The sequence below is a fragment of the Miniopterus natalensis genome, chromosome 9 (genome assembly GCF_054644295.1).
Source record: "Miniopterus natalensis isolate mMinNat1 chromosome 9, mMinNat1.hap1, whole genome shotgun sequence".
NCBI lineage: Eukaryota > Metazoa > Chordata > Mammalia > Chiroptera > Miniopteridae > Miniopterus > Miniopterus natalensis.
Genome location: NC_142089.1, coordinates 22,316,592 through 22,379,441, shown reverse-complemented (window position 1 = coordinate 22,379,441; position 62,850 = coordinate 22,316,592). Strand labels below are relative to the sequence as shown.

At 43.3% G+C, this 62,850-nt stretch overlaps 3 protein-coding genes across 3 annotated transcripts; all 3 read left to right on the top strand.

Annotated features, from left to right (window-relative positions):
• The first annotated feature begins 3,525 nt into the window (after window positions 1–3,525).
• GJA9 (gap junction protein alpha 9) lies at window positions 3,526–5,073 on the top strand. The gene has a single exon (XM_087820320.1). The coding sequence runs from the start codon at window positions 3,526–3,528 to the stop codon at window positions 5,071–5,073; it is 1,548 nt and encodes a 515-aa protein (XP_087676446.1).
• Window positions 5,074–6,347: 1,274 nt separating this feature from the next.
• Window positions 6,348–12,934, top strand: MYCBP (MYC binding protein). Its single transcript, XM_016218765.2, has 5 exons — window positions 6,348–6,431; window positions 6,630–6,702; window positions 10,126–10,174; window positions 10,414–10,543; window positions 11,742–12,934. The coding sequence occupies exons 1-5, from the start codon at window positions 6,348–6,350 to the stop codon at window positions 11,784–11,786; spliced, it is 381 nt and encodes a 126-aa protein (XP_016074251.2). The 3' UTR covers window positions 11,787–12,934.
• A 3,219-nt stretch (window positions 12,935–16,153) lies between these two features.
• Window positions 16,154–31,825, top strand: RRAGC (Ras related GTP binding C). Its single transcript, XM_087820319.1, has 7 exons — window positions 16,154–16,447; window positions 18,082–18,285; window positions 19,263–19,462; window positions 21,913–22,027; window positions 23,115–23,257; window positions 25,469–25,617; window positions 30,328–31,825. Exons 1-7 carry the CDS (start codon window positions 16,211–16,213, stop codon window positions 30,477–30,479), a joined length of 1,200 nt encoding a protein of 399 aa, XP_087676445.1. The 5' UTR covers window positions 16,154–16,210; the 3' UTR covers window positions 30,480–31,825.
• Window positions 31,826–62,850: the final 31,025 nt, after the last annotated feature.

Sequence of the window (62,850 nt, the reverse complement as noted above, 5' to 3'; positions counted from 1 at the left end):
GTCTGAACATAGTAGGAAATATATTTTTCTCTCCTTTCATTACTGACATATTTTACTTATACACACCCACCCAAACATGCTGCTGTATTCTGAAAGGAGCACACACACTTAATACAGTGAAAAAAGTATTTAAGCATCTTGAGAAAAGCTGATCTGGGATTTGTTTAAAAATTTTTTTTTTTTACTATTTGAGTATGAGAATACGAGTATGTTCTTGGGTAAACAAAGATTTGAACAAGAACTTAAAAAGGTACTCCCCCTTTATTTTCTCACCCTTCATACTGCTTTTTTCCCTGGTGGTGACCGTGTCAACAGCTGGGTGTGTATTCCAGGCCTTTTTCTATTCAGGATGAGCAGAAAAAGAAATGTATTTTAGCTTATGGCTAACTCTACTCACTGTACTGAATTGCACTGAATCTGCTCTACACTGCCAAAGGGACAAATTCAGAGAAATATTCATCTGCCATGGTGAATACACCAGGTCACTAGCTCTGAGGAGAGAACTTTAATGACCTATAGGGCAGTGCAGTTGTTAATAATAGAAAACCGGATAGCAACAGGATTCACTGAACTATGAAATCGGACATGACTCATTGATTATTAATACTGATGACTAAATAGTTTTTATCTGGTCAAAAAGATATTTTGGTACTAGAAACATTGTCCACATGATCAAAAATAGTGATTATCTATCTTACTAAGTTCCCCAGAAGACAAAATTACCATAAAAAAAAGCCCTGCCCCGGTGGCTCAGCGGTTGAGCACTGACCTTTGATCCAGGAGATATCGGTTTGATTCCTGGTCAGGGCACATGCCCAGCTTTCGGGCTCGATTCCCAGCAGGGACGTGCAGGAGGCAGCCGATCAATGACTCTGTCATCATTGATGTTTCTATCTCTCTCTCTCTCTCTCTCTTCCTTTCTCTGAAATCAATAAAGATATATTAAATTTTTTTTAAAAAAAAGCATACAACATCCGGTGTTTTAAATTTGATATCCCTGAATTGGTATGTCTGAATTCAGCTTAATTTGGGTTTCATAACTTTAGTCTTCTAAACTGTGATGGGTTATTGGAAATACTGTAAGTATTCTTATCTGTACTGTTCAATAAAGTAGTCACTAGGCACAGGTAGCTTACACAAGCCACACTGCCAGACCTCAAAAGCTCCATGTGGCTAGGGGCTACTTTATTGGACAGCACACACAGAGTCTATTTCATCATGGTTGCAAAGGGTTCTGCTGGACAGCCTGTGTTAGAAGCAAGAATGAGTTGAAAGGGAAATGGATTTTAGCTGGTGGCTGACTCATCCACTGCTCTAAACAGAAGTGAATCTGCTCTACACCTGCAAAGGGAAAAATTCAGAGAACGAGCTGAAAATGGCTGTGGTATAACTTCTAAGAATGATTTGCTTCAGATTGAACTGCGAAAGGTTTGTGTTAATCTCTTTTAGCTAATCAAGAACCATTTGAAATGTTTTTATCTTTTACTTTTGAATTCTATAGTTCTGTATCTATGCATACTAGTATTCATGTCATTTGCTATAAAAGCTTTAGAACCTAAGATCTGTAATGAAATAATACTGCTCCTTCTTTCAGGAAATGCCCTTTAAGGAAAAAAACCCCACCTTGTATTTCTTTTTGTGATTAGAAAAGGTGAAGTGCTCATGGTAAAAAAAATATTTATAAAAAATCAAGTCAGTTGTACTCATACTACTGAGAAATAACAGTTAACATTTTGATGAATATCCTTGTATGCATCTCTACATTTAAATTCATTTACAATGATGAGGCCATAGTATTCTATTTTATACCTGAATATCACTGAAACAATTTATCAAATGCCTTTTTATATTAATATATAATTACCATTTCTACTGTTAGCATAGTACCACACTGTGGATGTACTATTATTTATTATGTAAAATAGTCTTTCTTGTATTGATAATTATTTTGGATGTTTTCAAGTTATGATTATTATTATGAATAATATCAGCTTACACTTTAAACTGCTTTGAGTTGTAGGGGCAAAGAGTATATTATTGTTAACGTAAATATAAATTTTATCTTAGGGATTCAACTACATTTTAGAAGGTTGATGCTTTTCCGAGTCTTTTTTAACTGCATAAAGCTTTCAAAAAGGTTCCAACCAGTTATTTAAAAAGTCAAAACTATCACTATTTAAATAATTAAACTTTTAGGAGAAAACAGATGACTTTTCTTAATGTCTCTTTCATGCAAATTTTTAAAATATGCTGAAAGAGAAAAAAATAACAGTTTCATAAAAAGAGTTAAGAGCTGATTTTAGAGTTACATTGATTGAATTTGAATTCCAGTTTTAGCTGTGACTTTGGATAATCTAAGGTGAGCCTCAGTTTCCTCACTATAAAATAGGGAAGCAACATACCTACGTCGTAGGATTTTTGTGATGACCGTATCTTGTAGCTATAGTATCCCAGTATGTTGTATGATTGTGTAACATTTCCCTTTCTGTAAGCGATATAAGACATACATTTATATTTTGAGTGAAAGTGGATGAAAATATTCATTCTTTTTTCTTTCCTTTGGAATATATTTCCTCTTACATATTCTAGGATACTGACCTTAATATAAAACCTACTGGCTGATAATCCACGCCTGTAAATTATAACTTGTCTTCTTGTTCCTGCCACAAAAGCAAGCTACATGCCTTAAATAGGTTAATGAAAATTTCTATAATACCATCACCACACCAATGTTCCATTTATTTCAAGTAATATCTAACAACATCCTGGTAGTACAAAATAGTTGAGAATTTTTGGAGTTAACTTTAAGACGATAAAAATTCATAGTACTTTTCATAGCAAAGTATAATATGGATTCTGTGAATATTCATAAATATACTACTGAAATGATTTCTGAAAATGTTCAAAAACTGCCATCAAGAAACCAGAATTTAGGCACTTAAATGTGGATTTAAAATAACTAAATTCCTGTAGCAAGATCCAGATCTGTTTCCTCTGATTTCATTAAATGCTGTATCTTTCTTAATTGTGAACTGAAACACATTTTCCTTTGTGTATAAATGAGATTTTAAAATCACTGACTTTGGTTATAACTTTTGTATAAAATAATCTTAACAGATCTGTAAGATCAAATCAGTAGTTTTAGGAACCTCTCCAAAAGCTCTGAGTTTACAAAAATAAAACAAACTTCAGATAAGAAGATTCCTTTCTTATAAGGAGTCCTACAGTGCTGCTCTTCATAGAGATTATATACACCCCTCCTCAGTATCATGTGTTTTTTTCTTCATTGCATTATAAGGTCTAAACATAAGTGAATTTAAATTCCTGATATCTGAAATATATTCTTGGTAACAGATTATCACAGCTCTAGGGAAAAAGTAAAACCACCAGCACATGGATAGAGTGATGCTTTGTTTATATTTTGGCCATAGGTTTGCTTTAAGGAATAGCATGCCGTCAGAATGGAAGACTTTATCTGCCTCCCAGTTGATGGGGTTCAGAGCTAAGGTGGCGGACTAAGTAAACATGGGGGACTGGAATTTCCTTGGAGGCATTCTGGAGGAAGTTCACATCCACTCCACCATGATTGGAAAGATCTGGCTCACCACCCTGTTCATATTTCGTATGCTTGTTCTGGGTGTAGCAGCTGAAAATGTCTGGAATGATGAGCAGTCTGGCTTCATCTGTAACACAGAACAGCCTGGCTGCAGAAATGTGTGCTATGACCAGGCTTTTCCTATCTCCCTCATTAGATACTGGGTTCTGCAGGTGATTTTTGTGTCTTCACCATCCCTGGTCTACATGGGCCATGCTTTGTACCGACTGAGAGTTCTGGAGAAAGAGAGGCAGATGGAGAAAGGTCAATTGAGAGGAGGACTAGAGGGAGTAGAGTTTGAAATGTCTGGGGATCGGAGGAAATTGGAGCAAGAACTTTGTCAGCTGGAGCAAAGGAAACTTAATAAAGCTCCACTCAGGGGAACCTTGCTTTGCACTTATGTGATACACATTTTTGTTCGCTCTGTAGTTGAAGTTGGGTTCATGATTGGACAGTACCTTTTATATGGATTTCATTTAGAGCCTCTGTTTAAATGCCACGGCTACCCGTGTCCAAATATAATTGATTGTTTTGTCTCACGACCAACAGAAAAGACAATATTCCTATTATTTATGCAATCCATAGCCATTGTTTCACTTTTCTTAAATGTTCTAGAAATATTCCACCTAGGCTTTAAGAAGATTAAAAGAGGGGTCTGGGGACAATATAAATTGAAGGATGAGCATAATGAATTCTGTTTGAACAGGTCAAAACAAAATCTTGCCAAATATCAGAGCACAGCTGCAAATTCACTGAAGCAACTCTCTTCTGCACCTGATTATAATCTGATAGTGGAAAAGCAAACACACACAACAGTGTATCCTACTTTAAATTCCTCTGCATTTCAGGCAGATCCTGACAATCACAATAGAAATGATGAGAAATGCATTTTGGATGAACAGGAAACTGTACTTTCTAATGAGATGGGCATACTTGGTACTACCTGTAGTCATATTCAACACATCAGCTCAAGTACTAATGAAAACACTCATAAAATATCTAGAAAAGAAGCTAATGATAAACAGTTAAGGAAAAAAAGAGAAACTGATGTCAAAAACAGCAAAAGGAACCAGCACCCTACTGGTCACTATTCTATTCCAGGTGTTGCTATAGATCTGGACAACCACTTGGGGCAGTCACCCCAAACAGCTTTCTCTCTGTCAGCTAACTGCACTGGGAAACCAAGGTGGCTTCCTGCTACATGGAGTCCCTCTACAGAAGATGAAAATTGGGTGTCACCTCCTAAAGGTAACCTCCAGGGCCAGTTCAGAGAAGGCACAATCAGAATCCTTTCTCCTTTACAAGGAGAATTCCAACCAGTTGACATTCCAGACACTCCTAATTCTTTTGGAGTGTTGTCCTTTGGATCTGAGTTGGTCAGAACATGCAATAATCCTACTGCTTGCCCTCCAAATCAATTAGTGTTGCTGACAAACAATTGCTTTAGTAGGCGGGCTCCCACAGACCTTCAGATCTGAACAGCTGCTGCTTTTAGACATTCTGCCTATTATCACAGAAGTAGCCTAGTAATAGAGGGACACAGACAAAATAGATAAGGGCAGCTCTAAAGACCAGGTGTTAAGATGGACAAATGCAAACTCATTTCAAACAGGGAAAACATCTCTAATTCTGAATTGTGAAGGGGTAGTTCTGAACACAATAACACAGAGTTACCCAACTGGGATTACTTTTCCCAGGCTCACTTCAGAATTTGTGAAAACTGAGTTTGGGGAAATCATATGTTCAGAACCGAGGCTAAGTGGATTGGAACCGGGTTTTTCCTTGAAGGAATCACAGTCCTTAGGAGATTGTTCTTGATGTATATAATTCCTCCTTTTAGTTACTGATCTTTTATTTGTGGACACTGGTTACGTTTTGTTTGTTCCGGGTACTTAACTTAGTTTCCTTATAGACTGCAACCTAATGTGTCGTGAGTATAATCATAACGCTGCTATCCAGTAAATAAAATCTTAAAAAGATTTGTGGCTTTCTTTGACCCATTTACGGCATCGTGATTCAGGAACCAGGCTGAAGTTTGGCTCTACTACTAACTGGTCATCTAACCTCACCACCTTACTAACAGTACCTACCTTACAGGTTTAGCGTGAAGATTAAACTAAGAAATACATGTGTTTAATACAGTGCCCGGCACATAATAAGCGATCAAAAGTGCTAGCTCTTATGAGCACATTACTGAGCACCCTCAACAGGCCGACATCAAGTCGGCCACGAAACAAACTCCAAACGGAAAAGCCAGAACCGAAGCACAGATTCTAAACACATTCCTCAAACCATTGGAAATCCAAGGGTTGCCCTGCGCCAGTCGTGGGCACTTTTTTAGGATGAGGGCCAAGAAGCCAGCACATAATGATAGGTTACCAGGGTTGCAAGGTCCCAGTAGAGGCAGGTCCGCCCACTGTCGGTGTCGGGAGATCCTTCCCGGGCAGTAGTCCTAGGGCTCCGGGCGACGCAGGCTCCACCCCCGGGCGCCACGCCCGGCTTGGGCCCCACCAGGGCGCCAGTCCAGAGTTACCGACACCTCGCACTTCTCGAAGGAACCGACCGGCGGCAGGCACCGGAAAAGGAAAAAAGAGTGCCGTCGGCCTAGACAGATGGGCGGGCGTACGCAGACTCCCTCGGCTCAGCTCGCCATGGGGCATTCAGAGCGTCCTGGTCGCCATGAAAACAGGCCACACCCCGGCGATTCCGGACCGTGGTTCGCAAGTGCGCAGGCGCGCGCGCCCTTCCGCGCATGTGCAGTGCTGCTCAGAGCCCGCCAGCCACGGTCTCCGGCGCCAGCTACGCCGCTGCCGCTGTCACTATGGCCCATTACAAAGTGAGGGGGGCGCGGCGGCGTGGCTGGGGGCGTGCGGGCGGTGGCCAGCCGCTGGTCGGTTCCGGGTGGGCGTGGGGGCGCGCGCAGGTTTTGGGGGGCCTGAGGTAGCGATGCGGAGGCGGGGTTTGCTGGACTCCCAGAGCCTTCTTCCTGCTCCGGCCCCCGGATCTCGGCCCCTGACCCGCCGTATCTCCTCAGGCCGCCGACTCGAAGCGCGAGCAGTTCCGGAGGTACTTGGAGAAGTCAGGAGTGCTGGACACGCTGACCAAGGGTGAGTATGGACTAGGAGAGGGTGCCTCGTGTCCTAGTCGTGCTACTCGGGCTGCGCCACTGACGGTCCGTGGCGTGGGAAAGGAAGGGGTACAGGTGGGACCCGTGCAGGGTCCAGCGCGGTGGGCCTCGGGCTTCGGCGCACGCCCCGGCGGGACACCGCCCGGGCTCCGGCCGCGCCGGGGCGGGCTGCCTAGCTCACGCTACCCCTCTCCCGGCCGGGAGTGAAACTCTTGCAGCTGTTGCAAAGTCTCTTCAACTTCCGTTGTTTTGCTTCGAGCAGCCGCAGTGGGTATGTTTGCTAAAGACCTTGAGATCCCAATTCCTCCCGCCTTACCGTGCCTGGGAAGTCCTCAAAATCCTGTTAAAAAACGTTTAACCTCGAACAAAGTGGGAAAATTTCCAAATTTGAAAGTGCGCTATGAAGTGTAGCTAAGTGAGCCTAATCCCCAAAGTAGGAAATTTAGTCAATTAGGCTTTTCAACCTGTTTCGTAGTCCGTATTAGTTCTGCACTGTGCAGATTTCATAATTAAAGTAGAATTACAGTTTAATGAGCTTGAGAGCACATAAAAATCGTTACTTTGTTTTCACTTTTTAAATTAGAAGCTGTTTCACTGTGTCTCTTCTTACGGGGTTCAAGATCTAAGTGAGGGTGCTTGAAGCTGGAAGGTTTTGAGAGGTAGTTGGGGTACTGCTTATTTCATTAGCTCAGCAGTAATTTGAATGCTTGTTATGTATCGCTCAACTCACTTTCAAGAGTGTGTAAGAGCTGGCAGGATGAGGGCGTGGGTCCAAATGAGAACAGTAAGTCAGGGAAATAATTTGGTTACTGCTCTTTGGCCAGAAGCAAAGGGTAGGAGAAAATTCTAAGAGTAACTTTGTGTCTTAGCAGAAAGCAGGACTTCTAATTCTCAAGTAGTGACTGGTAATTTTGACTTGCTACCTATCTTGGGTGGGGTTCAGGTACTAGTTTCCCTGCTTCTTTGCAAATAAATTTCAGCAAACATTAAGGAACTACTCTATGAAAGGCTTGTCCTCTGTTGTTTCTGGAAGTGTCGCAGATTCTTGGAGACCCTCTCCCCTCAAAAAACTCCACAAGTTCATTTATTTAACCATTTTATTCAGGTTTGTGTTCTAGGCACTTGGCATACAGCAGTGGAAAAAAACGGGGAGACAAAATAAATACAAAGTGTCAGCCAGTGGTATTAAAACATTGCAAAGTAGGGGATAAAGAGGGATGGGTGTGGCATTTTATGTAGGGTGGGTGCTGTTATTTACCATCTTAAGTAGTAACATTTGAGCAGAGACCAGAATGAAATAGTATCTGATGTCAAGAGTTCCAGGAAGTGTAAAGAGGCCAGAGTGGATGGATGGAGTGAGTGAAAGGTAGAATGGTAAAGGGCAGAGAAGTGATCCTTGTGGGAGGTGACCGAAGATGTACAGCCTTGTGGCCAGACGTGGATTTTCCTTCACAAAAGATTAGAAACCACTGGCAGCTTCTTTTCCCTTGCTCACATCTACTGGTGGTATCTAACCCCTAAGCCTCCCTACATTTCCAGTTTCCTAAATAACATCAGATAACTTAACATACTATCTACTGATGTGATCTATTTCAAATTTGATTTTCAGCATCAAACATAGGTACTTCACATAGGTTTCATTTCTAATTTTTATCTAGCTTATTTCTAAGAGGATTTGAAATTGCTTCTAACATTAAAACACTGAAAGACAGGATGGTTGAAGATAAAAGATGATAAATCATTTGGAAGAAGAGGCATTTTAGTTATTTTGAGCACTGTATCAACCTCTCAAAATCCTGGCTGCTAAGGCAAAAAGGGGAACATTGGGTATAGTGTTTTTCTTGTTCGATTAAAAGGAAGTGTATTCCATCTACAGAAAAGCACAGAAAACTTGACATTTACATTGTTATGTAATTATCAACCTTGTAAGTACCACTGACAGAAATTTACAAGTTGAAAGAAATAGGATAGGGGAAGAAGAGGAAGAAAGGGTAAGAGTATCATATTTTATAAAATTAGGACTCTAGAAGAGAGTGAAAATTAATGGAAGAAACAAGTCTGAGTATATAATTTAAAGTAGTAAGTAGAGGAATTAAAGGGTACTGTAACATTGAAAGGGGGTTTGAAGAGAGGGTAGTAGTGATGTTAAATAGATCAATTTCTTAAAAAATAGTGTTGTAAGTATATTTAAGAGTAACTATCAGAACTCAAAGTAGTTACCCATTTGAGTTTTCCATACTGTCTTATTTTGATGAGTTATTAAAACTAAAAAAATAAAAGGGAAGCATGTAAGTTGGTTTACAACAGTTCTTAATTTGGGGTCTAAATATGTACTTTTTTGTGTGTAGTTACATTTTTGGAGCTTTTATCAGATTTTTCAAATGGTTGCATGCACAAAAAAGTTAATCACAGGTTTAGAGAGACTTTTAGCTGAGTATTAAATTATAGTAGGAATGTGTTCAATAAAAGATGAGCAAGATAGTATAGATGTGAGCTATTGGATATGAAAACACTAAAGCATTATATTTTAATGTTGACTTGAGCATGCTTATTACTGATAACGTTTTTGATTGGTGGTTATTTAGCATGTTATGTATGAAAACTTCATTCTTGAAGAACATTTTTGAATTCAGAATTTTTCAGTAATTACCATAGCCATGCTGATTCTCTCCTAAATTTTTCTCAGATGTATCTACTTTCTCTCCACCCTTCAATCACTCTAGTGCAGGTCACTATTTTTGTCAACAGGATTAACCACATCAGCCTGTTAACTGCTCTTCTTGCCTTAATTCTTGTCCCACTTGCTGATATTCCACACAGCAGTAAAGAGTGATCCTGTTACCTTCCTACTTAAAATGTTTATGTGCCTGTTGTTCTTAGGTTCAAAGTCCAGCTGAACTTGCTGGATTTTCTCTAGTCTCCCCTGCAACTCCCTTCTAGCTTCTTCAGCAAATCAGAGACAGTGGGTATTCCTGCCACACTGTTCACAACTCCATCCAGCTACACTTGAATTTCAGTTCCTCAATATGTTGTTCCCTTGCCCCTGCCCTTCTCATTTTATCTGCACCCCTTATCACCTAGACCTCAGATCTTACTTCCTGTCTTTTAGAAGCCTTCCCTGGCACCCTAGAGTTAGGTGTTCTTCCAAGGTGCTCCCATAACCCATTATCCTGATGGTCCTTTGATTCTCTTTTTCTGTCTAGTTCCTTGCTTATCTTTTGCATTAGACTTTATGTTCATTGAGAGCAGGGATCTTGTCTGTCTTACTCACTGAGGTATGGGCAGTCCTGGCAATGTGCTTGACATGTAATAGGCTCTTACTATATACTGAGTTATAGAATATACTTGTAGCCATTCCAATTTAAGACGTTAATTGTTGCTTTTTCTGCTTTTTGATTTGCAGTATTGGTAGCCTTATATGAAGAACCAGAGAAACCTAATAGTGCTTTGGAGTATCCTTTTCATCTTTCAAGTCAGAAAAAGGCCTTATTTTTGGAACTCCTATTTTTTTCACATAGCTAACCTTTAAAATACTTTTGATTACTGAAAAAGTTACTTTCCTTTGAGTTTTTGGATGATGATCTCTGGGTAAATATGGGTGATGGGGTGGGGTGACCCTGGTCAGAGATGCTATTCTGGGCTATTTCATTACTTTCATTCAGCTCAAGTAAATTCTTAACTTTGAGATTAGTTTTTTAAAGCATCACTTAGGAGCTGCTACCCCAGAAAATCCAGAAATAGAGCTGCTTCGCCTAGAATTGGCAGAAATGAAAGAGAAATATGAAGCTATTGTAGAAGAAAATAAAAAACTGAAAACAAAGGTAAATTTTTAAAAAGAATTCATGTTAACTTCACCTTTAGTTAATAACGTCATCGATTATTAGTAATAAATTCATTTTAATAACATTAATATGACCAAAACGTCACTAAAATGGGCAGTAGGGGAGGGAGGGGGGTGAACATCAATCTCAATTAATTGCAAGGCCAAACTGATGCTCTGTCTAGAAAACCACAGAAACATTGTAAATAGGCCAAGCAAAGGGTGGACAAGAAGAGGTTCTTGGGAACCTGCATCAACAAAAAGATGAGGATACTGGTTAATGCTACTTTTAAAAGTATATGGAGATTTCTAAGAGTCTGAAGTAGGTGATTTAAGTTGCTTTGTGAACGGCACCTCTTAGAGTTGTGCGGTACACAATCTACCTAGTCCTGTGGTGGCCCCTGTAAATTTGCTAGCATTTAATTTTGTCTAGTGCTGAAGTTTTTTCTTTGTTTAAACTCCTTTGAGAATTTTCATAAACTTCAAATTAGTCAACTCTTAAGTCCTTGAGGTTTTACCACATTCTGATTCACATAATGCACTTTATATCATAATGTGTTTTATTTGCTCTATAACTTTGCAAGATAAGTAAAATAGATACACAGGTGAGGAAACTATAGCACAGTGAAGTCTAGCTTCTCAAATCTGACAGCTAAATGGAACAAATCTTAGCCTAGTGTTCTTCCAGGGTAACAACTTGGCATAAAAGAAAATGCAGAATCTTAAATTACCAAGATTCCATAATGTGCAAATACCAATTAACTGTTGGGCACCTTTTAAATCAAAGACATTAGCAGTTCTTTATTGTCTGGCTAGATTCATATATGTCACATAATTTGTTCTACTTTTTAGGAGAAAGTTCAGTAAACTTTTGGTGGAGGGGAAGAAAGTACCTTATTATAAGCCACATCATCTTTGGGAAGATATAGATTATTGCATATCAAGTGTTTTAGCAGTGTGGCCATACATTGGAATTAAATTTTAGTTTTATAGTAATATTAAAGATTTATGTAAAAAGTCTTCTTTGGGCTTGAATCGTATTAAATCTTAAATCATTAAATGGTTTAATAATTTAAACATATAAACTTTCTGAGTCAATAATTAAACTGAATATAATAGTTAACTTGTTTTGTTACTATTACGTTTTTTACCCAATTTAGAATAAAATTCACCTAAACTCCTCTGTCTTTGCCCTATAGCTTGCTCAGTATGAACCACCTCAGGAGGAGAAGCGTGCTGAATAGGATTCTTCTCAGTTGAAAAGACACTGAAAAATGTTTTGTAAGACTTGAATAGTTTGTATAGTATATAATCTTTTCTGAACAGATGCTATAGAACTCTTTTATATATATGTTAAATTCACCCATCACACTTTAACTGTTATAAACACATATTCTTAGAATCACCAATAAAAACTCAATATAACGTTCTTTGGGTCTTAAAGGCAGGAGAATCTAAAGTGAATCCTGAAAAAAATCTAAACATAGCCATTAACTCATTACCTTAAAAGACATTCTGTTTACTAGTCTGACTAGGAATGATGGTACTGGTTGTATTTTAGCTGAGGAAGGTTAGCATGGAGCTGTTCCTTGGTTTAGTTCAGGGTATGAGCACAGGTGCAGTCATTCTTTAAAATGAAGATGACACTTTATATTCTCCATAGGCAGCTGGAGAGGTCTGTGTGACATGAAATGCTTTTGCATGGGTTCCCGTGAACCTTTTGCTCATTTATATAACTTGGGACAAATAACTCTTCTTTGCCACCACTTTGCCTTAGATAACTGGGTGTGTGCCGGTCTGACCTCTGACACCACTTTTCCTTCTATGCATTCATGCCCTATTTGATAATGTTGCCTTGCTTGCATTGTGCTTCAGTGGGTCCTACTTGCACATTGGCCTTTCTGTGTCGATTTTCAATTTGCTATAACAGCAGTTACCCTGTTGTAACTTATATAACTTTAAACAGGATCACACTGTTCCCCTGCCTTACTTAGTTGCTCAGTTGAGCACAGAGGCAATATAAAATTCTGGGTTCATGCACAAGCTGGGATGAGAAGGGGAATGAGCCATATATTGTGGAAAATTATAGTTTGTGGGTATAATTATATAGTGCTTCTTTCTCTCAAAGTATTTTTCTAGCCTTGAATTCATTTTATCTTCATTATCCCTGTGAAGTAGGTAGGGCAAGTATGAGGGGAGGCTGGGTGCTGAATTTTTAGGCCAAAGACTGGTATTAATACAAATCATTTACTAACTATAGAACCTTGGGCACATCAATTAACTGTGACTCCTTGCCTCATCTGTTAAATGAGAATAGTATGTGTGCTACCTACCTCACAGGGTTGTTGTGAGGGTCAAATGGAATATATGTGAAAGATTTGTAAATGGTAAAGCACTACATTCTTGTTCGTTAATCCTTTTTCCATTCTTTTGGAAGACCTACAGACAGACTTTTTTTAAAAATTGATTTTATAGAGGAAGAGAGAGAAATATCGATTTGCTGTTCACACTTATTCATGCATTCATTGGTTGATTCTTTTATGTGCCCTGACCAGAGATTGAACCTGCAACCTTAGTGTATTGGGATGATGCTCTAAGCAACTGAGTTACCTGACCAGGGCCTCTGGTCATTTATTTTCCTTACTGATTGACATTATTAGGAAGAAGTCCTATTTCATGTATCCTATCCCTTTTGTTAGAAAACCTGTATTTTTTGGTCAAAACACAAAGAAAACAAAACAATCCACTGAAAGATGATTTAAATAGTAAAAGTCTCAGCACCTGCTAGAAAGTGACTAAGCCAGTTATAACGGCATTTTAATCAGTCACGTTGGTAGGAATGTGGCAGTGGTCTGTGCCTCTTCTAGTCTCAAGTTTATTTTTGGATGGGGATCAGATACTGTTGGAAGAACATTCACCTGAATTAGTTTATCTTTTAAAGATCTGAGTACCTCCTACATGGACAGCAGTGGGCTGAGTGCTGGGTGTTATAAAGATAAATGACTTGAAATTAGTTATAAGACATGTATATAAGCAATTACAGTGTGGGCTAGGATGTGCTAAGAATCATAATAAAACATGGCCCCATGGGGGTTTTGGGAGAGAGGGAGACATGGCTTCTTTAAGCAGTTGGTATTACAGTCTCCTTGTGGATACAGACAAGTAGAAATTTTTTCTGGCAGCTGCTTCTCATTTGCTTTTTTCCCTTGGGACTAGTATTAATATTTATGTAAGTCAGGTGGCTGTGTCTTATACCATCCTTTTGGATAGAAGGGCAGTCTGTGGGTTGGATAATCACACTTTTTGGTGGAACTCACCTGCTAAACTGCTGTACCAGTCAGTGCTATTTAAGAATTCAGAGTCAACCTGGCTTCTGGAGGTCTTCTTCAACATTTCTATGAAGGATTCTGATGAAGACAGTATATAAGAGGAGGCTCTATGGAGTAGAAAAAGGACCCCATCCATTCAGTTCGTTATGCTTCAGCTAACTTACCTATAAAATGTAGGTTTCATATCTTGTTTACCTCACAAGGTTGGTGTAAGGATCAAATTAAATATAGGATGAAAAGTACCTTGCAAATTATAAAGGACTACATAAGGGTCAGATGGTAGTAATGCCAAATCTGTAATGCCACAAAGTAGGAAGGGCTGGTTGGTAGACTATATTGAAACAAGCTTAAAAATGCTTAACAACTTGGAATACCCAAACTTCTGGGCCTAAACCAGAAGGCTGAAATAGCAAGACTTATATTTAGGTTAAAAAATGCAGTTATACAAGTTGAGGCACTAGGATTGCTGACAGTGTACTAGTTCTAGTGATTATCAGTGGGGGTCACTGGTACTTTACGAATATTTTTAAAAAATCCATTCTGGAAAGCATTAATAGAAACTGTCTAGGTGCTAAACAGTCATCCTGAAGGCTGTATTGGTGGTCAGTATTGCACTGTAGCTGCCAGACATTTGATGGTTATTGACAAGCTCAAATGCATATAAAGGAGAGTGACCAATAGAAGGCATTTGAAAATACAAGGCTGTGCTAATATGGTAACCATAGCCACATTTGGTATTTAAAATTATAATAAAATTCAAAGTTCAGTTCCGTAGTCACACTAGCAACATTCCACACTGGCTACTATGTTAATCAGTGCAGATGTAGAATGATTTTGTCATCATAGAATGTTTTACTGGACATCACTGTAGAAGGAATGGTTGAAGGAATTGAGTATGTTTAATGTGGAGCAGAAAAGATTTAGTGGATAATGAAGACTGCAATCTAGGGCTGTCATGAGAGAGAAGACTACTCCTGTGTTGTTCAATTATAAACTCCAGGAAGTATGATTTTTTTGGCTTGAATAAGAGACTTTTAAAGTTTTACCAAAGTGGATTTGGCTCCCTTTTGAGATAGTAAACTCTCTCCTCTTGGAACTATTGAAGTGAATGCTATATGTCTATCAGATACTGGATACCTCTTTAGGTGAGAGGTTAGACTAGATCTCTAATGATGTGTCCTACCTTTAACCTATAGTCAGACATAACCAAGTCCCAGACCTGCATGAACATGCTTTCCCTTCATAACTTGGAAGACCAGTACCACCACCACCATGCCCACTTTAAGAGGAAGACCCTCTTGTCAAATTTCCAATTCCAAAACCTGACTGTCAAGGGTGAAAATTCTAGCTTTCCCAAACATTTGATGACAAGCATTTATCTTGATTTGCTTTCACTGTTTATTCTTTTGGTCTCTGTGGGGGATGCAATGCTCTCTGAGGGATGGAATTACTGGAATAGACTTTGACTAGGTGGGAAGGGGGGGAAATTGAGTCATGCCGAGTTTGAAGTGACACCAGTATCCTCTGTCAGTGATTTGCTGAAGAAAGAGGTGTTCCACCTGCTAGAACGAACTGTACGAACTCAGGACTGCCTTGTTTAAGGCTTTGCCCTCCCTCTGGTTGGCTCCTCCATACCTTTGCATTTCCCAACCAATCCATCCATCCAACCATAGACCAGCTCAGACAACAGCTCCTTGTAGACTTTCTCATCCTCTCAACTCCCGAGCATTAGTCTGTATTTTTGACATTCCCGCTCGTATCTCATACCGAGGCTACTTACGCTATTAATCTTCCAGCAACTGGAGGGCAGGCAGGGTCCGGGTCGGTTCCAGTTTTGTGCCCCAGGATTTCGCAGACATCAATAAATGTTGGTTTGGGCGAACACAATTGTCCTGGGTGGACAATCAATTTTTCCAAATGCCCAGAGAGCATCTCCCGTTGCGACGGCCGCAGGAGCTCCGAGGAAGTCACGAGAGCGGTGAGAAACAATGTGCGTGGCTGGGCAGCAACAAGGTGCGGGCTGGGGCGGAGAGCGGAGCGCCCGACTGGGCCACCCTCCTCGTGACTCCTTCTCCCCCCTCCTGGGTTCCTAGTCAGGTGATTCCGGACACGTGACGGCCACCACCTACCCTGCTGCTCCGAATGGCAGCTGGTTCAGCCAATGAGCGGCTGGCGTCGGAGCGGAGCCAATGAGAGCCGGGCTCCGAGGGGCGGGCCGCACGGCGGTGGCGGCTGCCGGGGGCGGCGGCGGCGGCGGCGGAGAACACGGGAGGCGGCGGCCTGGCTTGGCCTGGCCTGGCCTGGCCTGTCAGGGCGCGGGTGGCGGCGGCTCTAGCACCATGTCCCTGCCGTACGGGGCGGAGGAGACGCCTCTCGCCGGCAGTTACGGCGCGGCGGATTCATTCCCAAAGGACTTCGGCTACGGCGTGGAGGAGGAGGAAGAGGAGGCGGCAGCCGCGGGCGGCGGGGTTGGGGCGGGGGCAGGCGGAGGCTGTGGCCCCGGGGGCGCTGACAGCTCCAAGCCCAGGATTCTGCTCATGGGCCTCCGGCGCAGCGGCAAGTCCTCCATCCAGAAGGTGAGTGCGGCCGCGCCGCGTCCCTCCGCCCCTCCCGGGGGGCTCAGGTCGTCGCCGGCGGGAGAGGCCCCCCGAGGAGGGCGGCGGCCGGGGCTGGCGGGCCGGGCTGTCCCACCGCTCTTCTCTGAGGAGCGGAGCCCAAGGCGCGGCCCGTGCGAGGACCCCGACCTCTGAGTCCACGCCCAAGTCAGCTGAAGCCGAGTGGGTCCCCGAGTGCGAAACTGGCTGGCGGGAGGCAGGTGGCCGTGGCACCGCCCGGGACCTCCGCCTCCTGGGAACCAGCCCCTGTGCCTTTCACGAAACTGACCTGTTCCCCAGTTCTAACTTGGAGAACTTCACGGACTCCCTTCCCTGCCCCGTTTTCGTGCGCCCCACTCACTTCAGGTGACCTTAGTTTGCAGGGCTTCCCAGGTGAGCCCCGGGGAACAGCGTCAGAAAGAATTGTGATTAAGTCACTAGCCACTCGAATGCTGCTGCTTGTTACTAATACGAAGGAGATTTTACTGTAACATTATTGGGGGCTGTTATTCCACTTATTTTCGTACTTGTGGCTTGGCGTGTATACTTGGTGATATTACCCCTGACTGTGTGTGGTTAGGAAAATCTTCCGAGACCTTAAGAATATTTGCAGACCTATGTCCATTTGCTTTCACTTGGGGTCTATTAAGACCGAATGGAGGGCTATGCACTTTTTTCGTAAGGGGTATATAGAGGCACGTTTGCCCTGGTCATAAAACTCCAGATACCTGCTCTTTTGCCCTTTCTACTCGGTTGCAAAGGTCTATCCAAAATAAACCTTTCTGTGATAGTTGGTAGACAGAATGTTTTTGAAAAGTAGTCATCTTTCCAATTTACTGGATTGCTCACTTTTCACCTCTTCAGCAAGATTTGGGTACATTTATGGTAGGTTTTTAGCAAACTGATTGTAATCCTTTTCTTGTTACTATTACTGACCAAACCTTGGGAGTGACTGTCCATTTTTCTCTTCTAGAAAGTAACAGTGACAGGCAAATTAATTTTGTGTTAGAGTTGTCTAGATTGTGATTATTGCGATTCTTAACAATTACTTTTACCATTTTTCTCAGGGGTTTTGCCTGTCAATTCCCAACTCTCCTCTACCCCCCATATATCACTTTCTTCTTGGTATAATCACTGTCTTTTATTTCTTCCACACGACTGCAAACTCAGTGAGGGCAGGGTTCAGTCAGTTTAATTTCTGAGTATTCCCTAGAGCCAAATGTAGGCCTTCCAATAACTTTTCAGTGAACAAAACTTCTCTCACTTTAGCTATAAGCTTTCATAATATTACAACAGGTTTTTGCAGAATTAATACAATTCAACAGAAAAAAAAAATCAGTTGAGATGAGAGACAGTGCTACTGCTAGCATTGAATATGTTGCAGGGAAGATAGAAAAAATTTCAGCTCCAAAATAGACTGAGTGGGAAGTAATTTGGTATCTTAACGTTTTGTCAGAAGTAAAAGGATGGTGACTACCAATAGATACACCGTTCACTTTATACCTCTTAAAATTTTTGCTGTGGGGTCAGGTTCTTTAAATTACATTAATTCAGGGTAGAATTTTTAACTTTTGATACGAAGTTGAATAGTCATAAATTTGTCTTTCTTTTAACAGGTGGTGTTTCATAAAATGTCACCCAATGAGACCCTCTTTTTGGAAAGTACCAACAAGATTTATAAAGATGACATTTCCAATAGCTCCTTTGTGAATTTCCAAATATGGGATTTTCCTGGGCAAATGGACTTTTTTGACCCAACTTTTGACTACGAGATGATCTTCAGGGGAACAGGAGCATTGATATATGTCATTGATGCACAGGTAGTTAGGAATAATTGTTTGTTTATTTCTGTTCTCTGGTGGCAAAAGATGTAGAAACAAAGCAGAGTTGTTTATCTTCTTTGTCATGTGCTTCTTGCAGCTTATTTCTTTGCCAGTAGATTCCCTAGCAGTACAAGAGATGCAACTGTGCAGGTGCTTTGGGATCAAGCATGTCATTGTGCGAGTACAGAATTAGGAGATATGGTATATATCCTTGAGTTCTAGTAAATGAACTGCTTTCCACTTTTATTTGTTAATATAGACATTGCTGTACTTTATTAACTATTACAATAATGGTGTCACTCACTGAAAAGATATCATCAGTGCCTATAATGTAAGGAGGAATATGAGAACTGAGTAAATATTAAACTAAATAGTTTCCTTAATTGTCTAAATTGAGTTTAGCCCAATACGCATTTATTGGGGGCCTAGCAAGTCGCAGGCCCTCAGATAAATGGGACACATCTCTATCCTTAGGAAGCTTACTTTTTATAAGCTTGAACATTAGTTAGGAGTGCTTTCTGAGTGACAGGCTCTCTAATGGGTGCTTCCACATATCTGATCTAATTTATCTTTTACAATACTGTGAGGTACGTACTGTAATTCCAGTCTTATGGACAAGTAAACTGAGATCACAGAGTTTAAGCAACCTGCTTAAAGTTACACATCTAATAAATGGCAGAGCTGGGATTACTTTAAAAAATTCTATTGGGAAGAAATGTCCATTTCCTATTTCCTTACCTTATATTATCAGTATCAAATTACAAGCATTTACTTGGTAATTGAATTTTTTAATCTTGAGAGATTAAAGACCTATTTAGTGGTATAAGTTAATGTACTTGAATGTTTGCGTATTTATGAATAATTAGGATAATATATTTTCTGTGGTTGGGGAAAGAGGTTTTTGAGGCTTTCTTAACTCATTACTTGACTTTTATAAGATTTCTTTTTAAAAACTATTTTGTTCTGACTTACAGGATGACTACATGGAGGCTTTAACAAGACTTCACATTACTGTTTCTAAAGCCTACAAAGTTAACCCAGACATGAATTTTGAGGTTTTTATTCACAAAGTTGATGGTCTGTCTGATGATCACAAAATAGAAACACAGAGGGACATTCATCAAAGGGCCAATGATGACCTTGCAGATGCTGGGCTAGAAAAACTCCACCTTAGGTAACAACATGTGTGTTTGATATGGGAGCCCTGAAAAATGTGTCAATGTATTCCCATCTCTGTCATTACAACACATAGCTTTCTGTTACCGGTATATCCTTCCCAAATCTATAATGTTTTTGATCTCTTCTTTGTTAAATTCAAGCAGTTTTCAGATCCTGATGTTATTGAGAAGTTACTTTCCCACTTTTTTGCATTTTCCTGGAGGTTGAAGTCATGTGAAGTGTTTCCGTTGGCGCTTTTACAAATTCATCCCAAGAGGCTGGAGTCAGGCTGTTTCCTCATGGCATAAAACTGTTTTGGTACTCCCCTCTTGGTTTCATCCTTTTTATTTCCTCCTTACCTCAGTTCAAGGACTCTCTGTCACATTTGCTATAAATCTTTGTAGCTCGAGTTTTTACTGTATTTTTCTCAGTAGGAAGAGCCTTTTAAAGAGGGTATACATTCAAGTCTGGATTCGAATGTACCTTGTTTATGTTTTTTAAAACACTGTATGCTTTTATGAAACTCTAAAGTTTGGGTTAGGTGGGTTTATCCTATAAATCTGCTTAGGGCTGCTATTGAATTTGAAGAACTGATTCATAATTAAATACCATTAAGAAATAATTATTATCTTGTATTTTTTTGGTGTTATAGGTAGAAATGAGTGATAAGAAATACCCAAGAAAATGTTCTCTTGATGATATAAACAGCTGACGATATAAGCAGCTTAAAGGGGAAGCAGGGGAGGAGATACAAGTGTAGCTATTTCCTTATCCCTGGTCTGTTACGGTGACTTCCTTATAGGCTCCAGCCACCGCCATCCTTACCTGAAATATCCATACGGCCTCTGGCTCCAAGGCCTTTCCATTGTTCTTTCTAAGAAATCATATAGAAAATCTCATTGAGTTCTAGTTTACCTAGATTAAAAATTTTAAATATTTATAAGTAAATCATGTATTTTTAAAAAATCAGTATTTATAAGAGAAAGTTAAAGTGCCTCCCCATGAAATTCGTCAATCATATTTTTTGGGAATCCACTCTTAGTAATGGATTTTAAGCCATGATTGTCTTGTGTTCCCCAGTGCCCATGGGAATCCTTCTTATTCTCTACATTATGCCTATGGCCCTTTCCAGGGCATCACATTCCAGGGGTATACACTACCCCTTCCCCCAGTACTGTATAGAGCCCTAGGCCTTGCTAAACTCAGAATTCTGAATCAAACTTTTAATAATTACTAGCAGGCCTATGGATGAGACACCATTAGATTTCTGGTTTCCAGAAACTCGGTGTACTAAAATGCCCTGTTCTCCTTGTCCCTATCCACCTCCAAGCCTCACTGTCCCTGAGGGACCTTCTCATATTGCTAACCTTTTTGCCTAAAGGAAACACTAAAACATTCCTTTCACCTTAGTGCCTTTGGGAAGTCATCTTGGCCTCACCTATTCCGTTGTTCTCACGTCTAGAGTAGAGCCCCATCTTGCATAGGGTTAAGCTTTTAGGTTAGCTCCCTGAAAGTATCTTTAAATTACTTGTAAAGTATGATACACCCAATTCTGTGTTTCTGATTACTTACAAATGTGTCATGGATACAACTATATAATGAAGATTATATTCCCTGAGTGAAAAAGCAGACAGAATTGTCCGCACTGTTTAAATTGTTAAAGGCATGTATCTATTCTACCGCCCTCAAATATGTGTTTTGTTAAATATATAGATGATGCTTCTCCACTGTACATCCTTTAGGCTACCAGATTCCTGTCCCATTCTCTAAGGGACCCCAGTTGCCATCCTTCCTAATATGTTATTTACATACATTCTAAGCACCAGTTGTATTAACTTATTTATTCAAATATTTATGACCACTGTTTAGGGCAGTGGGCTTGCAGCTACAAAGAAGACTGACAAAGTCTCTGTCCTTGTGGAGCTTACATTCTGATGAATGAGAGCTCAAAAGCATTTATAAATGTACAGTGTAATTTTAAGTTTTTGTCAGTGCTATGGAAAAAAATTAGGAAAAAGGGGTAGAAAGCAATGGGTACAGAGACACTGTATTAGGTAGGGGGATCAGGAAAGAACTTTTTGAGGAGGTGACATTTTAGTAGAGACCTCAATTATATATTTATTTGGTAAATGTCACTTATCTCCTCTAGGCTTTCTCTTGACTTTTGTCAGTTATGAGCTTAAGAAACCAAGCTTTTTGGATCAAATTGCAAGGACTTAGGTGAATATTCAAGTTTCTCCATCTGAAAATGCTTTCCGGGTAGTACCTCAATTGCCTTTTATTTAAATGCAATAAAAGGGATGACACTGCATTTGTCATCTTAAACTATGGGAATGGTGGACAAGATAAAAAGGCTTTATTTGAATTTTCTGAAATCAAATGTTAAGAAACTTAACATTTTGTGTATTATAATTGTCACCAAACTTGAGATTTTTTTCAAATTAATCAAACTGTGTTGTTTTTCAGCTTTTATTTGACTAGTATCTATGACCATTCAATATTTGAAGCCTTTAGTAAGGTGGTACAGAAACTCATTCCACAACTGCCGACGTTGGAAAACCTATTAAATATTTTTATATCAGTAAGTGAGCTATTTAATTCATTATAGTTTCTGATTTCATTTTCATTGAATATATTTGTGTTACCAAATTCTCCAAAAAAGGGCCTGAATTTGAATCAAGTTGAAAGACTAATGACACACTTAACAGGTAAAATAAATAACGTTAAAAATGGCTTGAGTTATTTTCTGAATTCTTTTCTTAGTACTTATCCTTTTTGTCTTAAAAGGATTTGATGAAAAATTTCCTCATGCTTTTTTAATTTAAAAATATCTTCATGATATCTGTTCGCTGAAAGAAGTATAGTAACTGGAGAAGACTGGGTTTTGGGAATTTGGCTTAGTTTCTTCTCTGCTTTAATGGAGGTCACATTGAAAAATTGATCTTTTCCTTCTCTTACTAATTTTAGTATCTCATTTTACATTCATGTATTTTGAGAATTCAGCTTAATAAAAAAAAGATCTCCAATAAATTTAGTATTCATTCGTTATATTTTCTAAACATTACTTTGAAGGACTCAGTGTGTAGTGCTCTCGAGTTCTTTTGGGATTTGGGTTATGCTAGATGTTGACATCATGAGAACTGCCTGTTGCAATGTAGATTTTGCTGACAACATCAAAGAGAAAAGCTTTTTCAATACCTGACGTCATGAAGTCAACATCTGGCATAACTAATTCTTTTATGTTTTGCTAATGGTCATGTAAAGCCTTTCTGGTGGCAGGGTCATTCAAATCAGGGACTGGTCATTGTAACAAGAAAGGGTTATTGAAAATGTAGCATGGCTTGATTTTTGGAGGGGTTTTTTGGTTAATTTTTTTTGATGGTGTCTTACAAAATAATTCACTTAAGTGAAGAGGAGAGGGGAAAAACAAATCTGACTGACGGATGCAATTATTTCAGTAAGTCAGTAAGCCATAACAGAAATAATTTCACTTTTATTCTTTGGAAAACAGAAGTGCAACTCACCCCAGTACTACTTGGTTATTTTGGTATTGGGTTGTATCATTAACAGTGTCCTTGGATGTTCATCAATAATTCAGGATCTTTGATAAGCTGCAAATTGTAGTTCTTAAAAAAAACTGAACAAAACCTCCATTTTGTTTTTCCAAGAATTCAGGTATTGAAAAAGCTTTTCTCTTCGATGTTGTCAGCAAAATCTACATTGCAACAGATAGTTCTCCTGTGGATATGCAGTCTTATGAACTTTGCTGTGACATGATTGATGTTGTAATTGATGTGTCTTGTATATATGGGTAAGTTATGTACGTATTTCTGCAAGATCTCAGGTGGAAAACTACCATTTCAATTTGTCAGGGGGATTAATTTCTGAGTCCTCCAGCAAGTACTGTCTAAAGTGGACTTGTTCTGACCATAGTGCTTCAACCTGGAGCATGATTTCTCTCTAAGAGAGCTGCTGGGTCTTACTCCTTCAGAGAGGATGAATAGTTGAAAAAGTGTGACTAGAGCCAGACTTTCTCCTGCCATTATTTGGGGGTTTGCACTGCATCTTCTCACTTAGGGACTTAGCTAGATTTATGAAATATTAGATTAATTTATTTAAAACGTTCTGAGTAACAGCCTAATTTAACCTCAGGCTTTGTGGAATGAGGGATCCTTAAGGAAGTTGGAATTTTGGATGTCAGAAAGACTTATACATATAAAAATTTGACTTAAATATCTGAGTTTCCAGAGTAAATCTCTAAATTATAAACTCTTCCTTTATATAAATTCACCAAATGTTATACAGAAATTTATAAAAGCCAGCAAAGGTGTGATTTTGTACATTATCCCAGAGGATGAGTGAAGACTTTGTAGAATTGCTGTTACTTCAAAAGCCAATAACCTCTGTTGCCTCTGATAGCCCTGATTCCCTAATACAGCGATTTTCCCCCTGTGTGCCACAGCAGGACACTGGTGTGCTGCAAGAGACACACTGGTGTGCTGAAAAAAATTTTACCTCACTGTTTAGTCAGGGGCACTGACCTTCGATTGTCAAGTGAAAAAATGACAACAGCCAACACAACAGTAGCTGTCTGGTGTGAATGAATCAAAATTATACCTATCTTTTTTTTGTCAGATTGGCAAAAAATATAATACATTTTTTGGTGTGCTGCAGAATTTTAGTAATTAGTTTCTGTCTGACATGAGATGAAAAGGTTGTAAACCGCTGCCTAATCAACATCAGCACTCCCAACTTTCTGATGCTATAACATTGCCTTTGCTTTCTGATACCTGTGTCCTTTATCTTTTGTTCTCTGCCTCACCTAAACTCCTATTTTATTTCTCTGTCCCTACCCTTCACCTTGGTCTTTCTGCCTAATTTGTTAGTGTCTTTCCTCAATGGCTGCTGAGTAGGAGAATGCATTTGTCTCGCCTGTTCTTTACCTGTTTATTTCTGTCTTCCATTTCTATATTTCACTTTTGTTTATTACATGCTGTCCTTTGCTTTCTTTCCATAATGAAATGAAATGTCTGTTTATATTATTCAGTAAAATTTCATGTTTCCATTCCTAATTTTAAATATGGATGAATACCCCTGGCCAGTGTGGTTGAGTTGGTTGGGCATCGTCCTGTGCATCAAAAGTTTGCCAGTTTGATTCCTGGTCAGGGTACATGCCCGACTTGTGGGCTTGATTCCTAGTAGGGAGCATGCAGGAGGCAGCTGATCTGTGTTTTGCTCTTACATCAATGTTTCTTTCTCCCCCTCTCCCTTCCTCTTTTTCTAAAAATCAGTAAAAAAATCTTAAAAAGGATGTATAGAATATTTGCTGTTTCTTTTAAACAAATAAAAATTTTATAAACCAAATTTTTTTAATTAAAAAATTCAAATGTAGTTGTAAAGTTTCTTTTCAGTATAAGGTGCATTGTAAAATACATTATAAAGTATATTGTGAAAGAAAAATATCTATTATCTCATTAACACAATCTATGCATGAACTTTGGTGTGCTTTATTACAGTTTAATTTGCTTTTTTCTTGACGATTTACATTTTTTGAAGGGCAACTTCATATAGCAATTCTAGAATGACAATTCTAGTTTACTAAATGAAAGCTTTCAGACCCTGTACAACTCACTTTGCAGGCATCAGGATTCCACAGTATCTCTGATAGACTATTTTAGTTTTTTTCTTACTCTTCTCACTAATGGTAGTTTTTGTATTTTGGTCCTCCTTTATTTGCAGACTGTGTCAGTACAGGTTAGCATGAGGGAAGATTTGAGCCCGCTGTATTTCATGCATTTTAGGTAAATTAGATGAAGGTGTGAATCCATGGGATGCTGCATCAAGGTCTGGGAACCCTATACACCTAAGTGAGAATTTCCGTGCCAGTATATTTAAGCCAGTATTATTCTTTCTCAGAAGACATTGGGAAACTGGGTGGAAAGACTTGTCATTGTGCAAATGAAATGTGACAAAATACTTAGTTGGGAACCCTGTAATGAACAATACTTTCTTTTTAAAACAGGTTAAAGGAAGATGGCAGTGGAAGTGCTTATGACAAAGAATCTATGGCAATTATCAAGCTGAATAATACAACTGTCCTTTATTTAAAGGAAGTGACTAAATTTTTGGCACTGGTCTGCATTCTTAGGGAAGAAAGTTTTGAACGAAAAGGTAATTACATTTTAAAATGCTGTTTTTATGATAAGTTCTCTTGTCATAATTTCTTAGGTTTTTGAAAATGAGAAAAGAATACTGCAGTGTTAGACCAGCAGCTTTCTACCAGTGGGCAAGAGGCATATTGGTGTGCCAGAAGAATTTTTTTTTAATATGTTTTTATTGATTTTAGAGAGGGGAAGGGATAGGGATAGGGAGATAGAAACATCGATGAGAGAGAAACACCCATTGGCTGACTCCTGCATGCCGCTGCCCACTGGGGATGGAGCCCAAAACCCAGGTGTGTGCCCTGACAAGCAATGGAACCAATGACCTCTTGGTTCATGGGTCGACACTCAACCACTGAGCCACCCCGACCAGGCCAGAAGTATACTTAAAACATGCAATACCTGACTAAGTCAGGGGCACTGACCTCTTTCCCTTAGATTGTAAAATAAAAAAAGGCCAACAGCCAACACAACAATAGCTCTTTGGTGTGAATGCATCAAAATTATACCTATTTTTTTTTGGTCATATAGGGAAAAAAAATGTATTTTTCTGTGTGCTGCAGAATTTTAGTAACTAGTTTATGTGTGCCATGAGATGAAAAAGGTTGAAAACCGCTGTTAGATGATTAAAAGCTCTCAAACTACTTTTGTCCCTTCCTTTCCATGTATAGTTAGACTTACTCTTTCCTTGTTTTGATCTTCTGTTTTAAATCAAGTTTTTTTCCCCAGCCTCTTTTATTTTGGGTCTTTTCAATAGCTATTTGCCTGCCATTTGGCTTCTGCCTGAACCAGTTTACTGAGATGATTCTTTCAGAGGTGACCAGGTTACCTCCTTGCCGCATTCGGTAGCTGCTTCGGCTTTCTGAAGCCTCTTTGGCCTTCTGAAGCATGTGCCGCTGTCAATCCATCTTTACTTGAAGCGTCCTTTCTCTGCTTTGCTAAAGCTGAACCCTCTGGGTGGTTTGATGCATTTTTTTCCCTGACCGCCTCTCCTGCTGCTTCTGACTGTTTTTCTCGGTTCTGAGTGTTCTTCAGAGTCATGTCTTTGGCTCTCACTTCTCTTGTTCTCCGGGTCAGCTCACCCAAGCCATGGCTTCGGTTAATGTTCTCTGTGTGGTTGATTGAAAAATTCACATCTGAAGCCCTCACTTGGGCCCATCTTCCTGCCCCGTGTTTGGAGCTTAAATATTTGATTGTTATCTGCCCATGGTGTTGAAAACTGTTGAACATTTTCCCCGCTGTTTTGCGGCCCTCCTGGCCACCCTGCTTCTGTTATTAGTTACGACATTTTTTTGGTGTCCAAGCTTAGCTGTCTTGTAGTTAGGTAATCGTGTGGTGGTGTTGCCGAAGGGGCTCTTGCAGATAAGAGGCCATTTAGTGTTCTCTTTTTTCCATTCTTTTCTGTATTGCTTACATTGAATTTTCACCAAACCATATAATTTGTTTCTTGGAACTTTTTCTTGGGTTTTCTTTTTATTCCCACTGTCAGTGACTCCTGTGTAGGTCCTCATCCCTCCAGGCTCTTGGTGCAGCAGCTTCCTATTTGGGGCTGTGCATTCAACATATAGAGGTGGGCAAAAGTAGGGTTACAGTTGTAAGTACACGAAACACAGTTTATTCTTGTATTTTAATTTATTAATTGTATTATTTCCATACAAACAACTATAAACCTACCTTTGCCCACTCCTGTATATATATAGAAGGCTTGGTATGTATCATCTTTTATTCCAAAGGAAAACTAGAATTCAGAAAATTACTTAGATTATTACTTATGGATCTGTAATAGCTCTCTGTTACTGTGACAAGTCCATGCTCTTCTGTCTGATATTTTAATGTTAGTTAATATTAAATGATTAATATTTTATTAATGTTAATATTAATGAATTATTTCAGATATGCATAACTTTTGGGATAAAACAAAAATGTTTGTATTTCTTTGAGCTTAAGAACTAAAACATGACAAATACATATATGTCCTCTGTGTCTTCTGTGTATTTCTCAATTGTAATCCCCTCCTTTGCACTTGTAGTGTTTTATTTTTCCTGTGCATGATTTATTCTTTTACTTCTCATCTATCTATAAACTGTATAGAGTATAAATGATGTGAAAATGTAAGTAGTGTCTTCTGCAAGATTGTTTTTGAGATTTAACCATATTGATAACATACAGCTCTAGTTCACTCATTTTCACCTCCACACTGTATTTTATAGGTTGAGTATGCCACAATTTATTTTATTGTTGCTGGACATTTGGACTATTTTTAAGATTAAAAATAATTTTGCAACAAATGCTCATGAACAAGTTAGCCTTTGTACATGTGGAGAATTTCTCTAGAGTATGTGTATTTAGGACTGGAAATTATAGAGGACATAACATCATCTTTATTAGAAATTGCCCTCCAAAGTGGCTTTAACATTTTCACCCCTGACAGTACTGTGTGGGAGTGCTTGATAATGTTTGATATTGTTAGACTGTTACTGTTAATCTGGTAGATATGAAACAGCATCTCATTTGGCTCTAAGTTTTGCTGCTTTTACTAGTTAGAGCAAGCAATTAATTACCTTTTTATGCCTGATCAGGTTTCTTCTTTGGTAATTTATCTCTACTTATTCCTTTGCTTTTTTGTACTGATTTTTTTTTGTACTGTACTGTATTTTTTTTTTTTTTACTTCTTTATTTTTCTCCATTCTAATATTTAAAAATTATTTTAAACTCTTGGTTATGGAAATTTTCAGATATATACAAAAGTAGACCAGCACAATGACTCTTCATGTACCCATCTCCCTGCTTCAGTTATCAGAAAGGGTCAGTTTTGTTTTTTGTATGTCCTTTTCCCAACTAAATAATTATATTTTACTCTTTTGTTGTGAAAACTGTCAGACATGTTTTAAAAAGTAGAGAAACATAATGTAATGAACCCCTTTTAATCTATCACCCAGATTCAGCATCAGAATTATAGTCAATCTTATTTCATTTCTGTACTTCTTTCCCTACTAGGTTATTTTGAAGCAAATCTCTGACATCAAATCACTTTGTATAGATTTCAGCAGGTACCTCTAAGAGATAGTACTCTTTTTTTTTTTTTAATTTTTACTTATTTAATTTTTTTTATGATTTAAATATATCTTTATTGATTTCAGAGAGAGGAAGAGAGAGGGGGAGAGAGAGAGAAAGAAACATCAAGGATGAAAGAATCATTGATCGGCTGCCTCCCACACACCCCCAACTAGGGATCGAGCCTGCAACCCGGGCATGTGCCCTGACTGGGAATCAAACCACGGTCATCTGGATCCTAGATCAATGCTCAACTGCTGAGCCACGCCCGGCCAGGCAGAGATAGTACTTTTTCAAACGTAACAGTATTACTATCAAAACATGTAAACAAATTAATAATGATTTCATAATATCATCAAATATCGGACCTGTGTTCAACATTCCCCAACTGTCACTTTTATTTTACCATTTGCACAGAAGTAAATTTTAATGTAGTTGAACTTATCAAGACTTTTATAGCTTTTTTCCTGAGTCTGAAGGACCTTCTTAATTTGGCTCTAATCTACTTATTTAGACTTTGTTCGCAGTATTTCCTACCAAGAATTCTCTGTCCCTCTCTCCAGGCAGACTAGTTTCTTTCCCATCTTTCACCTGTGCCATGTTCTGATTGCCAGCTTCCTGCTGTTGTCTTATAATTGTGCTCCTCTTTCCTACCTGATGAAATCTTGCCAGTTTCCCGAAAGTTCTGCTTCATCTCTGAAGTTTCATTGGCTGCTTTTGCCCTGCACTTTACTTTCCCTCCGTTGGACTTCTTTCAATTTTGTAGTCACTTTAACACCAGATTGTTTTGATTTGTTTCTTGTGTGTCATCTTTAGGTCCCAATATCCCCGAGAACATAATTGCTTTCCTTTCTGCTCTGCCATTCTTAGCACCAGCTTCTATTCTCAAGGTCACCTCATGGTTTGGAATGGCTCCAGGAGCTCTAGCGTTTTACCCATATTCCAGTTGTTAAGGAGGAACGGGGGTGAGGAAAGAATACAGCCTTTTTTTTTTTAAGGAGACTTCACAGAAGTCCCACACACTTGCACTTACCTCAGTGGCCAGAATTGGACATGTGGCCATACATAACTGCAAGGAAGGCTGGGGAGTGTGATGTTTCAGCTGAGCACCAGTATGCTTTTTCAAAATTGGGGTTCTGTTTCTGAGGAAAAAGGGGGAAAATGGATATATAGTGGGCAACTAGCCATTTCTTTCAGAAATAGAACTCTGGTTGATCAGAATCTCATTTGGAAGCCAGTTCATAAAACAGGTGAAGAAGGAGCTTCCTCGCCCGAGGAGGGGTACAGGCTGCCTGAGGCTCTGCTGGGCACCTCCCCAGTACCTCCCAAACCCCAGGGCTCTACTAGATAGTTTGCCAAACTTCAAAGACATGTAAAAGGAAAAGCTTGATAATTTAAAAAGTATTTTACTTTCATTTTAGATTTTATTGTAAATTTTCTTAGCAATTCCTTTATTTGTTTAATCTGTCTACTTCCAGGCCCCAGAGGTAATCAGTGTTAACAATTTGGGCATGTTCTTAATTTGTTTTTGGCACAGGGAGTTCCTCATTTGGATGTATGTTTTTTAATAAATATCAATTATTTTTTTTCTGTCATCAAATATTTCCTAGTAGATAATTTCACAGTTGACATTCAGGAGGACTGATCTTTATTTTTTCTCTTGCAGGTTTAATAGACTACAACTTCCACTGTTTTCGAAAAGCTATTCATGAGGTTTTTGAGGTGGGTGTGACTTCTCACAGGGGCTGTGGTCACCAGACCAGTGCCCCCAGCCTGAAAGCATTGGCACACAATGGCACACCGAGAAATGCCATCTAGCCTGAATTCCAGTGGTCGGGGCTCTGCGCCAGCTTACTCTTCACTCCAGGGTCAGATACCATGTGCTGCAGGACATGGGAGTTGCCACTTGTGGGAATCTGGTGCCTGTCACACTAGAGACGAGGAATAAAGTTTCTCATTTGGATGAAAAACACTTCAACCAGTGGTCTACAACTGAATCTACTATTTCTTCTTTTTAAAAAATGACAAAAAAGAATTCTAGAGACCACAGAAATCAAGTGTGTGTTTCTCTTCTGTGGGGTCCTACTTTAAGTAGTTGGGATATTTTGGACCTGGAGATAACACCACTTTTACCTGTCCTTACCAGGGAATGTTGTCACCATTTACCAGTTGAAAATAATAGAACTGAGTTTTTATATGCTCCACTTAAGTTTTCAATTGAGTAATCTAAAAATGCTGCCTTGCTTAAGTTCTAACACTGCCTCTCAGATTTCAGCTTTGGACATTGCATACCTAAGACCTTTTAAATGCATTTGCCTGCTAACTCAGAAGACGCGTGGTCTGACTGCAGCAAAGGACATTTCTGTATTTGTTATTGAAGAAATGAGAAATTTTTTGTTGCATCAGGTCAAGGGCAAGGTTCAGCAGTGGAAGCACTGAGGAAAAAATTTTAAAACAGAAGAAAATTTTTGCAACGGTGTTTTGGGTACCACATATCTGGGTTTTTTCTCCTGCATAAAATAAACGATCATGATCAATGTAACAAAGGGAATTTAAAAAAATTGTTTTCCCCACAATCTCCTTCTTCTAGGGAGGAACTCATTATGTCATTGAAATATTTAACTCATTTTTCTTTAAACTTGATACCAGCAGCTATGTACCTTTTATTCTAAGCTGTCTAGATTCCTTAAGTATTGCTATTTTGTTGACCATGAATGGCTATATAGCACTGGTCCCCTGGGAGTTGGAGAGAGCACATGGCGTCAAACGTGTGTTGTTGAACATACTTCGTCTTCAGTATTCTGACACCAAGTGTCACCTGTGGTACTTCCTTTGCCTAGCATATTCATAATTTTTTCTTTTTGTTGTTTGGTTGATACCCTTTCTGTTAATCTAAACTTACATATTATTATTACTTCACATGCCCAGTAGTCATTTATTCCAAAGCCACTGGACCATTTGAGTACATAGTGCCACTGTTGAGAAATGTGTATATTCAGGTCTGTAAACCTAACAGTGTGACTCGGAGTGCTTCCCGCAGATGACTCTGACTGCTGAGCATATACATGGACCACGGTGATATCCAAAAGAAAAGTGCTTTATATTTATAGATTATTTCATCGAACTATATAAAATGGGTATCAATAAATGTATTTACACCAAAATCAGTTTTTTTATTTGCCGAAGATATGAGAGGGTGGGGTGATAGAACATTGGGTTGTCCCACTCTATCATTTTATCATCCATTTCCTTTCCCTTGCTGCCTCATGGTTAACATGTCTATGTTTCAGGACTTCAAGTTTTGTCCTGATGCAGGAATTTCATGCCTTATATCTAGACATCTCTCCTGGGCTGTTTCTACTTGGAATAGGAGGTCTAAGCCCAGGTGAAAATGGTTTTTTAGTTGTGTTTCATACCAACAAATCTCACTTATGGTTGGGAATATCCAGGGCCTGTCATAATTGATGTGTTATATCCAAGCTAGGAAGGAAATGAATTAAGTAGAACACCATATAAAAAAATCTGTACCGATTCCAGCTTGTTATTTCTTCCAGTTCCTGATATACTCATTATTGACACTTAAGTGTCAGTTAAATCAATGTTTATCTCTATAGATGCTTATATAGTTAGGTTGGTCTAAACTGATTGGAGTAAAAAGTATACATCAGCTTATAGGAAGGAGGAAGGTTGAAAGATCTTTTACGCTTGGGCTGCTTTAGAAGTTCAGTTTTAAACATTTGAAGTAGAAGTCACAGAAACAGCCCTGGCTGGTATGGCTTGGTTGGTTGGGCACTGTCCTGTGCACTGAAGGGTTTCCGGTTCAATTCCTGGTCTGGGCACATGCCAGGGGTTGCAGGCTCAATCCTCTGTGGGGGGCATGTAGGAGGCAGCCAATTGGTGTTTTACTCTCACGTCAGTGTTTCTCTCTCCCTCTCCTTCTCTCTCTAAAAATCAATTTAAAAATCTTAAAAAATCACAGAAACAGATTGGGGGAAAAAAACACCCCAGAATACTATCATGTCCTGTACTCTTTTTCAAATGATGGAAGCTAAGTCCAGAGGATTAAACAGCCTTGTCTTAGGGTTATGGATGGTGTGACTGTATAACTGAAGCTCCAGACCAGGGTACTGCTGAGAGGGATGCCAGCGCAATAGGTGTCAACTGCACTGTCGGGTAAACCAAAGGTGGCCGGGTTGGGCCTGTGCTCCAGATCTCGCGGCTCAGTGCTGCCTGCTTTTACCCTTAGCCTCAGGCTCCCATTGGTTAAATCGAGGTAATGTCTCTAGATGAGTGTAACATGGCACATAGATGCTCAAGAAATATTTTTTCACCACTATGGAGAAAATTATAAATTCAGGGAGTGATTAAGGAGAAAAAGGGTGAAATAGAAATAAAGTGAATGAGGAAAGGGGACAACTCAGGAAAAGGGGAATGGAAGAATCTTATTAAATTATCAAGAAGGATTTGCCTTCCCAGCTGGTGTGGCTCAGTGGTTGTGCATCGCCCCATGAACCAGGAGGTTGCTGTTTTGATTCTGGTCAGGGCACATGCCCAGACTGTGGTGTGCAGGAGGCAGCCGATAGATGTTTCTACTTTCTCTGAAATCAACAAAAACATTACATATATATATATATTTTAAAAGAAGGATGTGCCTGATATGTTTTGCATCCCAATGGGTGTTTATGTATACCAGGCTGCTTCAGAGAGAGCTAAGACAGATGGTGAAATAAAACCTTTAAAATCTTTTGCAGCAGGGTGTTTCAGCTTTTTCACACACCACACTCTCTCCTGTTCACACACATTCATGTAGACATGCATACACATGCACATAAAGTATATACAGACATATAAAGATGCCCCAATATAGAATACTCAAGGTATTTGTGAGTTGTGTTAATTCTAGATTTTGAGTTCTGACCTTATACAGAGAAACAAGTGATTTTAAAGATAAAATTTTGATAATTACAAACTTTGTAGTTGGGGAAAGCAATGTGTGTGATTTGTGGACTTTGTTACAGTTTTTGTCCTAATGCTGAAAGCTCCTCCAATTATATCCAAAAGTGAATATCATTATTGTTTTCCATCTAAGCTAGTAAAGTAACTTTAAACACTCCCCGTTCCCTCCCCAGAGACCCCAAAGGGAATGTAGGCAGCAAACAGTTGCACATAGCTGGAGTATATTTCTGTTAATAGTATCTTCCTTAAACTGCTCCTGTAGAGTTGGGAGACTGTGGACGTGAGCATAAGGAGGGACCAATGATTCTGGGTGGTTTATGTGTGTTACCTTATGCAATTTTCACAATACCTCGTGAGGTAGGTGTATGTTCCTATTTTGCAGATGGGGAAACAGTCCAAGAGAGTCTCAGTTGTGAGTGGTGTAGTTAGAATTGAAATCTATGCAGTTTGATTCTAGAACCTTTATCCTTAAACTGCCACTTGACCTGTGCTTCCTGAGTAGGGGAAGAGGGTTTGCTCATGGGATGCTTTGCAGAAAATTTCAATAGTTAAATTTTGTAAACAGCATTCTGTAGTCTCTTGGAGATTTACAATGTATAGTCAAATATTAAAGGTTCTGCAATATTTGAGAAGACCTGCAATAGAGAAGTTGACCTTGGCATCTCATATATCCCATGTTCCTAAATTTATTTCACCCTTTATGAAATGCCTATTCAAGCAGCATATAGTAAGTATACTACAGGACACTTTACGGAAATGTTTTCAGTGGGATCAGAAGTATGATTCTGATTCCATTTCCCAAGTGTCTTAACACGACCTTCAGCGAACTGGTTCTAAGAGAAAAGCTTATGTTTTTCCACAATTGAGCTTAGTAGCTCATGCTGTTTCTTGAGCCTGGAATCCACTTCCCTTGGCCTATAGAAATTCTATTATCTTACTAAGCTTAGCCTAAATGCCACATCTTTCACAAAAGCCCTCTGACCACTCTCCCTTTTTCTACCTCTATTCTCTTTCCCGCCCAAACCTTGCCAGGGGTGGGTCTGTTCTCTGCTCAGGACCTGTCCTTATAGGTAGTGATGGGGAAACCATATTATTTTGTTACTCTGTGGCACTTCCTCAATATCTCATGTTGAAGAAAACCCATGCTCGTTTGAATTGTCTCTCATTGCAGCTTTGATGTGAAGGCAGGGCCCTGTTTGGCTGTAGTGTCCAATTCCTTAGTGTTTGACCTCTAGGTGGTGGTGTTGTATCATTTAAACATGGCTCTAGCTCTCTGGCTTCTGCATGCTGGCTCTGTTGTGAAAGTTGAAATTGCCTGTATCACCCAAATGTACACCTAACTTAGAGACCCAAAGAATTGCTGACGTTGTTTCCCCTGAAATAATATTCAGGGCTGATTTGAGACATTTTATTGGAACAGGAGCAGTTTGCGAGTTTCCCTTTTTGTATATCTGTTAGCAGCTTTTTAACAAAGAGTTGGAAAGAAAGAAGGTCATAACATCCTTTGCTTCATGGGTTACAGGTTGCAAAGGCCTTAAGAAGACCACTCTATCCACACTCCTATAGCGGGCGAGCTACTTGCTCCCTAGACCATCTGTTGTAGATGTATGTGCTCGTAAATGCTCCCAAGGAAGGAAATGCCACATGTTTGAACAAAAATATCTGCTCTCACCACTCTCCTTTGCCTCAAATAAGGTTTGTTGTAATCATTTCACACTTAAGTGTTAAAATATTGCAAAGGAAAAGGCCGCAGCTCATTATTCGTCCATGGACACTTGTTTTTCTTCTAGAGCCATATCATCTCTTCACAATCCCCAGTTTGACTTTGTTCTGCAAAGATAAATTTTAATGTAAAAAGAACTAGATACATCAGTGCATCTTCAGAGCTTGTTAAAATGTAATTGAGAAAGTTGCAAAAGGACAGTTAAATTGAAGAACTGAGTGGAAGGAAACTAGTAGGCACCCCATCCCTCCAATTCCAAAGCTCCTGTTATTACCAATGTGTTGCCCTAAAAGTACTGCAACTTCTACTTTAAGATGCTTACACTATTATTTACACATAAGTTCTTAGTTTATGAATTCTCTTGTAAAAAATCTGCACAGTGCACACAGATAAAATCACCGAGGAATCTTTACTCCTTCTGTTGTCCAGTCCCCAGCTCACTTTTGCCGGCGCCAACGCCGGCCGTCGCGAGCCTCCACCTTTCTTCGTCCTGTTCTTGTGCTCCTCTCGCTGTTTCCTTGAGGTCATCCCCTTACAGAGACTGTGTCTTACAAGTCTATGTTTGGTTCATTTTTCTTTTCATAGTCCAAGGAATCATAAATCATGCCAAGGCCAGTTGTCTTGCCACCACCAAAATGGGTTCTGAATCCAAACACAAAGATGACACCTGGTGCGGTCTCACGCATCTTGGCTTTCTTTTCCCACATTTCTGCCTTAAGTACTGTTGTTTTCTCAGGATGAAGGACATCAGTGACCATTTGTTTCGGCTGAAGTCACCTATTGGTCGTGAACTTCCTGGTCTGGATAGTTACTGCATCGTTCGCGATGGTGGCCAATCTTCAAGCAGCCAGGGAGGAAGAGAAGATCCTTATACTTTAATACTTTTTTAAAAGTCCTCACCGGAGGATATGCTTATTGAATTTAGAGAGAGGAAGGGGGAGAGAAAAAGACTGATGTGAGAGTGAAACATTAATTGGTCGCCTCCCATACACGCCCCGACCAGGGATGGAACCCGCAACCTAGGTAGGTGCCCTGACCTGGAATCAAACCCACAAGATCCTTACACTTTGAAAAAGCATCTTTTGAACTAAAGTGATCAAATCTCAGAAGATTAATTTGATTTACTATAACATAGCCTGCAGAACAGACAGAAGCTTAGGCTATAAATGGAATATTAATCATATATATATATATATATATATATATATATATATATATATATATATATATATATATATTTTAAAGAGAGGTGCTGGTGCACTCATTTTGGTAAATTGTAAATATTCCTTCTTTTATTTCCATGTCTTTCTCTGGTCTCTATTCAAATAGGCATCTGAGCTTTGTGTTCCAGATAATCAGTCAGCTGAGAAGGGACTGTTAATTTATTTGAGCAAACTGGACCTATCTTATTCTGAAAAGCAGTGCTGGAACTCTCTGCACTAGGCCTTTGTCCCAGAAAAGGCATTGGCTTCACAGTTTTGGGAGATGAACTGAGAAGTAGGCTTATAGCCCCACCGACCATTTCCTTAATACCTGTCTTACTTTGGAAATAGAGCCGTTTGCCATTTCCGTGCTGGGAGGTGCCTTTTTGCCGGACTGTAGCTCTGCCTGGTTAGCTGTCTAAGACTGAAGGCTCTTTGGGCTCTGTTTCCTCACTGCGTGGCCTCTTGGCAGTCTACTGGTAGAGGTAGGCAATTGAGAAGGGCAGGCTACTTAGCAAAAAGGAGCTCATTTAAGCGTCAGGGGTCACTGGATCTCAGTGGAAATGCTCTTTGGACAACTCGAGCGATGAGGCTGGATGAGGGGAGGAAGGCGGAGCTGAAGACTGGGCTAGCACCCTGAGGGGACGGGGCAGGACTTTGGGGAGGCCGTGGTCAGTCAATGGAAGGAGGAGAGCTGGGAAAGAAGTCAGAATGATATTTGCAGTGAGAAGAGTACCAGGTATTCTGTGAACTGTGAGATATATGTTCACCAAGCAGAGATCGGAAGAATGAGAGCAAGTAAGAGACCTTGATTTTGCCTGGGAGGACTGGTGACGTTGAAAGGCTTCCAAATTGGAGATCTGGGCCAATTTATATTTCTGCAGGCCCTTGACTCTCCTCTTCCAATGGATTATTAAGTCCCCAAATTATTTATTTGTGATTTCTTTCTAATCCAAGGTAATGGTTATAGGAGTGCTTGTTTAACTGATACTCTTTTTTATTTTACCCCATCCAGGCTGGACCCTTACCACATTTTATCTCAATTCTTACAGGAGTCTTGGCTTGTCTCTTAGATTCTCTTTGTTTTCAAAATCTGGACTGGCCTAGAATATAATAGTATTATTTTTGTTATAGTAATTATTGGTATTATGATATTTGAGTGCTTACAACTTGCCAGCCATTGTGTTAAGAGCTTTACTTGTGCCTTCTCATGTAATTCACCCAGTGTCATGAGGTTGGAGCTATTTTGTGGTCCATTTTACATGAGAAAACTGAGGCACAGAAAGGCTAAGGAATTTGCAAGAATGTATTACTAATTATTGGCAGAGCTTGCACTTAAAGTCCCATGTGTCTGATGCCAGAGCAAAGATCTGCCTTCTTGGTAGTAGCAGAGCTCCTTGGAAACTGAATCTACTTAAGGAGGAGGGATAATGGCTACATGGGGACTCTGAACAGCTTGCCCCAGGATTCTTCGAGAGTAGCTGCAGACACCCATTGTGGCAGAGGCAGGATATATGTTCACCAAACAAGCTTCCTGTTCTTCTTGGGCACAGGGATAACGTTTTCAGCTTCATTTGCAGTTAGGGATGGCTATGCGATTGAGTTCTGGCGAATAGAATGTGAGTGGAAGTGATGCACACCACTTGCAGGCCTAGCCCCTCAAACCCTCTCATGTATAATCCTTCATGCATGATCCTGTCTCTGTCCACCAGATTGCTGCCCACGCTCACAGCAACACTGTCGCAAATGCAGAGCCTTGACATGGAAGGAACCTGGATTCCTGGATCACACTGTGGAAGGCTGATCTGCTGACCAGAAACGCTTGTATTTGACTGTTACTTAAGCAGTAGGTAAATGTCTCTGAGGTGAGGTCTTTCCTGTGATGGGCTTTATTTTTTTTATAGCAGCTGGTGTTATCCTAACTTAACACCTATCTGTGATATGGTCATGATTCTTGGCTAGGAGCTCAGGCAGGTAGGGAATGTCAAAGAAAATAATCTCTGGAAAGAAGTGAACCAGAAAGATCCAGTTTTCATGGCCAGTTGCAAAATACTAAAAATATCATCTCCTTTCAGGCCAAGGAGATGATAGTGACTACAGAATTTGAACTGAGGTTTGCCGGATACTCTTCAGGGCAAACTTCTAATTCAAGGAGTTCACTGTGTGACCCTAGGGATCAGTGGATAGACTAGAGGTTCTGAGAGCTCCTGAATTTGTGTGCAAAGTTACATGTACCAACTGGACAGAGGGAATCCGGCTTTTCTCTGTATTTCTCCAAGGGGTCTGCACTCAAAAAGGTGAAGGACCAGTTTTGAATCTGAGCACAAACCACTCAGGAAACATATTTAGATCAGAAATGAAAAACTTCATTTGGCCGAATGTTCTGGATTTTACATTTTTTGTGTGTGTATAGGGTTTCCAAACTTCCCCCTGGTATGTGTAAAAACTAAAAAAGGGAGAGCTTTTCTTGAAACCCATACATTAGCATATGGTACAAGTGTCAGTGAGCAAGTAAAATAGTCTGGGCGAGGGAAATCATGAATATAAAATGCACTTGTCTTGTGGTCAAGTAGCACATTAGGCCAATAGTCTTCCGAATGAAAGCAAGCGTAGATCGTGGTTTACTGTCTGGCCTGCCAGCTTCCTCTTCTATGTCAGAAGTGCCCTCATCCTTCAAATCCCTTGGTGCTCCCTCCTCTAACGAGCCTTCCCTGCTCCTGCTTTTCCTTTCTTGATCTTACTTCTCAGTGAGACTCCTGGCCCACATTCTGGTTCATCTCATCTCCTCTTAATTACTCTACGTGTATAATGAAATCCTGCAAGGGCCATCACTAGGCCTAGGCAGGGTCTGTGCATTTTGCACGCAGCAGGGCTGCTCCGAACAGGCACGCACAGTACATTGCTGTGCTGGGGAATACTTGGAAAAATGTCAACGGCAGGACTGGGAGATACAACTTCTGACCCGTGAAAGACTTCTGAGGAACAGTGATGTCGGGCTTGCCGTGGGTGACCAATATTTACTGGTGGTCTGCTCTGAGCCAGGGTCCAGGCCAGATGTTTATTCATTTACTGAACAAATATTTATTGAGTACCTACCGGGTGCGAGGCTCTGTTTAGGTTCTGGGGAGCTATCAGTGGGTAAGACAGCACAGTCCTTGTCACTGTAGTGCGGACCAAACTCCGTCTTCACAGACGCCAGCGGGCAGGCGGAGGACAACGGAGACTTGGGAAGCCAGGTGGCCTGGCTGCCCTGAATCGCAGCTGGTAAGCCAGTGCCCTGTCCGGACGCCAGCTTTCAGCAGTTTGTCAACGCAGAGAGAGTGAGGGGGGGAGATTTGAAGGATATTAGAGGCAATTTAACCAGGAGTTCTGTTTATTGCCCTTTTTAAAAACCTAAGAATGAAAAGCTTTATGTCAAAATGTACTATACACAAAACAGGAGAAACCCTTAGGAAAAATGTTTGCAGATGTATAATAGAAAAGGTTAATATTCTTAGTACAATTTCACAGATCAGTAAGAAATACACTCCAAAATAAAATGAGGAAAAGATATCTGTGTGTGACACACGCAAAGTAGAAGAGGCCAATAACATGAAAAACCTTAAAACCTCGTAAGTAATAGGAAAACACATATTAAAATAACAATGGGCTTCCCTTTCTCTATCAAATAGGCATTTTTTTCGAAGGAGGATACTTCTTGCAGATGAGAGTTCGAGAACAGGATCGTTCACACATGCTTTCCCAATCAATTTCAGGACGCTTCAGGACTGATTGATTCATGTCCTTTAACATTGGAAAAGTCTCTTTTTATACCTCTTTAACAGTGATTTCCAATTTTTCTACAGTGACTATGTGTCCTTTTTAATAATTAACAATATACTGATATGTATTTTAAAGAATCTTGTGAAAATCGAAGGGAGAAGAGGAGGAGCTGCCTGTTGGTTTTTAACACGCAGGGGCGTGTGGCCTTAGACGCAGAGCAGCGGGCGTATTTATTGTCCGCAGTTTCTGTCACGTCGGATCGCCCCCCTTTTGTGCGCCCCCACCTGGCCCAGCTGCGCCTCTCTTCCTTGCGCTCCCAGTCAGGGCCTGATCACCAAGCCCTCCGGTTCTCCGAGCGTGGCCTGCGCCGTTTCTGGTGGCACTGCGCCGTTTCTGGTGGCACGTTGTATGCCTTTACAGCAGTGGCCCTCTACCCTGCCTGCACGCCAGAACCACTCGGGGTGCTTTTAAATAATAGGGATACCAGGTTCATCCAAAACCAATTGAATAAAGCTGTCCCATGTGACTCAATGTCAGTGCTGTTGAGACCCACTGGCCTGTAGGCTGGATCCAAACCACAGCCAGTTGTTTGCCCAGGCTTAGGTCATGCGACATAGTATATAGGTTTGTTGAATTGACTTAAATACGTTTCGTCTCCCAGTTCCTCAAGCACAAAGAATTCTGATTTTGTTACTCCTTCTTTGTGCTTTTTGATGTGTCGAACAGAGACACGCAAGAGGTGTCAGATGTCTGTGAGTTTGTACACCATTTTTTCTTCTTCTAAATTCCTGGGTTGTGCTTGCTTCAAGTATCTACAGTTAGTACCAGGTTTATTGTAAAAATTTCAAAGCAAGATGAATTTTGATTCACTTGGTTAAATAAATATGTTGTATTGCACTACTTGACAGAAGCAATAGTTAGCCACCACAGGACAGTTTCGGTATTTATCTATCTCTGGCACTTAGCAGGTGTCTAATGAATATGGGATGGATGCATGAATGAGTGAATGAATGAATGACAAGGTTAGGGTCTCTAGCTCCTTCTACCCATTCTGCCACCTACCACTACATTTTTATTTCATACTTAAGTTGACTATCACTTTTTGGTGATGTTTTGCCCCACACAACTTGCAAGCCCTAAATAATCTTCAAAGCCAACCGATTTATGGGCTAGGACATGTTCAAGAGCATTCACTCCAGAACTCGAGCTCATAGCTGCAGACGGTGTGTCCTTTTCTCAAATGCCAGCGTTCGCTCTCCTACAAGATACCCGCTTCCTCCCTCCCCTGACTAGACTCTGAGACGCAGGTAGGAGCCTCGCCCACTTCTCTTGCATCTGCTCTGTCGGCAGGCGTGGGACTGCGAAAGCGAATGTCACTGCCGCAGCCGTAATTTAAGACGTCCTTTTAAAAAATTCCAATTTCATCATTTCACAGAAGAATAGATCAATATTTCTACAGTTAAGAGTTTAGTTAAAAACCCTGCTGTGCGATGAAATAATGCATCTGCTATTGGCGCAGAGCGACTGGGATGTTAATTCCCTGGTTTTGTGTCAGTTAAGGGCAAATTAGCCTTCCAGCACCAGTCATGACTCATTATGTCATTATGTAGAAGGCACTTACTGTACCTCCACTACTATGCAATTTAGATCCAATAAAAATTGTGACAGCGTTTTTATCCACTTCATTAAGCTACTAATTTCTTGTAAAAAAATGTACATTAATCTTTTTATAGCTTCATGCAGAGTGGCATATTTTTAGACTCTAACATTGATTAGGTCCTGGTTAAGAATAATTTTCACAGTACTTTTAAGAAATGTAAATAAAGTTACAATAATTTAATTTTTCAACATAGTTATGACAGTATTGATCTTAAAATGAACATGTTGGCTGAATTAAATGTGTAGCCCAAATGAAATACAGACTGAATATTTAAACATGCAACAAATTACAAAGCACGGCTTAACAATACCCTGCACACAGAATGAAGAGAGGGAGCATGAACCTCCACGGAAAATATTAATTGCTCTTATTTTAAAAGATGTAAATGGGGATTTTTTTTTTTTTTTTGACATCTGACTTTTCTTACCCAAATGTTTAAAAAATACAGTAAAAAATTGTCTTCCTCCTTTGATTTCCGTTCCTTGTGAAGTATTAATGACTCTTCTGCCTGAATGCATCAGGGAGAAGTAGACACAGTTCCCTGTGCCAGGGTTGCGATGTTAGCAGGTTGGAGTCAGAGAAAATGTGCCCAAGGTTTTCAGGGTGCTGTAGGCAGTCGAGGGCAGGGTGTTGGCACCTGGGTACTTGGTGCCAGGAGCTGCTCCAATTCACTCCAAGCACCCATCCTACCCTGGTGACCAAGCCGTGAGTCACATGGGCGTAAAGGCGAGCTCTAAATGCTGGCTGACAGTTGCTGCAATTTACGTGGCTTTCCCATTAGATCCTCGCCTGCCTCGCTGGACCTTGTCCCCTTGCTCTGGACTGAGCCGCGTCCTGACTTTGCTCCCTCGAGCAATGTAGTCTTCTGCTTTCTCAGGTCAGGGACCCCAGCTCTGTCCTGGCCTCCCAACCTACCCCATTCTAGCCCTTGGCAAGTGTCCACAGCACCAGCTCCAAGAGGCATGCAGGGCGTGAGAGGGGGTGTGGGATGATTGCACTTCATCACAGGAGACACATAGAGTGAAAGACTTTGGTTCTCCCAGGAACTAGCTGTGTCCCCTCGCCAGTTCTGTACCTGTCTCCTGTACGAAGGCTTTATGCTGGATGATACGACCGGGTTGTCATAGAACTGAAGTTCTAGGACTGAAAACCTCCCTCTCAAATAGAAACTTGTCCCTGGGACATCCCTGGTGGGTTGTGTGTGGATGCTTCCAGTGCTGGGAAGCTCACTTCTTTTTGCTTTGTTTTTTGAATTTATTGAGCCCTGTATCTTTCCCGAAAGGATTTAAAGTGGGGGTAGAGAAGGGCTTCCTGCCTTATAACATCTTCAGTTTCATTGAGACAGTACAAGTGCGAGCAGTTCTTACCAGCCGGTCACGCCCAGTACGAAAGCTGCTGCGGGTAATGGTGTTCGTCACCATTGTCCAGGTCCCTGGTTCTGAAAGTATGATTGTCCCCAAGTAGGTTTGTGTGTGGCCAAAGGCCTACCCTTAGTCTGTAGCCCAAGCAGCCTCTCTCTGGCCCTTGGTTACTCTCTGGAGAGCCCACAGTGGCTGGAAATGCTCCTGCTTTTTGGCTGCCCCAGACCCTGGGCTCAAGCAGAGCCTTTCCCCCGGTGCTTCCCTAAAGCTGCTCCTCTGCAGTGGCTGCTGCCGCTTCCCAGCTCTTTACTGTTGCTCGTTGCTGCTCCTCATAGCCAAGCTCCAGGGGTCGCCCTTCTCATCTGTGCAGTGCTTGACCCGCCAGGAAGAGCACCTCTGCCTTCCATGAGACAGGCAGATAAACTGAGATCCAGAGAGGCAGAGCGACTTATCCGAGGTCACACAGCAGTGAAGCAGTGGAGCCAGGACCAGAACCCTGGTCTTCTAACTCCGAATCCCGTGCCCAGTATATCAGAACTTACAGAATGCTTTGGGTGGTGACACAAGATAGCGGTCAAGAGCTTGGACACTGCAGTTGGGTAGATTTGGGCTCAAAATCCAGCTCTCCCACCTACTCGTTTACTTAGTTTAGATAAGCTTAGGTAGATTACCCCGTTTTTCTCAACCTCTGTTTGAGATTTAAGTGAGAAGATGTGAAGCACTCAGCCTTGCACTTGGCACACAATAGACTCAATAAATGGTAACTCTCATCATCATCATCATCACTACTACTTCCTTCAAATCTCACCATAACCCCACGCAGCAGGTATTCATTATCAATACTTATAATCATAATAGTTAAAACTGACAGGGAAGACGAGCCTCGGCATGGTGTTGGTACGTCCTCGGAGCCTGCTCTTTTCGTATTGCTTTCTACCTGTGCCCAGCATCCTTTTGTCAAGCCCAGACTTACAAGGCTCCTGTCTTTTCTCCCTGTCACATGCCCAGGCTCAGAGATGCTGAGCCTCATGGCCGGGTAACCTCCGGTTCTCAGGAGGCCACCCCGGTGACAGCGATGCAGTGGCTGGGGAGGCAGGATCCAGCCCAGAGGAGGAGCTGAGCTGTGCCCCCAGCCCCCAGCCTCTCTCTCCAGGAAGAACTAGTGTTCTGGGGTCGCGTAATTACTCCCCACAGAAAGCTCTTTCAACTTAAGTATAGGGTTCTGCACGCGACGCTGTCTGCAAGGCAGCCGGGAGGACTAGAGGGAGGTTAAGTTCTGTTTCTCTTCAAAACAATGATTCCTTGGAGGTTTATATAAATACTCAATCAGTTTCCTATTATGACAACGTGCAGGAGCAGTTGGTTGCATCTTCATAATTAAGACTTGCAGGAAAGTCAGCGGCGGTGAATGCATTAGACTTGGGTGTTTTCCGCCCTCCGGGTCCCCCGTTCCTTGTATCCCCCCCGACCCCCAGCTGCTGGCCGGGCCTCCCCTGCCCTCGGCATCAGGCGAGGGGGGGCTGCGGCGCCCTCACCCTCCAGGCTGCGAAGTCCCAGATCGGAGGGGTTTAGGTTTGCAGGCTCCTTTGCCAGATGGCATTTGATGCGAATATCGATGTTGATGGCGCTGGGATGATGCCGCTGTCTGTGGCAGGGGCTTTATTACTGTTATGAACGGCGCAGTCCTGGAGGGAGCCATTCCGTTTAGTTACCTTTGTGTGCGAGCGGCAAATGTTTAACAGACAATTAGCAGGAGACAGTGTTCTAGGGGATTCGGGCTTCCTGGGTCCTCAGGCCGGCTCTGCAATCAGTCCTCGCGCAGGGCTCAGGCACCTGGAGTCACCAGGGCTACCTGAGGTCATTCACTTTGGTGATGATCTCGTCACCCTATCATTTCCGTCTGTCCTCCTCTAAGGCTTTCCCTTTCTCGCAGGGGTGGAGGTGGGGAGTGGGGTGTCCCCTTTGTTGCAACCCGATGTACCAGATACATCGAAACCCTACCTTTTACACTTCCTGGGGGAGTTGGAGCTTCTTCCTATTAAAAATGAATACTAAAATCCTTTGCTTTCAATCTAATGGGGTTAGTAGGAGGTGTTCAGCTTTTTATAGCTACCTAGATGATCGAAGGAGGCAGATGAAGCCATCACAAAATTAAGGAAGAGGTCATCATTAGAAGGCCAGGGACCGAAGTCTTTTAAAAGCATTTCTGGTCTTAATTCAAAGCGCCTCCCGGGAGAGCTTCAGCGAGCAGAGGCCTCCAGTTTCCTCTGTTGGAACCAAAGCTTTGGCAAGGTGGGGACGGTGGAGAGCAGGCTTCTCTTCGAGTCCTGTGGAAGGACCTGTCCTTTTGGAGCAAATATGGCACTTCCAAGATGGGCCTTCTGGCGAGTGGTTAGGCCTGTTTCCTTAGACTGCGCCAACGCCCTGGTGAGAAATGGATGAACAAATGAATGGGACCTCAGGTGTTTTTCTGGGTCCTGGGAAATGGTTTCAGAGGCTGGGCTGGCAGTTGCTACCAGCCGAATGCTCCTGGGATCCGAGATATCAGGCAAAATGGGAAATCAGGAGGCTGAGCTGAACTTCTGGAAACAGCATAAAAATGGATTGGTTTTTGTGCTCCCAGTGCAGCTCTAAATCTGAATACAAAATAGAGAAGATGCTCTTTTGCTCCTTTCAGACTAATGATTTTGTCCTTTCTCCCTCTCCTCCTCGCTTTATTTCTTCATCTATAACATCTGCAAGAGGGCAGCCAGACTAATAAAACTGTGCTAAGCTCGCCTAATGCCAGCCATTGATCCAAGGGTGGGACCCGATTAATCAATGGGATTTTAGCGGTGTTCACCTCCCCGAGGGACATCAGGCCCAAAGACAGCTCTTGCCTCAGAAGAGGGCAGGAATCTGAGAACTGATGGAGCTGATTCTCTCGGTGTGGATTCTGGGAGATGGGGAGAAGCAGGGTGCCCACCCCCCAGGAACAGCCTTTGCGGCAGTTTCAGACAGCCACCTTGGGTGTCTGATGGCCTTGCTTTTGGGATGCTCACATCCTCTGCAGCGTGGCATCACTGCAGGATTTGCTGGGCTCCTGGGGTGGGTGCTGGGGGAGATGGAAGAGGGTTTCTAGGACAGAGAAAACCTCACCCAACATACAGGGCACCTCTCACATAACTACAGGCCTGGAAAATCATCTCCTCTAACCTCCCTTCTTGTGCAATAGAGGAAACTGAGGCTCAGAGAGTGAAGGGCTTTGCCCAAGGTCATCCAATGAATTATTAATGCTGTGGCACTAGAATTCAAATCTCCTGGGCCAAGCTCTTCACCCTCAGCCACATGAGAGAGTCAAAGGCTTGAGACAAGCCGTTGTAGAGAATTCAGGCGGGGTATAGACACCCAAACTGAAGAATTCAGTTTCAAAAATCATACAGTTTAAAAATAGGCTGCATATTCCTTTTTTTCCCCTTTTTCTTGAACATGTTTTTATTGTACGCTATCACATTTTTTAAAAGTACATGAAACACAAATACAATTTGACAAATAAACTATAAAGTAAATACCTTTGCAACCACCACCCTGGTCAAGAGATGGAAAATTACTGGTCCCCCCAAAAGCCCATTGTGTGCCCCCCTTATCTCAAATCCCTTCTCCTAGAAGTAATCCTATTTGACTCTTGTGATGACCATTTCTTGCCTTTCTTCATAATTTTCCCACAAAAATAGCGTATGGCTGCAGGCTTTTAAGCTCTGTGCAAGTGGAACTATCCTGTGGGCATGTGCTCTTTTGTGTCTTCTTTCTTTGTGAGATTCCACCGTGTTGTTAAATTCATTTTCATTGCTAGTATTGTTTTACATGAAAATTATCTTCAAGAAACACGTCCAACCCTGCCCTGTGAAATAAAGTGTGATCCATAACATAGTTTACCCTAAGGGGTGGGTGTTGGAACAAGGGTGCCCCAAAAAGGTTGATTTTTGAACTTTGATTCTGGCTTCCCTGACCAAGCACATTTATATCTTACTTTCAAAAGAGCCTTAGAAAGGTCATTGTTAACCAGAGACTCACCATTTCTCAAGAAATTACATAGAAGGGAGTGTGGGAAGAGAAGCTCTTGTTAAAAACAAACAAAGCCTGCAACGAACTTTTGCAGGGAGCTGCTGGAGAGCTGGGTGGGGCGGTTTCAGGTCTCCTGCTCTGAGGTGTAGGGTTTGTGGTCACTGCAGCTTCTCTGGGTGGCTCTGAGCCAGTGTCTGTGAGCCTCCTGCTTAGCTGAAGAGGAAGCTGACAGTGAGCCCATCCCTGCTGCTTCTGTGGGTTAGGCTGGCTGCACAGCAGGCTGACGGGCTCTGTTCTCCACCTGCTGGTGCTCAGTGACCTTCACCTTACCCAGCCAGGTCAGGCGCCAGGACAGCTACCACCATAGCTGGAGATGCACATGCATATTGTTTGAATAATTTTTAAGTTAAAAAAAAATTTTTTTTAAAAGCTCACTATTTAAGAAATAACTTAAAATATTTAGGAAAATCAAGGCTTTTTGCAGGATCAACTCTTCCCACCCTTCCAGGGCCCCTGGAGGCTCCCAGAACTTTCATGGAATTCATCCTGGAAGTTAAAAATTTATGCTATTTTCTGAGGCACTCGCTGTAACTTGCATGTATTTATTTGTTGGATTGTCCATTAAGTCAACCTTTCCCACCAGATGTGAATCCCACTGGGTTTTGTTGGCCGGGTTCCGCTAAGGGATTAGTAGGTACTTGGTAAAGGGTAAATATTTACTGAATGAATGATGGGTGATGGCTCAGGGTCTGGCTCAGTTGTGGATTGAAGGAAAAAGACCTCTGACCCCATCCAGGTCTCCGAGGACAGTTCAGAGCTCTCCCGAACCACAGCCCGTAAGCCCGGAGCCCTGGAAGGCGCGTCGGGGAGGCCCGCCTTCCTGGAAAGCTCGCCTGGAATTGTCTTCAAAAGCTGCGACGCAGCCCCCGGAGTTTGAGCACGAATAAATCATTAGCATTTTATTTACAATTCTGGATTTACAGTTCCTAGAAAAGGATCCTGCTGTTCAGTGCGGATTCCTGCTTTGCTGGCTTTGCGCGGCGCCTCCTTCGTCTCCGTCTACGGGGAATCGGATTAGCTCCGGACTCGGTTGGACCAGAGCGGGGCGTGGAGCCGGCGCGCGTTGCGGGGGTCCCCGAGGAACGAGGGTGCGCCACTCCCCGGGTCTCGCGTTTCCCGACGACCCTGAGCGGAGAAGTCGTGCCATCGCCGTCTTCCCGGGAAAGGTTTGTTTCAAAGAGGGCCGGGAACTCGTCCAAGGCCACGGAGCCCGTGCTGAAGTTCGCACGGTAGTCCTCGGCCTCCAGGCGCCGCCGAGGGGCGCGGGAGCTGTCCCCGCCCGGCCGGGCTCCGGCTCCGGTCGCCCTCGGCGTCTGCGCGGCGCGCCCGCTAGATGGCAGCCTTGGTCTCCGCCGCGCCGCGAGGGCCGCAGGGCTCGGCGGGCGCCGCGCGGCCCCGCTCCCGAGGGTCCGGCCGGAGGCCTCGCGGGCCGCTCCGTCGCCGAGGTGCTGCCGTTGGCACCCAAGCCCGGGGTTACAGGGTCCAAGTGACCGAAGGAAGATTGTTGCTGGAAGCAGTGCAGGTTTCCCTGCCTGGGCCGAAATGGGGGCTTGTTCCCAGCTCTCCAACTGGGGATCCGGGCGCGGGGCGGCTGCGGGAGTGCCCTACGGGCGGCGGGCACTTCCAGCCCTGGGCGATCCGGATGCACGCACAGAGCCGGGGGTGGCGTGGGCGGGCCGCGAGGTCCTGCGGGCTGAGATCCGTGGTGGGGTGCCGCCCGGCCTATCCTGCTCTTGGCCCCTTTGCGGGGGAACTACCGTTAAACCTGCTCCCTTACCTCTCCTCCAGACTTGGGCGCCCTGATGCTTGCTCTAGGTGCGTGGTGACCGGGTCAGTCACTGCCAGCTTCTCAGACACAGTGCTGTTCCCTCGACCCAAGACTCACAATGGCAGGTGGAGTCACCTCGGCCCATCCTCAGGGCCACACCTTTAGGGAGCAGTGATTGGGACTGGTGCGTCTCTGAGCTGGGAGGCCTGGGACCTGGGCGCAGCCACGGGGGACAGATGTCTGTTTGTGTAGAGGAAGTAGCCATAGAGGTGGCGGTGAGGCCAACCCCGCCTTTCCCAAAGTGGAGGGGAGGTGGGACCCAGGGGCTTGGCCCCGGTCCTGTGGTCTCTGTAGTGTATGATAGGAATCGTGGACAAAAAAGGGGCCACATACTAACCCTGACAAGCTCAGGGGAGGCCTGCATGGCGGCCTTACAAACTCAGAGACTGAAGGAAACCCCCTAGGATGGTCTGAAATTAAAACTTTCTAACTAAAAGCGAGTCATGGCAGGTAGTCTTGTCCTAGGCCAGTATCTTCCCTAACCAAGGTCAATCTTGATCATAACTGAGCCTGTTTATTGTCTTTTTGCATCTACGATAACATATTCTTGGAATGCCAGGGTAGCTTCCTCTTTCAGACTCCTCCGTGCACAATCACTGCACCAGAGCACAGACCGTAGAAACCCTCATGTTGTTGTTTTCATGATGTTAACTGTTAACTATCCTATACCCACCAAAGTAAAAGAAGTGTGTGTCTATTTGGTTTACTTTTTATCCAATCCCAGAGATTTCCTCGCGTTGCTTTCTCCCGCCTCCCTAATCTATTATCAATAGATTTCATGTAACCCCCTTATGTCTTTTCCTTTGATTCTAATGTATAAAATAAAGTGCAAAACTGTCATTCTTGGGAGTATTTTCTCAATCCATTGAGATTTTGCTTCCCAGCAATTGTTGACAGTTTGGCTCAAATAAACTCATAAACATTCTCTACAGGTTTGGACATTTCTTACATCGAAGACAGAATCCATGGATTCATTTTATTGGCCCCTTTCTTTTGGGCTCCAAATCTTAGGTCTCTGCCTTTAAGGGTCCTACGTAGCTGCTGAGAGCTGCCTCCTGGGCAGATGAGGTCTACAGACACTCTCTCCTCCCTTCTCCAGTCAAGTTCCTTCTCAGGAGCTGGCTTCTCTGCTTTCTAGGAGGAAAGGGGCTCAACTAGAATTTGCCTTGGCCCAGTGGTCACCTTTATGCACCGGCAGGGACAGACCTGAGCTGCTTCAGCTTCTGAAGAATTGGGCCTTGTCTGACACTGGAGGTGGGGGCACTGAGGCTCAGAGGGGGAAAGTCTTTGTCCAGGTCACTCCAGGGCATCCAGGTCTCCCACTCTTGGACTCTTGCTGCTGCAAGGCCTGCTCAAAAGACTTTTCAAGTTGAAACTCAACAGTCCCTGGAAAGTTGGCATTTTGCATGGATTTTGAGAAGCATCTGAGGCTTTGTCCCAGATACGTGGACCAACATTCCCAGGAATGGGGTCCAGCATTGAGGGGCATTGTTCCCACTCATTGGGGGGTCTCCAGGCCATGCCTTCCCCAACTGAGGCCCTGCAGGTCAGGTCTGATGAGAGCAGGCCTGTGGAGTTAGGGAACTGTGGTGTGAACATCCACTGAGGATATCCTGTAACTCCCAGGCAAGGGGCCTGCCAGGTGGTGTAGGGAGCTGTGAGTAATCGGTATCCACGACCTACCCCTCTGTTAAGATCACAATTCCCATGACAGAGCCTGTCAACTCTCCTTAGGTCGAAATGGCTTAGACACACCCGCCAGAGCCCAGTGAATGTGGGATCCGGGGTGCGTGCCCACGGAGGACGCTGAAGGCGGCAAGATCTGATTTTGAAGCCGACTTGGACCTAGCATCTATCAGGCCCGCCATCAGATTACTCGGTAATTATTCCGCACAGCCCTGCCCTGGGCCGGGGTCCGGCGAGCCGGCCGGCAGACGGAGGGGGAGGGGAGCGTCCCGGGGGTGCCCGGCCAGGCCCCCCCGACCGCGTGCGCGGGCCTGGCCGCCGGCTGTCTCCACTGGCAGCGGGAGGCGGTTGGGGGAAGTGGAAACACTTGTGTCGCGGCGTCAGTCTCGCAAACGGGGCAGCCGGGCAGTGTGCAGCGCGTTGGGCTCCCCGCGCCGCCCCGCCCCGCCCCGCCGCCTGGGCCCCCTGGAGCCTGCGGGGGAGGGCGAGGAGGCGGGTGGCCGAGGTCACGGCCCGCCGCTGCCCCGCCGCAGTGACGGCTGGCTGCCCGCGCGGGGGGCGCCCGCACAGCTCCATCTGCGGGAGCGGCGCCCGGCCGCCCGCTCTCGGCTGCGTCCAGCTCCCGTCCCCACGTGCGCGGCTCGGGCTGCGGGCTGCGGGCTGCGGGCTGCGGGCTCTCGGTCCGTTAGCCCGGCTGGTGGTTGTGCGTTGAGACCGTCCTTTCGGTGTCCTCCTGGTCCGCGGCAGCCTTGCACAAACGTCCATCTGTCCCCTGGGCTCCGCTGGCCCCGCCGTTTACAACGATCGCGCGTGGGCCTCCTTCCTCAGGTGCCTGAGGCTCAGGAGGGGCCAGCGCTCACCCCGTTTCCGTTGGGTGGCACTTGCGCTTGGGGTAGGGAACAACTTACTTCGGTGCAGACAGCTCAGAAAGCGGGGCTCATCTCTTCTTTAAAAGACAGTGCATTGAAAAATTCCATTAATGGAGGGCTTTAGTTAATCCGTTAATTACAGAAATTAGGTTCTATTTGGACTTTCCTCTCTCCCTACCCCAAAGTGTCCTTAGTAAATCTTTTGTAGCTGGGAATGCTGAAATAAAAACTTGGGGTTGGGGGTTAGGGTTGGGGAGGGGGAAGCTCCTCCTACTGGCAGGGCCTTTATTTTGCACTTTGCCTCCTGTCAGGGACACTTGGGTCTAGTTCATGAGGCAAAACCAAGTCCCAGCAGTGGCTTCAGGGCAGGATATGTGGATGCTACTGCATCTGGGGTGTTTATAAAACCACCACACCAACGATGATGAAGATAAAGTACTGCAGATAACAGTTCTTGGGCACCTGCTATGTGCCAGGTACTGTGCACTTCATCTCCATTATTTTATTTAATCTTCAGAGCAGACCTATAAAATAGGTGCTATTGTTATTCCCACCTGGAGGAAGCTGAGGCTCAGAGAGGTGAGTTAACTTGTTTAAGGTGACACAGCTGCAAAGGGACAGAGGCAGAGCTCAACCTGAGTCTTTCCGATTTCAAAGCCCTAGACTTCATCACTCTGCTCTGTTACACAAACTTGCAGATACCTTGCAGCAAAGCACATGTGTACGTTGCTCTCTCTCTTTTTTAAAACAGAGCAAGAAACAAAACCAAAAAACCCAATTCTCACTTTCCAATGGGTGAACCAGATCAAAGGAAGAAGAAACTGAAGTCGCCTTAGAATTATTTGACTTAAAAACATGATCCATTAATTTAACTAATATTTCATGCACTTACTGTAAAGTCATCTGGAGTGTCTTCTTTTTGTCACTCTTCTCAGCATGCCCCAGAGCCGACTGCAGCTGGACAAATCTGTCTTCCCTTGGACCCCATCAGACTTGCCTCTCACCTTCTGAGGGTGAAAGGGCTACCCAGTGAGAAACCCCCACACAGGCTGCTCAGCGAAGTTGGCTGTGACGTGGCCCAGAGCCATTGAGAGTGAGAAACTTTCAAATTTTAAAACTGCCCTGGGCCAATTTAATAAACTTTTGCCACCTCCATCCTCTCCACATTTTTGAATTCGCAAAAATTCACTCCCATCTAAGATGCATACAAGAGTGGAAGGATTTTGGAATGTTAATAATGCAGAATTTTACAGCATAGCAAGGTGAATTCTCAAGGGGTGATGGTTAACATCTGCTTTCTCTTTTCCCAAGATAACAATGGGGAAACCTGTGCTCTGCACGCACACACACTAAGCCGGGGTTGTGAGAGCTGAGTTTTTCTCTCTCTCTCTCTCAGCAAAGAGGTAAATTGTCCCCAGATCCAGCACTAGGAACAATAACCAGAAAACTTGGATATACCAAGAGTGACAGTGATACGGAAAAAAAACAAAGCCAATCTCTCAAGGGGTACTTTCTGGGCTGTGAACAAGACCCTTTCTTCCAGGGGGTCTGGAAGATGGCAAGAAGCTCGGTGCTTCCTCCCAGCGGGGCAATTCTTAGCAATCAGCATCAGAGCTATGGTCCTGACATGTCCCCTGGGAGGCAGCAGGATGCTTTGTATCAGAAGGAGACAAACTGAGAGAGCTCAGCCTCGTCCTAGGCACAAGCCCCGGGGCATTAGGGGTGGAGGTTGTCTCTGCTTGTCCTCCATGAGGGCTTTTGTGCTGCCACCACGTCTGTCCTCTGCGGTAAAGGGTGGTGACTACCAGCGAGTCCTGGAAACAGAGGCACCTGGGTCCCAGCCCCAGGCCTGCCTGTGTGAACCTGAATAAGTGAACTCCTGAGCCTCAGTCTTCTCATGTGTGATGCGGAGATAATGACACTGGCCTTGTGGGCTGTGTGTGGGCTGCTTAGCGCAGAGTCTGGCCCGGTGTGTGGTAACTGTTTTAAAAGCCCACACATATATATATAGTCCACACTTATTTTCTAAGACTCATTTTATACCCTTCGAGCTGCTTACTTTAGGGAATAAAATGTTCTGTGACTTGGAACCAGGTGACTCAGAATATAATTTCTGATCTAGCCTTGACCTATAGGTTCAGTTGAATAGATCTATGGAAATGAGCCAGATTCAAATCTAGGAGCAGTGCAGACATCGTTTTAAAGGAAATCTCTTGGTTGGTTTTATTGGTTAAAAAAAATGACCCAGAAGTTATTATTAAAAATGAAGGGTGCCAACCTTGTGCTTTCAGCTACCTAGGGATCGTTATCACGGGATTCTGCGGCTGAAACAAACGCTTCTATATGTCGTAACAGCACCTTGCAGCTCAGAGAGAGATGAAGAAATGGCCAGGCCTCATTGTACAGATGCCATTCTGGCTGAATACTGGAAGCCCTGAACTGGCACGCCGGCTTCTCTCTCTCACTTGCATAATGCAATTTAAATCCCTTGTTAATTTCCAGGTCGAGTTTCATTCATGAGGATAATCTTTAATTGATGTTAAATATAGGGATCAAGTTAAGTGCATTATTTCTTTTTTACAAAGTGCTAATTGTTCATGTTCTCATAAATTATTTTCTCTTCTCATGTAGCAGGTTTTATGAAAGAACTTTTCAGCCACTGCTTTTAACCTCATTGTATGAATATTATCCTGTAATCAGCAGGTCGTTCAGATCCTTCCTGTGCTGATGATTTCTGTGTCACCCTTCAGAGCAGAAAGGAGCAGAAAAATGAGCTCATTTTGAGTGTATGTATATATGGGTGGCTCACAGACATTTAAAAAAAAATTTATACCCAAACATTTTAAACTCTGAACGCATCTTCCAGCTGCTCTGTTCCTACTGAAACTCTTGAGGGAGTCAGCCTAAATGTACTATGTTGAAAAAGGTCTAAACAGGTTATTAACTTAATTTTTTTTAGTTTTAATTGTGGTAAAATATACATAACATAAAATCTACTATCTTAGCCATTTTTAAATGTACAGTTCAGGAGTGTTAAGTGCATTCACACTGCTGTGCTACCAATCTCCAGAATGTTCTTCACCTTGCAAAACTGAACCTCTGTATCCATTCAACAACTCTCCACACCCTGCTCCCCCAGCTCCTGGAAACCACCGTTCCCCTTCTGTTTCTATGAATTTGGCTGCTCTAGGTACCTCATATAAGGGGAGTGATATAGTATTTGTTTTTTTTGTTACTGGCTTATTTCACTTAGCATAATGTCCTCAAGGTTCATCTACCCATATGTCAGAATTCTCTTTTTAAGGCTGAATAATGCCCTATTTTATGTATGTACCACATTTTATTTATCCATTTATCTGTTGATGGACACTTGGGTTGCTTCTACCTTTTGGCTGTTGTGACACTGCTACGAACTTAGGTATACAGCCTGAAACTACTTTTGATTGTTTCATTTATTGTAAAAATGTTTAACCATGTTCAGAAATGATCCTATGCTGAGCTTCTGTAAAGAGATGAGAAAGGCTATGTCTGCCCTCAGGAGTCTGCATAAAAAGGAAGACAAGACAATAGTAATATCCACTATTTATCGAGCCCTTATGTGCATCCTATTGTTTAATTTTCACTGTGACCCACTGAGGGAGAGGCTGTGTTATTCCTGTTTTGTACATGAGGAAAGTTCAGAGCCATTAAGTCACTTGCCCAAGATGATCACAGTCAGGGGAACTGGGATTTGAACCTAGATCGGTTTGACTCAAAACCTGTGCTGTTAACCCAAACAATATTGTGCCTCTTGCAAGGGCATAAAACTCCATAAAAAGAAGTGAGGGAGCCATGTCCCTTGGGAGAGCTACAGACACTGTGCTAGGAAAGTTTAGGCTGGCTGAGATTGCTTCCTCTTGGAATCAGAGAAGGCTTCTTGGAGGAAGTGATGTTTGGGCCGGAGCTGGGAGGACAGGGAGGATTTGGGTGAGCAGAAACGGGAGGGAAGAGATGGAAGGTAAGGGCGTCATGAACAAAGACCCAGAGGCAAGGAGGCATGAGGAGGCCAGGGCAGGGCGAGGGACTTCCTGGGAGATGAGACTGCAGAGTTACTCACCGAGTGGCTGAAGCCATCTGAACTGGAAGGGCTGAGAGCTGAGGACTCTCGTGTCACAGACTGGGAAGCCAGGGTTCCAGGAGGAAAACAAAACTCGGGTCTCCAGACTGTGGGCCAGGGCTCCTTCCACAGCAGATGGGAAGAGGAAGAGGGGTCCCGCTGTGGGGGTGATGGGGAGCCACTGAAGATGTTTGAGCAGAGGGGTGGCATGGTTTGGACCACCTGGGCATTTTGACCTTGTATTCTGAGCCCAAGAAGCACAGGGCAGGCCTAGACACGAGGGTGGCGTCGGGCAGTAAAACACACACCAGGGCTGTTGTGACTCAGGAGCCCTACTGGTTTTGGCTATGGGCCCGTGCTGAGTGGACAGGGCAGCCCCTCCCCTCCAACATCTGCTGGAAGCCACTAACTGACTCCCTGCAAAGTTACTGAGTTTGCTTCTTCCATCATGGGTACATTTCCAGACTTAAGAAACCAAACAACTGAAGACAGTATTGGCAAGCATGGTTAGGAACGCAGGAGTCAGATGTAGGTTGGAACCCACCTCTCTGTGCTATAGTTTTCTCAGTGTAAAAAGCGGAACACAACAGGATTCTCATGCAGCTTAAATGAAATACTGTATTGAAGATGGGAGGTTGCCTGGCATTTGCAAGCACTAGTTCAATGTTAGGACTATTGTGGGTACTCCCAAGATGGCTCAGCAAGGTGTTTCCTAAGTAGCAGCCCAGTCAGGGTGGTCTGCACCAGCACTGGGCTGGAGATCCTGCCCCATCTAGGACAACAGAGAAATCAAACAGGGCCCAAAGGCCCATGTCAGGTGTCGGGCATCTGAGTTTTAGATTTTGATGGCCCTACTTAAGTGAGAAAAGCTTGTGCTTAGGAATGAAGAAGTCAGATCCTTCTGTTCTTCCATCCATTCCACAAATTTTTGTTAATGGCTTACTATGGCCGGCACTTCCCAGACGTCTGCACATGAGGGGAACCGAAGCAGTGCACAGGCTGGACTTGGCATTGTGTAGCTCCTACTCAAGGCATGGCCCTTCACAGTCTATTAAAGCTTTGTGGTGTATGCTTGTGACAGAATCTATTTTTGACATATGAATGCATTTTGCTTTTTCTCCCTTCTCTATTTCCCAATCCCCATGCTCCAAGCCAACAGCCCGGCCCTTCCAATTCCTTTGCCTCAGGGTTTCTTGCATGGAGCAAAGCAGCTGATTGAAGAGAGGGCTCCTGCTCTGCAGAAGCCAAAGCTCCTTGAATAAAGGATACTGGGCGTTCTGGAGTGGGGAGTGCCTTGGAAAGCATGGAGAGAGAGAAGACAAAGCCTTCATGAACCTGGATTGGGGGAAGGTAGTGAGTCTGTCCAAGGGAACCACAGGGACCCATTTCCAGTGGAGAGAACAGGACCTTAGAGGGCTGACTGCCTGGCATAGAGGCAGCAGAGCCGTCTGGCCAAAGGGGCTGCGAGGCTGGGCCTCTTGGGAATGTCCTTGGGACAGGCTTGTCCTCAGGAACAAGCAGGACAGGTGATTGCAGGTGACTAGAGGGCCTCTCTGAGGCTTGGTGCTGTTCAAGACTCCAGGATCCCTGGACAACCCTGGGGCAAGGAAGAGCCCTAATAATAACCGACTAAATTTCCCATGGTGGCAGAGGGCTGGATCTTCAGAGCTGGGCTTAAACTTATTTAAAGAAAGTAAAAATGTTCCTTGGACACTTGAGTTTGAAGATTGCACTTAGAACCTGCCACGCTTTGTTTTAACCACATGCCCTGGGAGGGAAGTCAGGCGGGCATTGATGACCACCTGACAGGTGCTCAGAGAGGCGCATGCGAGCTCACACAGCCAGGAGGAGCCAGGGTGACCTGTGGTGACCACGATGTTTCAGTGTAGGCATTTGCTTGTGCCCAGAGATGTGTTCCAGGGAACCAGGAGAGTGAGAGTGGGCGGTACAGCTGGGAGGGCTGACGTGTCCTGCGATGCAGAGCACTTACAGGCATGGGGACAGTGCTGGGTTCTCAGCGCTGAACATGAAGGCCCCCCCATGAGGCTCACATTCACGGTCCAGCGTGAGAAACCCGAGGGCAGAGGGCTGCTCCGGGAACTCGGGAGTTTTCCTAGGTTGGAGGGTTAGGGAGCAGGCTGTGGGGGTTGCAGGGGTGGTTCTCAGGGGCTGTGACATCTGAGCTGCATCTTGAAGGACAGGTGAGAATTAGCCAGGTGGATGAAAAGATGATGGGAGTTCCAGGCAGAGGGAAAAGCACGTGTAGAGGTAAGAGAGGCTGGTGTGTTGAGGGACCTGTGCAATGTTCTGGAATCAGTGGTGATACAGTAGGTAGTTAGACATGAGCAGAGTAAGAACAATAGGCCAGGTCACGGGGGCAGAAAGCCCCAGGTGCCTAGCAATGGGCAAAACTAGGAACACAAGTATTGTAGGGTGGAACCTTGCCCTCAGAGTGACCTTTTCTCCCCAAGCATATGGCTGGTCATGTGGTTGGGGCCCTCCTCTGACCTTTCCTCCCCTGGCATGTGAAAGTCATGTGGAAGACCCCCACATGCAGTGGACTATAGCTGGGGACACAAACTAAGCGAGCCTGATGCTGAATTGGACTGTGCAAATATGGAACGGAAACTCTGGGCAACGGCTTTAATCCTAGCCCTGCTGAAGACACAGCTGGACTTCTCCCATGGCGGGACAGAGGGACAGGAGACCTCGGAAACTCAGGGGTTTCATGCCACGAAAACACATGCCACTCATTCTCCCGTGCGAGTCTCAGAAAATTCCTTTTCTTGGGACGTCGCAAGAAGCCCGCTTCCACTGGTAACCGGTGGGGACATGGAGAGCTCCCCACCCATAACACCAGCACCATTTGTTGAAAGGACTAGACTTTCCCCGTTGAATTATCTTGACATTGTCAAAAATCAGTTGACCGTAAATATAAAGGTTTATCGCTGGCCTCTCAATTCTATTCCATCCATCTATATATCTGTCCCTACGCCAGTGCCACACTGTAGTTTTGATTCCCGTAGCTTTGTGGTAGGTTTGCCACTGTCCCCTCACCCCCGTGCCCAGCCAGGTCCTTGCAGCGGCTCAGCCCACAGGAGGCGCAGGAGCGGTGGAAAGGGGCAGCCACTCCCTTTGACTGAGACACCCCAACATCAGGGACCCTTAGCTCCTTGAAAGGCACCGCTCCAAGCACACGCTGCTTCTTCAGCGCCCTCGTTTGAGTTCATTTGTTCCCAAGGTCCTTCCCGGGCTGGAAACCTTTAGTTGCATGCCAAGTGCACGCGGCAGTCTGCCTTAGAGACAAACGCCGCCGCTCTTGGCGGCTCCCCGCAGCAGCGCGGGGGCTTCACAGCTGTCAAGACCCGCGCCACTTCACCCCTCTGAGCCCCATTTACTTTGACAGTATTAATATGCACCTCTCAGGATTGTTAAAGGATAAATTAGGTAATGTGTCAAGCACGAAAGAGAAATGCTTTAGAAGCGCTGACTCCTATGCGATAGGTGCTCGGCTTCATTATTAAGGTGGGGAAACTGAGGCACGCATAGGCGAGGCTGTGGGTCAGGGCTCGTATGGGTCCGTGGCGGAGCCAGGACTCAAGCCCGCGCCGGTCTGGCTCCAGAGCCTGTGCGTCCGGCCGGAGCGCAGGGCCTGACGGCGGGAGCCTCCCTAGGAGAGGCCCCCGCTCAGGGCTAATTCTGGGGCGAGGTCTGCCCCCCTGCGTTCGCCAAAGCAGGTCTGGCTGGACAGGGCGGGGGGCAGGGGTCCCCCGGAGCCATCCCGGCTTCGAAAACCAGGCGGCTGCGTTCTGCTTCGGTGGCCCCGCTGCTCAGGAAGCAGCCGGGCGGTGCGGGGGATTCGGGCTGGGGAGCGGGCGCGGGAGAGCGAACCGGGAGGCCTCTCCAATGCTAATGCGGCGCCGGGCGCGGGGCCTCATTACCGCGGCGGGGGCGGGGCGCGAGCAGCGGGGCGCGGGGCCGCACGCGGCGCGGCCGATGGCGGCGCTGATGGCGCGGCCGCGGGCTCGGCGGGCTCGGCGGGCGCCCGGCCTGCGGGGCTGCGCGCTCCGGGCCCCGCGGCCCCGCGTCCCCGCGGCCCGAGCGCCAGGGCCGGGGGCGGTGCAAGAGCTGGGAGTGGGCGCCGAGCCCCAGCGGCCGCGCCCCTGCGGAGGCCTGCACCGGGTCCCTAGTTCCCATGAACTGCCTGATTTAAAAGTATTTCTTTTAAAAATCAAAAAAGTGCCCGGCCGGGCGTGGCTCAGCGGTTGAGCGTCGACCTGGGATCCAGGCGATCGGGGTTCGATTCCCGGTCAGGGCACATGCCCGGTTGCGGGCTCGATCAGTGACTTTCTCATCATTGATGTTCCTATGTCTCCCTCTCCCTCTCCTTTCCTCTCTCTGAAATCAATAAAGATATATTAAAAAAAAAAATCAAAACAGTGACCTCCACTAGTCATGGAGAGCGCACAGGACACAGCGATGCACGAAGTAAGGCGCTCGCGTCCCTCCGTTCTTCCCTCTCAAACCGCCTCTGCAGAGAGAACCACCGTGTACAGGTCCGCATGCAGCCTGCGGGGCTTCTTGAGACTCCTAGCAATGTGATTAGGAAAGATCAAAATCGAAGCAGTTTCCCCCCAAGCCCTGTTAGATGTTCTGGTCTCTCGCTTGCTTTTTTCACGGAAGAATGTGCCTGGAGACCTTGCCATGTTATCAGGCCTTGCCCCAGCTAAGTCTTTCCAAAAGCTGTATAATATTCTAGACTACCAGGGTACAATGATTAATCTAATTGTTTCCCTTCTAATACTAATGAGATGATCGCCATATGCCAGGCCTTTAAGCACCTTACCTGTATCGCGTCATTTAATCAGCATACAAAGGCAAGGGTAAGATCCTTTTTTAAGGAATGAAGAAACGGGTGCAGAGAGGCGAAGGAGCTGGCCTGAGGTTACGCAGCCAGTAAGTGGCAAACCCAGGATGCAAACCCGGGTGGACTTGACTTGGAAATCTTGCTCTTCTCCCAAAGCTCGGTGCCCAGCCAAATGTGTCATTCAGGTCACCGACTGGCTGGGGGCTTTTCCCTACTCGGTTATTTCCTTAGCTCGCAAACAAGCTCTGCATCTCTGTTTCTACGAGATTCTGCTGATTTCATCCTGATGATTCCAGCGCGACGTTGACCTAGGGATTAAAAAATTGCAATTGTATTATATTTACTTGGTAAAAAAGAAGTACTAGAGGGTATGAAATGAACAGCGATTCTTCCACTCCAGGTTTTCAGTTTCCTCTTCAGAGGAAACCCTTGTGGCTTATGTATCTTTCTAGACATTTTCAATGCATGTACTTTTCCATATAAACGGTAGCATCCTGGACAGGCTTCTGCCCCTTGCTCGTTTCCAATTAACATTATATTTTGAGATCATTTTGTATCGGCATATATAGACCTATCTCATTTTTCTTGTTGTTGTTGTTGTTTTAATTCAATTTTGTTTTTGGAACAGGTAACACATCAAAAGGATTCAAAAATCAAAATAGTAGAAACAAGAATACATTGAGAAGTCTGACTCCAATCCCTGACTCCCCTGTGAGTGTTCCTCTGCTTTTGTGTATCTTTCCAAGTTCTCTTTATACAACATCCACTATACTTCCGTATTTAACTATCCTATTGATGAATGGTTAGGTTTTTCAAGTTTGTGTGTGTGTGTGTGTATGTGTGTGTATGAGATCACATAAACCTGCAGTGAAATTTTTGTACATACTTTTTGCACGTGTGTCAGTGGGAAAAATTCTTAGAAGTAAAATTTCTGGGTCAAAGGATATGTAGGTTGAAAATGTGGAACTTACTGCCAATTTGTCCTTCAAAGAAGTTGCGCCAATTTATATTCCTGTTGACAGTACATGAGTATGCTGATATCTCCATATCTTCACTTACACTAGATATGATTACGTTTAAAATTTTTTGACAATCTGATAGATGAAAAATAATAATTCATTGTGTTAAAGATGTGGGGGAGGAAAAAACATTACTCTCAAGGTTCTTTTGGCTGGTTTGATAATCAAATAGACTCAAGACAGATTAGCAGGAGAAAATGACTGAATTTAATTACATACATACATCTGGGAACCCGCATACATGAGAGGTTGAGAGACAGGAAGCAAAAGTGGGGTACAGATGACATGGCTAGTGATGGTTTAAGGCCCGTTGAGGCTTCAGAAGGTCATTGCAGGGAAAGCACAAGCTTAGTGATCAGTAGTTTGCCCTGCCATATAGATAGGTTATCTCTCATCCTCTCTTATTATGGGCTAGGCCCTAATTCAAATTCCTACGGATAGTTAAGGGGGAGGCAGGACTTGCTCTTGAGAATGCAGGGTCTTGGTTGCCTTTAGCTTAAAATAATCCATATACTACTGAGGCACATCTTGTCTTGGGGTGGCTCACTCTAAACCATTACCATGATGACTAAGGCTGAACATCTTTTCAAATGTCTAAAAATCATCTGTATTCCTTTTTTTTTTTTTTTTTTGGTCTGTCACTATTTTTCTATTGGGTTCTTTGACTATTTCTTATTTTTGAAAGTTTTTACATAACATGGAAATTAGTCTTTTCCCAGTTTGCCATTTTAAAAAAATGTTGTTTTTGTTTTATCTGATAGAAATTTTCAAATTTTTGTGTAGCTAAATTTGGTAATTTTAAAATAATTTATGGGACACGTATCTTACTTTGATCTTACTTTGATCTTAAAAATATTTTTCAAAATTTCAAAAATGTTTTTCATATTTTTTGGTAATTTTATTATTTTTCAATATTTAAGTATTTTTAATCTATCCAGAATATGTTTTAGTGTAAGAAGTGAAGCAAAGATTTAGTTTTTCTCCCCCAAATGGCCAGCTCATTGTCTCAACCCTGTTTATTAAATTATCAGAAATTTCCTCATTGTTTTGAAGTGC

Bases quoted from the DNA above. Each gene is read 5' to 3' on its own strand.
- GJA9 (XM_087820320.1), top strand. From the start codon at position 3,526: ATGGGGGACTGGAATTTCCTTGGAGGCATTCTGGAGGAAGTTCACATC.
- MYCBP (XM_016218765.2), top strand. From the start codon at position 6,348: ATGTGCAGTGCTGCTCAGAGCCCGCCAGCCACGGTCTCCGGCGCCAGC. The intron at 6,703-10,125 runs GTGAGTATGGAC...TTTGATTTGCAG, and splicing joins GCTGGACACGCTGACCAAGG to TATTGGTAGCCTTATATGAA. The intron at 10,175-10,413 runs GTATCCTTTTCA...CTTTGAGATTAG, and splicing joins AAACCTAATAGTGCTTTGGA to TTTTTTAAAGCATCACTTAG.
- RRAGC (XM_087820319.1), top strand. From the start codon at position 16,211: ATGTCCCTGCCGTACGGGGCGGAGGAGACGCCTCTCGCCGGCAGTTAC. The intron at 18,286-19,262 runs GTAGTTAGGAAT...TCTGACTTACAG, and splicing joins TATATGTCATTGATGCACAG to GATGACTACATGGAGGCTTT. The intron at 23,258-25,468 runs GTAAGTTATGTA...TTTTTAAAACAG, and splicing joins GATGTGTCTTGTATATATGG to GTTAAAGGAAGATGGCAGTG.